The sequence below is a fragment of the Camellia sinensis genome, chromosome 4 (genome assembly GCF_055761805.1).
Source record: "Camellia sinensis isolate YWXY chromosome 4, ASM5576180v1, whole genome shotgun sequence".
Taxonomy (NCBI): Eukaryota; Viridiplantae; Streptophyta; class Magnoliopsida; order Ericales; family Theaceae; genus Camellia; species Camellia sinensis.
Genome location: NC_138964.1, coordinates 169636451 through 169708539, shown reverse-complemented (window position 1 = coordinate 169708539; position 72089 = coordinate 169636451). Strand labels below are relative to the sequence as shown.

General features: G+C 38.3%; 2 protein-coding genes and 2 pseudogenes across 2 annotated transcripts; 1 reads left to right on the top strand and 3 right to left on the bottom strand.

Moving 5' to 3' along the window:
• The first annotated feature begins 23448 nt into the window (after window positions 1-23448).
• LOC114298642 (uncharacterized) lies at window positions 23449-24833 on the top strand. Its single transcript, XM_028243252.2, has 2 exons — window positions 23449-23860; window positions 24406-24833. Exons 1-2 carry the CDS (start codon window positions 23449-23451, stop codon window positions 24831-24833), a joined length of 840 nt encoding a protein of 279 aa, XP_028099053.2.
• Window positions 24834-33514: 8681 nt separating this feature from the next.
• Window positions 33515-38448, bottom strand: LOC114298638 (UDP-glycosyltransferase 91D1-like; annotated as a pseudogene).
• A 1139-nt stretch (window positions 38449-39587) lies between these two features.
• On the bottom strand, window positions 39588-48978 carry LOC145788902 (putative UDP-rhamnose:rhamnosyltransferase 1; annotated as a pseudogene).
• Window positions 48979-60622: 11644 nt separating this feature from the next.
• Window positions 60623-61825, bottom strand: LOC145823187 (uncharacterized). The gene is made up of 2 exons (XM_082922589.1): window positions 61744-61825; window positions 60623-61264 (listed from the first exon to the last, which is right to left on the bottom strand). Exons 1-2 carry the CDS (start codon window positions 61811-61813, stop codon window positions 60789-60791), a joined length of 546 nt encoding a protein of 181 aa, XP_082778715.1. The 5' UTR covers window positions 61814-61825; the 3' UTR covers window positions 60623-60788.
• Window positions 61826-72089: the final 10264 nt, after the last annotated feature.

Below are 72089 nucleotides of genomic sequence, written 5' to 3'. Positions count from 1 at the left end.
AGTCTTTATTCGGACGCGTCAGATGCCACGTTTGACTGGTGTCCGAGGAGAAGAGGGAGCGAGGGCTCCAGCTGCGAGAGGGAAAGGCGGAGCGACCAGGTCTCGTAGGAGGAGAGGTCCTGAGGGGAGACAGGGGACTGTATAGCCCGTGTTGCCTGCTACTATGACATGCTAAGGGCGGGTTGGAGAGACTTGTCAGATTCCCTTCGCTCTTCCTCCAGCTGGTCACGAGCTTGTCGGAGTTTATGGCTCGACCCTGGTATGCGCTATACTTTTTCTTCTGTACAGTCATTAGATTTCATTGGATATCCCGCAGAATACTAATGACTTCAACACTTTTGCAGGCTCCCATTGAGTACACTCGTCAGTCTCTAGAGATGATGGCTTTGGTGATGGAGATGCTGCAGACGAGCATGGACCTGCTCAGTATTTACAGTATTCCGATGAGTTCTTTCAAACTATAGTTCATGCCACACAGTCTTTTCTTGACATGCCATCATTTGCACAGTTGTACATTACACTGATCTAATACATTGCTCCCATACACCGCTCACGGTACACATTCACTGCAAATCATTCACTGCTTACAGCACATTATTCTTGGCAGCTGATACATCTTGATTATTAATGCATTTTGGCGGATTGCCCTTTTTCAGATTCCTTTCTTGAAGCCAGGCCCATCCGGTGCCTCAACAGGAGCAGGGGTGGGTCCTTCACTACCTCCCCGAGCAGGAGAGGAAGGGTGACGAGGGACTAGTTCACGGGGGCCTGCCTAGATGATGATGAGTCTGACGAGGAGGCAGTGAGTCCGCGGTCAGAGTCGTCTCAGGATGGAGATGGAGCTGGGGATGGTTCGAGTTCAGAGTCAGGTGCTGACAGTGGCGATGTTCCAGAGTCCTCTCGATCGAGGAAGAGGACGAGGAGGACTTCTCAGTCTTGAGGCGATTGGCGCCGATCCAGACATTTTGCTGATTCAGACGTTACTCTTCTTTTTGCTTTATTTTTCTTTTTACTAGTAGTTTTGCACATTGTACTGCGTCAGGCAGATTTACTTTTTAAAACTATGCTCTTTTGTAAAAAGAATCTATGATGGAATGAAAATAGCTTTTTTGTTGAAAAAGTGTTACATTTGTACATTCTATGGATCGCATCACATCGCGTCACTTTACACAACAATGTAAATGAGATCGAACTTTTGTTTTGAAAACTAAACACTCGAATTGCACTAATCAGGTAGTGAACCGACTAACAACAAAACAACTCGATAAGCAAGGTACAACAACTCAATAAATGAGAGGAGAATGATTACAACTCGATAATAAAAAATAAAAAACGAAGACTAGAACAAAAACAACATCTTGAAAAAGACACAACAGGACAAAAACAAGACCTTAAAAGACACGAGTAACAGGACTTCTTTGTAGCAAATAACTGGATTTTCAGCAAGAAGGTCAGTGAGAATAAGGGAGTTGCTGCCGACCATCGATGGAGTCCTGCCGGCCATCAGTGTGCCACTGCCGGCCACTGATGAGCCATTGCCGGCCATCGATGGTGGACTCTCCGAAACGTCGACATCTGTCCTCCACTCACTGCCTTATCTTCTATATGAGTTCCAGCTTCGAGATTCTCTTCATTTCAGTTCAATTTTGCACCAAATGCAAGCATTTCTTGTCCAAAACCTCACAAATTGGATTGCCAACTTGGATGGCTCGGAAAAGGTGAGTTTTTGGGGCTTTGGCATAAATGCACTATTCACGTTGGGTCACACCCCACTGCGTTTCCCATTCCTTCATGCCGTGACAAGATTCTAGAATCCGGTGACGCACGTTTTTAGCTTTGGCGGGCAAGAGGTGTGTCCCACTTTTGAAGACTTCCAAGCTCTAATGGAATCCGAACGTAACGAAGAAATCTTGCCACAATTCCACTTCGGCCATGTTCAAGCCTTGGGGCGAATGTGGCTCACTTTTCATGACGCTCGGTCATTGATTCACGGCAAAGAGCTGGACATTTCAAGCTTGATTTGTCGGTTTTCTGATGCCGGTGACCGCGGCGACCATATTTGGCAGGTTTATCGGCAGCATGCGCTTTGCTTGTATATGCTGTCTCATTTCTTGCTTGCTCCAGACTCTGGAGGGTTTAGCACTCGTTTGATTGATGTCGCCGAGGGCTTAAGGGAAGGCAAGAACTGCATTGCCATGACTTTAGCTGAGACATTGATGGGTTTGAACGCTTTTCATCGCCGGGAGATGGCTAGATTGGCGGGGAGCCCACTACTACTGTAGGTAATGTTTCCCACCCTATCTCACATATATTGCTCACATCACTCAGCCCTCAGGCTCGATTTTTCTCTCAAAACCCTTTTCTCACTTTTCTCTCAACGTACACATCTCTATTCTTTAATCTCTCATTTTTCATCTCTCCCCAGGTATGGTTGATGGATAAATTGAAGGTTGTGGACTCGTGTCCAGCATGCTCGGCTCGCAGCTATTCCTTCCGGCAACGTCTAGTCGATGCTCCTGATGAGGGATGGTAGTGCAGCTGGATGTGTAGCTTGTCCGCTACAGACATTGTTTGGCGTTGTCCTTGGCTTAATCTACCAGCAATGAGTTATAGTATGACCCGTCAGCCCGGGATTCAATTGATTGGCTTGACACACTGCGTGTTCTATTTTTCGTTCCGATTCCGGCGCCAGTTTGGCCATGATCAGACCTGTCCGGAAGATGGGATAAAATACCCTACTGTATTTCCGATTCGAGGCGCACAGCTAGCTAGGTATGCCATAGCCTGGAGGACGAGAGAGCTTCTGGCCTCCGCTCCGATTTTCAGTTGCATTCTTCCTGATGAGTGCACAGTTTGGCTTGTCGATGAGGCACAGATTAGGCCTACTTTAGCATCAGAGGCTTCTACTAGCTCTGGGAAGGGTCGCAGGAACACCTGACTATGCCCCGGATTTATTTTGCTTTATCAGTACTTTCAAGTTTTCTTTATGAATGTAATAAAAAGCAACTTCAATTTGTATTCAAGAGTAAGAGAACTCTGTATTGAAATCAATGAAATTGAAAGTTGTGGGTACTGAGAATTTTTCGTTTGGTCCGAAAATGGTCTAAGTTGTAAAAAGATTAGTTTGAGCGAAATCAACTTTTATTAAAACTTTTTAAAACCATTTTCGATATGGATCAACACTGGACACACCCAAAATCTATCACTGAGATGTATAATCTCGGATTCTAGCAACTGGAAAGTTGTCCCTAGTCTGAATAGCACTGCACTGGAGATCACAACCAAGCTCTTGAATGCTGAATAAACAAAGATGACCAAACATGATCATATGGACAAAGTGGATCGAGAAAGTGTTTATGGCTGGACTTCAAGATGAAGTTGGCTACGTATCCCAAAGATGGAAATCAAGCCTTACGTAGTTCGGCTTGGGCTCACTCGAGTATTAACTCTTTCCTTTTGCGCTCTAACTTTTGCCAAGGCCACCCTTTGCAGATTTTCAACCTTGCGAGCTCAGTTTTTGGAATTTCAAATTTTTCATGCTCTAACTTTTGCCTAAGTCGCCCTTTCGGGCTTTCAGCCTAGCGAGCCACTCAGGGGTGATATTTCTTCAATTTGTCCATGTTGATCGGTTGTGAGAACTCTAGGTCATCTAGGTCCATCAGAACGATGGCTCCACCTGACCAAATAGACTTGATGATATAAGGGCCAGTCCAATTGGGTTTGAACTTGCCCCTAAAGTTGTGAATGGGAGCTCGGTTGCCTTTGAGCACTAAATCCTCTTCTTTCAAATTCCTGGACTTAACCTTCTTGTTGAAAGCCCTGACGATTCTTTGTTGATAACCCTGAACATGGTATAGTGCTTTCAGCCTTCTCTCATCAAACAGCATGAGTTCTTCGAACCTGCTTTGCTACCAATCTGCCTCAGCTATTCGACACTCAGCCAATACTCGCAAAGACGGAACCTCAACTTCAATAGGCAGAACGGCTTCCATCCCATAGACTAATGAATACGGAGTCGCCCCAGTAAAAGTTCTAATTAAAGTCCGGTAGCCCCACAGAGCAAATGGCAGCTTATCTGGCCAGTCCCGGTAGGTTTCCACCATCTTCTGCAGAATATGCTTGATATTCTTGTTGGCGGCCTCAACTGCTCCGTTGGTCTGTGGCCGGTATGTAGATGATTTGTGAAAAATAACGTTGTACTTGTCCAACAAATCAATCACTTCCTTCTTGAAGTGGGAACCATTATCTGAAATGATCTCATTCCGGACCCCATAGTGACAGATGATGTTGTTTCTAATGAACATGTCAACATGTGATGCCTTTAACACCGCATAAGATTGGGCGTCGACCCACTTCGTAAAATAGTCTATCGCTACCAGAATGAACTCATGCCCATTAGACCCTTTTGGAGTGACAACTCCAATCACATCTATACCCTAGACTGAAAATGGCCATGGTGAAGTCATGTTGTACAGCTTCGACGGCGGAATGTTCATGCGGTTTGCATGGATCTGACATTTGTGGCATCACCGGACAAAACCAATACAATCCTCCACCATGGTGGACCAGTAATAACCTTGTCTAAGAATCTTTCGGGCTAGCATCACCCCGTTCACGTGCACTCCGCACTCTCCTCCATGGATGGCCTCCATCAGGTGTTTTAATTCTTCAGCATCAACACACAGCTTATGCATTCCGAGATGACCTCTCTTGTACAGTTTACCCCAGCAGATGATGAACTGAGCAGCCATTCTTCGTATTGCCCTCTTATCTTTGGCATTTGCCCCTGGTGGATACGCCTCTTTTTCCAAGAAGTTCCAGACATCGTAATACCAGGGGTTCTCGTCTTGAACCTCATCCATGGCAGCAATCAACTCGTAGGCCAGCACAAATTTCTGGTCAATGATGATCGAATGCTTCTGGACTCCAAAAGGGATGTCTATCATAAATGATAAAGTTGCTAGTGAATTTGCGAACCTGTTGTTCTCTCTTAGCAGATGAGCGAAGTTCAGCTTCTCAAACCGAGGAATCAGTAAGTCCAAGGTCTGGTGGTAAATTCTCATTTTTTCTTCTTTGACTTTCCAATCTCCCTTAGCCTGAGATACAACAAGGTTTGAGTCCCCGATGACATCCAACCGTTTTGCCCCTAGTTCTAGGGTAGCTTCTAAACCAGCAATACATGCCTCATATTCTGCTTCATTGTTTGATACTTTGAACAGAAGTTTGAATGCTAGAGGGATACGGGAATTGTCGGGCACTATCAGCAACACTCCTATCCCATACCCATATTGGTTTGACACTCCGTCAAAGTACATCGTCCAAGTTTTGTCTTCAACATGCAAAATGGCCTCGTTTGGGAATAGGTACTCAATTGCTTCATCCCCTTCAACTGGGTGACTGGCAAGGAACTCCACTATCGCTCTCCCCTTTACTGACTTGCGCGTCACATACTTCAGATCGAATTCGGAAAGCAGAAGCAACCAACGGGCTAGCCTACCCGTAAGTGCCAGTTTCTCGAAGAGATATTTGATGGGATCTAATCTCGAAACCAACATTACAGAGTGAGCTAACAGGTAGTGCCGCAGCTTCCTGGTAGCCCATACCAAGGCCAAACCAGCCTTCTCCAGTAGAGTGTAGCGGGTCTCGTAATCCAGCATTTTCTTGCTCAGGTAGTAGGTAGCTCCCTCCACTTTGTCCTCAGACTCCTGTGCGAGCATGTAGCCCATTGTAGTTTCAGTCATTGAAAGATACAAGATCAACGGTTTCCCCGGCTCAGGTGGTGACAACACAAGTGGGTTATGTAAGTATTGCTTAATCTGTTCAAAAGCAGCTTGGTATCGACCGTCCCATTGGAACTTCGTTCCTTTCTTCAGGAGACCAAAGAGTGGTTCACAAGTCAAGGTTAATTTTGAGATAAACCGTCTTATGAATTGCACTTTACCCAGAAAGTCTCACACCTCCTTTTCAGTCCTTGGTGGTGGCATTTCTAAGATGGCCTTGATTTTGGAAGTGTCGACTTCGATACCCCTTTGCATGATCAAGAACCCCAGCATTTTCCCTACTGTAACACCAAACGTACATTTCTAAGGATTCAGCCGCAACCGGAATTCTCTGATCCATTGGAAGAACTTTTGCAAGGCGGTGTAGTGGTCCTCTCTTCCTTTGGACTTGACAATCATGTCGTCCACGTACACCTCAACCTCTTTGTGGATCATGTCATGAAATATTGTGGTCGCAGCCCGTTGATATGTAACTCCAGCATTCTTCAACCCAAATGGCATTACCCTATAACAATAGGTCCCCCACGGGGTAGTAAAAGCAGTCTTCTCCTGGTCTTCAGGTGCCATTACAATTTGATTGTAGCCTGAGAAGCCATCCATGAATGAGAGCAATGCATGCCCCGCAGTGAAATCCACTAACTCATCGATATGCGGCAGAGGAAAGTCGTCCTTCGGACTGGCTTTATTCAAATCCCTGAAATCCACACAAACTCGAATCTTGCCGTCCTTTTTCGGCACCGGAATGATATTGGCCAACCAAGTTGGGTATTCGGATACCAGTAGGAACCCTGCGTCAATTTGCTTGGTGACCTCTTCTTTAATCTTGATAGCCCAATCCGGGCGGATCCTTCTGAGTTTTTGCTTGACAGGTTGGGCCTCTAAGTCAAGAGGGATCCGGTGCTGTACAATCTCAAGATCGATTCCAGGCATGTATTCGTAGGACCACGCGAAAACATCTTTGAAATCTTTTAATAAAGAGACTAAGCGCTCGCGCTCCTCTGAAGACAACGTGAACCCGATCTGGACCAGCTGCGGGTCCTTCTCAGTACCAACGTTAATTTGGGTGATTTCATCAACCAGCGATTTTACAAACCTCTCATGCTCTTGTTCAAGCAAATATTTCAAAATCAGAGGAATTTCTTCTTCATCGTTTTTATCGAAATTTTGAAAGTCCTGATTAATACAATAAATCAAAGGCACAGAAAAGTAGTCAGAAGTTGTAGCTATTCCATTCTCATTAATCACTTCATCCAGTCCATCTGATTCTTCTGTTACAACAGACTCGAAAGAGAAAGAAAAAGACGACCTAGACAAGACTATGGCATTCGGGTTATCACCCCCAAGAATATCGGACTCAGACTCAAACGAGCTGGAACCTAATTCCGACCCTACGGACTCGATGGAATAACATTTCGGCTCACTACCTGACCCAGTGCTTGTCATGTCCCAAAATTCGAACAATTAAATATTATATTCAGACTAACCCCAATCAATATTCCATCATGCAAATCCTAGGAGTGAAACAAAAAAAAGCTAAACGCAAACCAAACCATCCACCATAAATTCATAACTAACCAATACCTCAACATCAAGGTAACAATGAATAGTCAAAACAACTTAAATAAAGTACGATTACAAACCATACCAAATTATTCCAATACTAAAGTCATTAAAAGAAAATAATAAATACATAAATTAGTATCAACCCTAAGCTCAAGAAAAATAAAAGAACTCCAAACAACATGTCCTATGATCACAGTTATTTCTTGTCACTACCAAAGCCTCTACTAATCCTACAAAGGAAGCTCAGCTGCACTCAAACAGAACGCACCCGAGTTGCCAAGAGACAAAACGGGTCAGTATACAGGTATACTGGTATGAGTACAAGAATTGACACCCACGTGTCCACCAGACACAAACAAAAAGTACATTATTTCTTGTTACGGAACAAGACAAGTAGTTCCAACCGTACCGAGACGAATGGGTAGTTTCTCTAGATACGGTGGCATTTAGTTTCTTGTTCGTACACAACGAAATATAAATTGATTACAAAATAGACAAAATAAAAATAAAAATATGGTGGGTCAGCCCTGCATAAAAAGTTAGTAAGACCCACCATCCTGCAAAAAAAATAAAGTTAGTATAATTTAATCATAAGTAACTCGCTGAATAAGTATCAAAATGCACCGTTTCCTGCTTAAATAATTTGAATTGAACAAAACTCAAAGAACGAAAGTTGTACAGAATCAAATTTTCTAAAAGACAACGCAAACAAATTTAATAGAAACTGAGCAGGTTAAGAGAAAAACTTGATCTAAAAATCTAGACGGAATTCAATCGAAAAATTTGAAACTGAAAACGAACAAAAGCTTCCCTAAGATGATTTTTTTGAAAAAGTTTAAAACATGAAAAGTGTGCAGAATAATGTTTTACTTCAGTTTACGCGAAACCAATAAAAATGAGCTCGTTTCGTGGGTTAAAACAGCCTATAAAATCTGCATTACCAAAATGAATCAAACCGACAATAACCAAGGTCATCCGATTATAAGTTCTAATCGATCTTTTTAAAAAAAAGCTACAACACAAAAGTTGTCCAAAATCACGTATACATGCATCTGCTCAAATTTCATAATTTATTGAGGTCGATTACTATTTTTCAAGATGTACAAATCAATAAACTCATAATTAAATTTTTGTACCTTAACTCCACCACTTCGGCCCTCCCCTTCCGACCTACACATATATCCCATGTGCCTCCCGTATACCTAACACCGCTCCGAAACCAAACTTGCACGGGGATATCGTCCCGAGTTTGACTCACACTCCCCGGATGGTTAGCATATACGTACGCACGCAAATCAAAGCACTCGTCTACTCATGAGAACGAGGCAACAATATATATATACACAACATCTCACACATGAGAATAAACATAACAATGCCGAGCCTAAGGCATTCAAATAAATCTCATAATCCTCACTTTTTTTTATACACTCTTTCTCACCATCACTCAAATAAAACAACAATTCATGGAGTCATGGTGGAGTATAAGGAATTTATCTATAGGTTCTTAATTAATTTTAATTTCATATGACCATGAGTGTATTTATAACCATAAAATAAATCCATATAAAAATCCGAAACATGACATACACAACTAATCAAAATAGTTAAAATCAATCCATCAACTACATACAAATACAAAACCAATCCAACATCAAATAAAAACAACGAATCAATCCATCCTCTAACCAATATCTATGGATTCTAAGTTTATTTTAATTTTATATAATCATGAGTGTGATTACAATCATAAAATCAATCCATATAAAAACCCTAAACCTTGCATATACCACTAATCAAAATAATTAAAATCAATCAATCATCTAAAAACCCTAAACCTTACATAAACAACTAATCCAAATAATTAAAATCAATCAATCATCTATAAACCCTAAACCTTACATACACAACTAAATAAAATAATTAAAATTAATCAATCATCTAAAAAACCTAAACTTTACCTACACAATTAATCAAAGTAATTAAAACCAATCAATTATCTAAGAACCCTAAACTTTACATACACCACTAGTCAAAATAATTAAAATCAATCTATCATCTTTATGTGAATACAAAATCAAACTAATATCAAATAAATAAGTAAAAACAAAGAATTAAATATAAATCAAGGGAAGTAGGTTTTGTACTCACAATATTATTTTGAAGATCAATAAAATATTTGGAGAACTAAAAGAGCTACCAAAACAAAACCCTAATCCTTTCTATTTTTTTCTCTCTTCCTCTCTCTCTTTTTTTTTTCCCCCGCCGTTGCTCTTTCTCTCTCGGAACTGATTCCTCCGATTTTCTTTCATAAGTCTCTCTCTCTCTCTCTCTCTCTCTCTCTCTCTCTCTCTCTCTCTCTCTCGTCTCTCTGTTCTTGTTCTCTTTTCTTTCTTCTTGATTTGCTTCCTAATGCAACTGTTGTGAATATAACCTAATAGCTAGTATAACCTAATAATATTACATTATATTTTATTGTATAAATACAATATATATATATAAATTTGCTTTATAAAATCAATATATATAACATTTTTTTTATAACAAATATAAATATATAAATATTTAAATTAATTATATATAATTAAATAACAAATTAATTTAATTAAATAACACATTAAATTAATTAAATACCACATTAAATTCTCATGTGACCACGCAATTAATAAAGTCAAAAATAAAATAAGATAATAATAATCGTAATAATAATAAATAATAAGTTAAGAAAATTAGGGTCGCTACAGTGCTGCTCGATAAGAATCCCTCCTCGTACTGCCAGACGAGGGAAGGTGTGACGGATGCATCCAAAATGTTAGAAGGTGAGCTCGCAGCCGTTCCATTCCCAATCATAAACACTGAGAGATCATCCCCCAAGCACTCATGTACAATCGGAGGATCTGATAGTAGACAGGCCAGTGCTACCCCTATTTCAAACTCGGTGTTCTCGGAATCCATTTCCTTACACTGCTCAACCTCAGCTGATGGGTCTGTCTGCTCCTCGGCGACATCATCCCCAGATAACTATAAGTCGAAGAAGATCTCAAATCCCGGCATGCGCCTCTATTCTGCGTTCAACCATGGCTCAGGGAAGCCGTAGAATGGAAAGTCTTCCCCCTCCCGGACAAAACGTCCTTTCAGGGTGCCCTGAATGGGCCGTTGCATCAAATCAAAATGCCTCCCAGTCCGCTTGGCTTTGGTTCTTCTAGCCATCTCTTTACCTTTCCTCAACCAGTCCTCTTTGGTGGGCAGATAACCCAAGCCAAAGGTATGCGAATTGTGCGGCACTTCGGCCGATGCAATAATGCCCTTCCGGCCACTTTTTCCAAATCCCATTCCAGGGATGTGCTAAAGTTTGTTCATAAGGTACACAGACTGTGCACTGACATACAACCCCTCATCAACAGCCAAGATGTTTTGAACAACCCGGGCCTCGGCTAGGGTAAATCCTGATAAAAAGAGATCCTCCGTGCCATGCTCGATTTCCAAAACCAGTGTAGACACCTCTAGCGGTGGATGAATTGAAGAATTCCTGAAAAATATAGCTACCCCCTTCCCGTGAGGGTATTTTACCACCTGGTGCAGAGTGGAAGAAACCGCCTTCACCTGGTGCAGCCACGGCCGCCCTAGGAGTAGATTAAAGGTTGCGGGAACGTCTAAGACATGAAAATCAACATTGTGTTGTCCTGGACCAACCTTGGCCTGAATCTGCACAGTCCCCTTTACCTCTCTACTTGTATTGTTGTAGGCCCTTATCACTTGGGTAGTTGGCACAAAGTCTGCGTGTTTCAACCCGATTGCATATGTTGTCCTCGACGGGCACACATTAATGGCAGATCCTGTGTCGACAAGAACTACCGGTATCCATTTGTTTCTACACTCCACAGAGGTGTAGAGTGGTTTGTTGTGATCTGAGCCCTCAGGCGACAGTTCCTTGTCAGAAAAGATCAACGTCGAGGAAGCTCCTCCCGGAAAGACCAGTCCTACCAGCTGCTCAGGCGTGGTGTCTATTAAAAGTTTGGCTTTGTCCATCGCAGAAAGGGCAGCCTGTCTATGTACTCTTGAAGCCATCAATAGTCCCCAAATGGAGATGTCTGCTTATATCTTCTTCAGCTGTTTCAGCACAGCCTCTTCTTCGAGCAGCTTTTCTTTCTGCTTCTCCGCCTCCTTGTCCTTCTCGGACACTTCTGGTTGATCTAAGTGCGGGGGCTTGAAATACCGCCTGCTCCTGGTCATGTTGTCAACTTCACCAACATACCGGGTATCATCTGGCTGGCTTTGTCCCCAATCGTCATCCGTGTGGGCAAGACATAGGTCGTTATCTTCCCACCACATGCCATCGGCAACCGACAGACACCTGTCCGGCTCCGTTACAACTATTCCTGTATCCACAGTACCTTCCGTTCCTATGCTCACCACAAGTTGTGTCCCCTCAGGGGCTTTGGCTTTCCTGACTCTCTCAAAATGTTCGGTCCTTTCTCGCTCGAACTGTTTCAGTGCGGCTTGCTGTTCAATATCCTCTATACTCGAAATGCTCTGGTCCTGAGCAAAATTCTTATCACCGGTGCTCTCTGGCGGCTCTAACTGATTTCCGGCCCTTTCGGCCATTGTTGATGTCTCTGTCCCAGGCGGACTCTGCTCTAATCGAGGTTTTTCCACAACATCTGGTTGGTCGTCAAGCCATCCAGTAGTTTCTGCTGACCCATCAAACCAATTGACTGTCATGTCCCATGAATCCTGCTCTTCAAAGAACTGCAGATTTACAAGGTCTTCTTCCAGATCCGCTAGGTCATCTAGCCCTTGATTAGGTCCATCCTCTCGTACTACACAAATCTCTGCCCCTACCGGCAACTCCACATTCGGCCTAGCCTGGCCTACTGATGTAATGTAACCGCTCGGGTTGTACTTGAAGCTCACAGACCCCTCAGGCTCCGTATAAGCATTCTGATCTACCTCCATAGTCGACCCAATTCTATCTCCGGTAGCCACCACCACCATCTCAGGTTGGGTTCGGGAGATGTCCAACATGCACAAGTCAGTGCTGTCAGGAATGAACACCTCCGGCTTGGGTATGTGAGAAGAGGTGATATATATATGCTAGGGTCGTATGACACAACCCCAGTTTGGATTAGATTAATGTGTTTGGGAGGTGGAGCTTGGTTGTGTGGTGGGAGAGGGTTGGTTGTGACATTTGGTTTTTCCGAAGGCACAATTACCGTGTTGTCGATGAGATCCCGAATCTCATGACGCAACCGAAAGCACTAGTCAGTGTCATGACCATGCTGCTGATGAAAAGCGCAGTACTTGGCTGGGTTATGGGAAGCAGGGAGTCTGTCTAGTAGTGGCCGCGGCTCTAGGGGCTTCAAGTGCCCTTTCTTGATCAAAACCCCCAGAGCTTTGGACGGGGGCATGTATAGTGGGGTGAAGGTTCTTTGGCTTCGGGGTGGATATTTGGTTGCTTGTGAGCTATTACCGGACGCACCGGTGAATGGTGTAGCCGCAAGGGTTCTCAGGGTATTGGTGGTGGTAACCATACTCACATCCAAAGCTCTAGCAGCTGCAGCACTGCTTGTGCCTACATTCGAACTGCGATTGAATGCCCTCTTAGGCTGCTCTTTCTCATTATCAATGAGGCCTTGTTTCATGGCATCCTCTATTTGCACCCGAATCTTGTGGAGGTCTACAAAGGTAGGTAGTGGGAGGACGATCATCTTCTGCATGAGCTTGGGTTGGAGGTTGTGCACAACCATCCGTATTTGGTCCTTGTTGACAGGCCTAACGGTCATCATCGAGGCCTTGGCCCTCTACCTGGTCACAAAATCAGAGAAACTCTCCTTCGACTCTTGCCTGGTTGTCTCGAGATCACGGGTTGTAATCTCAATCTGTGTATTATAGGAGTATTTAGCTATGAAGGCCTCAGCCATCTCCTCCTAACTCCTCTTAACAGAATCTTCCAACTTTGCGTACCAAATAGCCGTTACACCCGACAGGGTTTGGCCAAACAGGGAAAGCTTCTGCAATCTAGAGAGGCCCATCGGCCTTAGTATATCCGAAAACAGCCGCAAGTGCACCATAGGATCTCCAGACCCATCGAAACGATCTATGTGCGACATTTTAAACCGGTCTGATAGAGTCACGGCTGAGTCAGTATACCCATCCTTAGTATCCAGAATGGATTTCACACCCTAGGACTTCTTGAACAACTTTTTAAGCTTGCTCACTTTTAACACTGTGGGGTCCACCTCGAACTCAAAGGGTGAATCTGGCTGGTTGGTGGGCATAGGTGCCTTGGATAGCTGGGGTAGAATCGGGGCCAGGGCCGACCCGATTGGAATGTCTGTATCATCCTGGACGTTAACTGTCTTCCCGAGTATGGGAACTCTTGGTGGGGGAGGGACATGGTGTGAGGCAGACTTACCGGTTTGCTGCTGTAACCTAGTGATTAACTCTGCCTGTTGGGCCATGACCTCGGCCTGTTGTTTGGCAAATTCTGTTTGACGAGCAACGTCCTGCTGCATGGTTTTCATACTCTCCTGGAGTTGACGCACCACTTCCTCCATACTTGCCATAATGTGTTGTTCTAGCTGAATACCAATACCAGGTATATCTGTCCCTACAATAGAAACTAAGACCTCAGCCTGACTGTTCACTAATGAGATAAACCACTGATCTGGCGACCGCTGTACTAATACACTACGCCTGGCTGACCTCCTCCTGGTAACCGGGGGTAAAGAAAGAAACACTGCTTGTTCGTCTATCAGATCCCTGGATCGATTAAGTCTACGACCTCTAACCCAGAGTGCTCGGGGAATATCTACCTGGTCGGATGCAATTGTGCTAAACTACCTTGTAAAAAGATAAATAAAGCATAATAAGGAAACAATAAGCAGAAAAACGGACAGCATAACAGCTTAAATAAATACAACACACAGTTGACACACGCAAAATTGAATCTGATATCCGCAAGTAAAACTGATCCCCAAAATACTGATGCCCGCAGGCCTGATACCCAGACTTGCAAACTGATATGCACATTCTTGTAGAGGCACACTCCTTGAAGCACATAGCAAATAAGTGAGAGCAAAAAACACCCCTATGTTGGGGTAGGGTTTCCCAGTCCTATTTTGTCAGGAGCTAGGGTTCCACTAGGCACACAGCGGTTTCAAACAACCTACAGTCGGGTAAGCAACCTGTCCTAGCTTGGAATAGTCACTATGGATTCCGATATGCACTAGGTCGAATGGTCAAAAAGGGTGCCCCGGTAAAAACCAGGGTTTGTGTTCCCGTCGTGGCAGAGCCCGCAACCAGTCAGCCTTGTGGCACGCTTCTCAAAGCAAGCCTCCAGCAAACCGTTCAGGAATAGCATACGGCAAACATGGTGTCCTAGGCGCACCAATGCAAATGCAATGCAAAGAGACACAAAAGTGTAGCCAAAAGAAGATATCATGAGTTTGAGTCAAGTTCTTTAACTCCCCAGCAGAGTCACCAGAAACTGCAGACGCGCCCCGAGGGCCTCATGCTACAGTTCGGACTCAAATTATCATAGTTATTAATCTGATCTCACAATGAGCAATGTGAGATTGATAAATCACTAAAGAGTCCAAATCTGGCAAATCGTTTTGAAAAAATGATTTTTAAGAAAGAAGTGCCAAACATGGACTGCTTTGCAAGATACAGAGTCGCCACCTAAATATTTCATTTTGGGAGAATTTAGGAAACCCTGACTTGTTGCCTAAGGCCACGTGTCCATCATCACCAAAGTTGTCTCGGCTCGGGAACTTGGGTACGATTGGGGAAGGTCATCTATGAGCACCCCCGCTCGCCAGATCAAAGATCAGCCACTACTAAACATGATATTTTATTTTTGAAAACACATGTGTTCTTATCCTGATTAATTAGCTAATCTTACTATGTGATGTGCACAACAAACAAGTATAGACTAGATCGCCTAATTTGGAACAAAGCATTGCATATCCGTTTGTTTGGAAGTGGTTTGAAGTTTGCTACTCGTAAGTAGGCTAAAACACGGATTTCAATGAATCGTTCCAATTCAAGTAATCCAATCTTCACCCACAGGCATTCAGGCAGTTTATATCAACTAAGCAGTTAGCCTCATGGCAAGCATGCTTTCATGGCAACATTAACACACATGCAGTATGCTAAAGCGTAAAAGCTTACCTAGTACTCCAAGCCAAAACAGAAACTAGTTAGTAATCAATGCATAATCCTAGTCCATGTTAAGATGGCTGATGCAACACATGCAAAATGCAACTAGAAATAGGCTCGACTATTCTAATATGGCATATGAGGTGCTTCATTTGATACATGTATTCAACTTGGAATTGAAATACAATGCAGTTAGTATGATGCGCCGAGCCCAGTGCATGCAATATAGATGAACGATGCAAACATGCAAACATAAGTATGCTAATTGAAAATGACCCTAAACTAACCATCAAAAGTAGATCAGTAAAAGGGAGAAAGACGTAGGGTTGGAAGACATGCACACACGCACGCACACTTATTACAAAATTCACCCTCTCGACGAAGGGTCCGAATGAATAATACAAACCAACTAATTAACTAACTAACAAGCTAATTAATTATTACATAACCGAATGAATGACTAGGTACAACTAATTATTACAAAACTTAGTTAATTAACAAATTAACTAATTAAATTACAAAACCAAATGCTAACTAACAAGTAAGCAATTAAACAATGTTGCCTCAGCAAGTTGAAGAAGGTGAACATGCATGCTCGGTTCCCGTCCCGGTAAGCTCTCCGGATGCTCTTTAGAGGCTCTGTCTGCAGGGTGTCTTCAAGGAATTCCTGTTGAACCTTACCAAAAGCAGTCTTGGGAATACATCAGTGGCCTGCCGGCCATGGAGAGATGCTGCCGACCACCTGCCGGCCAAGAATGAGGGACTGCCGGCCATCTGTAAGGCACTGCCGGCCACTGATGTGCTAGGACACCAAACTGCAACAGAGAACAAAATAGAGAAAATGGAGGGTCTCCCAAGGGTATGTACGCACTATGCCGCTCCATATCACCTCAAAACATCAAAGGAGAGACATAATCGGATCCACGACCATCAATCACGCATCCCGATGCATGATGGCCAAAGATCCAACTTGTGCAAATCAGTATGAAATGAATGCACAAATAAACACATAAAGCCTAAAACTCTATCATATGTGATCAAGAGTGTCGGCGACCGAGAATTGAGGCACGTTTCTTCACTTGAAGTATAAAACGACCCTCGTTTCTCGTGCTCGGATTAACACTTAATCCAAACAACAATGCAACATAAGCATGGCAAACATGCAATGCAACTATATGGCATACTCAATGCTCAATGCTAAGAACTAGATGGCATGCTCAAAGCAAGGCGATCATAAGGTTCTAAGTATAATGTAATGCATGCATGTACAATGCAATGCAACAAGGGTAACAACATGGCATGCAACAAGTATGCAACTACGTACCAATGCATGCAACAACATGTGATATAACAAGCATGCAACAACATGCAAAATGGATAAGCATGTAACAACATGCAAACATGCAAGCATGCAACAACATACAAGGTAACAAGCATGCGACAACATGCAAAAGATGGACTTAAATCAAAGTGGGCAGACCTCAGCCATGCCCAAATCAGTGGCCAAAATGATGAATTGATGACACAAAATGCAAGACAAGCATGCATGCCAATTGGACCAAGAATTAAGGCATAAAGAGGACAACTCTAAAGCACACTTAAAGAGTGACAAGCATGGAAGTATGAAAATACTACATGCTCTGAAATGATGTTAGGAATGATGCCAAATCACACACAAAACACAAGCATGGCATGCATGAAGCTCATAAGCTAAAAACTAGCAAAGGGGCTTAAGCCATGGCCATACAAAGCAAGCCCTGAAGGGCCAAGGGGACCTAAAATAGTCCCAAGGCAAGTCCAAACAAGACTAAAAACAAGCTTGAAGCTAGCCAACACAAGCTATAACACAAGTCCGAAAGGCATGAAGCATGCGAGGCTACAAAAGGGGTAATACACTACACCTATTAAAACCAAACATGGCATGACATGGATAACATGAAATAGAGTTACATCATGGTATAACAAGACCAAAAATGTGCTAATATGATGAGCCAAAGGCTTAGGCTTAGCGGCATGCACAAAAGTTCATTCTTGAGGCATAAAGCACAAACTCTTCAAGGAATTCAAAGCATGTCAAATGCAAGTGTATGACCACATTTCGTGGACTGAAATAACAGTTGAAATGATGGCAAAGCATGAAAACATCACATGTATGGCATGGTAGGGGCCCCAAAACCCAAGGCTAGTCAAAGCATTTACACTATAGCTATACAAAACATGAGTGATATGGCCGTAGAAGTCCAAAACAGTCCTAGGACAACCCAAAATAAGAATAAAATCATGCTGGAGCAAAGCCAAAATATGGTAGGATGATGAGTCAAAACATCATGCACATAAAGTTAGTAAGCAAGATTTGTTCTACAAGTATATGGAGCATGCAAAGGATGACCAAACCAACTATGAACAGAGTTATGTCATGGCAAAACATCAACAAAAACATGCTGGAATGGACTCAACATAAGCTAGAATGACATGCTAAAGCAAGCAGCATATGAAGCTAGTTTATGAGATTTACACTACAAGTGTATCATACATGCATGGAGTGACAAAACCAATCCAAAACAGATCTAAGGCATGGTAAAACATCACCAAAAACCTACTGAAATGGAGCCAACACAAGCAAGAAAGACATGCTACTTTGATGAGCCACAAATGGGATTACACTACACATGTAAGAAACATGCAAAATATGACCAAACCAACCATGGACAGACTTAAGGTCCTAAAAGTCACAAAAAAGGGCCTGAACCAAGCCTCAAAAATACAGAGAGACATGGTCCTTTGGAAGGCCAAAAACTCAAGCAAACAAAAACAAGAAGAGAGGGAGGCCACCCCCTCGGATTTGAGACCTCAAAACCACATGCCTACCATTGAAAATCCACTGGATTTCAGTGGTTAAAAGGCCAAACCAAGGCTAGCTCAAAGGCCTTAAGGCATTGTCACGGCCCAAACCCGCTCCTATGGGTTTAGCATCATAACCGGCCAGTACTCTTGGGATTACCAAAGGCCTCTGAGACAGATTAACATAATATTAGGGGCTAGCGGAAGCAAATAACAATATACAACCTCCATTGAGCTGTGCAGACTTATATGAGACAGAAAAATTTTAAACTTTTTATACACACATATACACATTAACTTTAAGTCGTCATATAAACACAGATTAGACAAAAGGAACTTAACCCTATTTACAAAATACACAAGACTTGTTCAACCAAACACGAAAATAAAACTTAAACTTTAAGTTACATAGCAGTAATCACTTAACATATCCGGAACCTCCACGGGAGGCACATAGGTTGGCTGACAAAACTGATTCTAGGCAGAAGCCTTTAAGCCTGGCCACACGCTTGATCACCTACATACATAAATAATACAGTGAGCTAAAGCCCAATGAAAAATAACAGAGTAAAGGGTTTTAATGAATGAGTCCGTGCAGATTCAGATATCATAATTCAGTTTCGTATCAAAATCATACTTTGCCCAGATCATATACAAAAATCATAAGTCATGCTTAAGTTTACGTGATACATCCATTAGCATTAACAGAACAAAACGCATACGCGTACGGTTACGAATAACCAGTTCCATAAAGGAACCTTCGGTACCGGGTAACATATCCGTGCCACGGTATTGTTTCCTCCGGGCGAGGGCCTGTGCCACGGTATTAACCCCCGGGCTAGGGCCTCATGACCATGTGCCTCAGTATTGTGTCCCCTGGGCGAGGGCCTCAGCTAAGGATACCACGTTTACATTTCAAGGAAAATTGGACAATCATTCATTTATTCAAAACATAGCATTTTAGAACTTATCATCTCGTGTCATTGGAAAATAATTAAAGTTAAACATAACTTTACAGAGTTATTACTCACAGATGGCTGCAGAAGCAAATCAGATAGACTGGGCATATCAGATAAATCAGGCAGACAATGGCGCGCGACCTACACAAGTACATAACATATACACATTGAAATAAAATATTACTCCCTCGATCAAACTTGACTTTTCTAGTCTTTTTTCGTGTAAATAGTCCGAAGTTCTACTATGCTTATTCTTTCTCATTCAAATAAACCGGGTCCTTATTTCACATATTCTTTTATTACTAAGCCCTTCCTTTCCAAATAGATTGATCTTTTACTTGGCTTCTTAAACAATTACCACTAGATCAATGATTCATTGCTTAACTAACTAATCTTTTTTGATTGGTAGCTTATTAATCCTTATTGAATCACAAATCATGTCTAGAGTGCTTTGGAAAGAGATGAGGAATAAAATATGAACTAAATGCAACTTTCCAAAATATGCTGAAAATGGGTCTCAGCTCGAGCGCCACTTTGATCGCTCGAGCGGACTGTAAAATTTGAAAACTTCTGGGAGCTCGCCTTCCACGCTCGAGTGAGACTTTCCTCGCTCGAGCGGACAACGCAAATTCTGAAAATTCTAGAATTGCAATTTAAATTCAATTTTGGTAATCAAAGCCTCAAAACATGTATTTTTGGTACACAAAAATAGAGAACCACTGTATGATTTAGTAAACGCTTCCAATTAGAAAACATTCATTCAAAATCATGTTCCAATTGTCCAAATTTAGTTTTAATTCATCTTATTAATATCAACCCACAATTCTGAGATATAAATTAGGCTTTCCAATTCTTGAAATTACATGATGCATGTGTGATTGAAACTCAATTTCTTATAAGACAAATAAATTCAAACCCAAAATGGTCATTTTCAAATTAACTTCTATGATTTTGAATCTAATTCAATTCCTACACCATTTTACTAATTCTTTTTAATGTACATGAAATTGAAGTTATAGGATCCTTAGGAAAATATTTGCATGTATGACATTAAGATTAAAACTAATTAATTTTCTGTATTCAAAATTAAATCAATGCTTAATTTTCCATAAACTCATACTCTTTAATTTGAATAAAACTTTTAAATTAAAATTAAACCAATTCCTATCTTTCATAGTAAAACCAAGAACTTGTCTAAGTTTAGGATTAACCCCCAATTTCCATAAACTTAATTTTTCGTATCAATTTCCTTCTAATCCCATAAAATTGATTTCTAACTCTTTTCTATCCTCTTAAATTATGAAATTGAAATTATAAAACTCTTAGAAAAGTATTTGCATGTGTGAAATTATAATCAAAATCAAACCATCTACATCAAAATCCTTTTAATTCAAAATTAATGCTCAAAATGTTCATGAATTTATAATTTACCACAACTTCTTCTTCTTATATCCAAACATGAAATTAATTCTTCAAATCTCTTAAAATTTCATTGATGCATGTAAAGATGAAGCCCAAATTCATGAGGAAAACACAATTTAAACTTAAAATAATTAATTTCTAATTTATTTTCCATAATCATCCACATGCATGTAACCCATTTTAAATTAACTTCCATAATCTCATACTTAAGTTAATTTTTCTTCATCTTCTTGTTATTGATTCCAATTTTTACCTTTAATTACAAGCATAATGTAAAGATTCTATAAAAATTAAGTATGAATCCATACCTTAAACTTTAATTTCAACATTTTAATTGATTCTCCTCTACTTCCCCTTTTCTTTTCTTCATTTCTTTCTCCACAGTTTGCTCTCACCAGATTTGACCTCAATGCATATATATAGATAAAGAAGTTCTCTCTCTCTCTCTCTCGGCTGTGTTCTCTTTTCTTAAGCCCAGCACACATGCATCTCCTTTTCCTTTCTGATTTCATTTCTCTTGCTTGAAATTAACATAATATACACACATGCCCACTTTATGGCTCCACACGTGCACATACTTAGGCCTTTCTAGAATTAAGTTATTAATTCATATATTAATTAAATTAAATTCCACTTAGTCTTAACAAATTATGATTAACACTTAATCTTAATAAATCTCAACTAGCACATAATTTAATTAACCAAAATTAATTACAATTCCCACATAATTTAATCAGTCTAATTTGACTTCCATTAGGGCCCAATTAATTATAATTAAATTTATCACTCTGAATCAGATTTTTAATCAAACTCCTAAAAGGTTCCAAATATTAAATTAAACTTATTTTCATCGTCAATTTTGATTTCTCAAATCATTTAAGCCTTCAATTTTTAATCAGACACCAAATCTTCGTCAATAAATTACATATTCAAATTGGACCTCCCATAAATGAATTTAATCCATAATAATCACAATTCTTAATCCTCATAATTTAATTAGCTTGATCAACTCCAATTAGCATCTAATTAATCGAATCTCAATTTTACTAAACTGAAATGAATATTTAATTAAACTCCCAAATGGGTCCATAATTAAGATTAAATTGATTCAACTTCTTCACTTCACTTCCTTAAGCCATTTGGACCCTTAATTTGTAATTCCAAAATAGATCTTTAATAGAATCATATACGAGTCAGATCCCACAATTCCCATAAATACCAAATTAAATTATAATACTCGGCAATTAAATCTCAAATCCTCTTAATTAATCAAGTACTAATCATTATTCGTGATGTGGTCGTTACAGCCTTCCCCCCTTAGGAAGTTTGGTCCTCCAAACTTAAGATACTTGTACCGAAAATCAGTTATATAATTTGGTCTCATTTCATTCATTCCGCTCGAGCGCCATATTCCACGCTCGAGCTTATTTTTCATGCAACCAGTACTTTTGCAGGCCTTAAGGGTCCGCTCGAGCGGGGAAGTCCACGCTCGAGCGGGGACCCTGTTTTCTGAAATTTTAAAAATGCATTCTGTGTTATGTTTTTCCGTTCCCTTTCACTTGTAAGCACTCTTAGGCATACATTGAGCATTGTAATTGAGTTAAAGAGATAAGAATGAAGCCTAAAGAGGAAAATGTGAATTTAGAATGGATTGAACTATTTGTGACCCATACGTGTTATGTGATGTGTAGGGTCAAGCTCTAGGGCAAATCCACAAGCCGATCACTGTGATTAATATCTGAAATACGTATTGTTGTCCAATTGCTTACTTCTGTGTAAGTTTTGCAAAGTTCATTAATATTGAATGGTGGACAAGTTTGATATGAAAGGCCTACAAGCCAGTTTGATATGAAAGGCCTATGAGCCAGTGTGACCCGAAGGGGTATATGGGCCGAAGGCCGTTTGATATAAATGTGGGCCGAAGGCCGATTGACATAAACGATTGGGCCGAAGGCCGATGGACATGAATGAATTGGGCCCGAGGCTGTATGATGTGTTTGGAACCTCAGTTACTTAACTTACATATGTCTACGTATGTATGTATTAGTTAGAAATGCAAATTGGGCCCAAGGCCGTTTGATGTATATTGTTCCAACGTATATTCTTTATTTGATATTATTCACTGGGCTATCGCTCAGGCTCATTCATGTATTTGTAGGTGAGCCCAGAGACGTCCAAACCCAGCCCTAGTGAAGTCTATGTGGAACAACAGAGGTTTTGGAAAGTCAGCCCTTATGTCTCACGCATGAGACCCACCTTCGCCTTTTTGTCATTTTGTTCTATGTTGTCATGTTGGCGAAGTTTTTGTATATGTCTGTTTATAGTTTTTATGGGTTGACTTAGTTTTGGATGATCCTGTCTGTACAGAACTTTATGGTACCGTATTCTGTTGTGAGTTATTAACATGTATTTGTTTGGAATGTTATAATGTGCATATAAGCACGGCTCTATGGACAAAGTTTTAAATTTTTGCTTATGTTTAGCCCCTCTTACTCTGATGAGTTTTTGTCTTATTTGGTTTGAGGCCGTAGATAATCTCGTGATTATTGGCCGGTTATGGCCTAAACCCATAGGGGCGAGTTCGTGCCTGTCATGACCTTGAACTAGTAACTGTAGTGTTTGCTTTGAAAATCTAGCGTCATTACTTGTATGGGGTAACTTGTGAAGTGTATACCGACCATAAAAGCCTGAAATACTTCTTCACCCAAAAAGAATTGAACATGAGACAGAGGCGGTGGTTAGAACTGATCAAGGACTATGACTTACAAATTTTGTATCACCCAGGGAAAGCTAATACTGTGGCAGATGCTTTGAGCCGAAAATCAATGGGAAGATTATCATGTCTGCTTACTAGCCAGAGAGAACTGCTGTGTGATTTGGAAAGGAATGAAATCGAGATTGTGATACGGGAACAGGGCGGAATACTAGCCGCTATCTCTGCAAAGCCTGTGATCATTGAAGAAATCCGAGAAAGGCAACTTGAAGACGAGTACATGAAAAAGATCATGGAAGAACTTGATTCCAAGCCGAGACCAGGGTTTGTATTTGAAAATAATGTGCTGAAATTCCAGAACCGTCTTTGTGTACCTGATTGTGGTGACTTGAGGAAACGTGTTATGACCGAAGCCCACAGTAATAAATTTGCTATGCACCCGGGGAATACGAAGATGTATCATAATTTGAAACAGAATTTTTGGTGGCCTGGAATGAAAAGGAGTATTGCTGACTTTGTGGCTAGATGTCTACTGTGCCAACAGGTAAAAGCTGAACACCAACGACCCGCCGGTTTGCTACAACCACTCCCAGTACCGGAATGGAAATGGGAGCACATTACCTGGATTTCATTGTGGGATTGCCTCGTTCTTCTCGAGGTATGGATTCTATCTGGGTTATAGTTGACCGTTTAACTAAGTCTGCCCATTTTCTGCCTGTCAAAACTATCTATAATGCTGATAAATTGGCCAATATCTATATGACTGAAACTGTGAGATTGCATGGAGTGCCAGTATCTATTGTGTCTGACAGGGACTCAAAGTTTGTGTCGAGATTTTGGCAGAGTTTGCAACAAGCTTTGGGGACTGAATTAAGACTGAGCAGTGCCTATCACCCACAAACAGATGGCCAAACTGAACGAACAAATCAAACTTTAGAAGATATGCTCAAAATGTGTGTGTTAGACTTTCAAGGGAATTGGGAGACTTACTTGCCATTGGCCGAATTTGTGTACAACAACAGCTACCACTCAAGTATTGAAATGGCGCCTTATGAGGCCTTGTGTGGAAGGAAGTGTTGTTCTCTGATATGTTGGGCTGAAGTAGGTGACAGACCTTTGTTGAGGCCAGAACTTGTGCAAGAAACAACCGAGAAAGTGAAACTGATACAACAATGTCTGAAAACTGCGCAGAGTCGGCAGAAAAGCTATGCTGATGTCCGCAGGAGAGATAGGGAATACGAAGTTGGAGACCACGTGTTCATCAAGGTGACCCCGATGAAGGGTCAAACTCTGTTTGATGTGAAAGGAAAACTGGCGCCAAGGTATGTTGGACCTTACGAGGTTCTCGAAAAGATCAATCCGATGTCGTACCGGATAGCCTTACCTCCGTAATGGAACATATGCATAACGTCTTTCATGTATCGATGCTTCAGGAATATTTGAGAGATCCACTCCACATCATTGAACCGACACAAGTGCTTTTGAAAGATGATTACACCTACGAGGAGAGGCTTATTCAGATTGTGAATCGCAGAATCAAGAAGTTGAGGAATAAAGAAATATCGTTGGTAAAAGTTGACTGGAAAAACCACGGAGGAACCTATGCAACTTGGGAAACCGAGGAAGACATGATGAAAAGATATTCAGATTTGTTCCCGTTGGACCCAATATTGATTCAAAACGAAGGTAATTCGAGTTTGGAGACCAAACTCTTTTAAGGGGGGAAGACTATAATAACCCCGACCTCAAATTAATGCTAAAACATGATTAATTATGCCTAACAGTAATTTAGAAGGAATCTGAGATTAAATTGCATATGTATTGCATTATTTATGTGTTTCTATCTGTTCAGTATGAAATGATCTGTTCAGGATACGACCTTAAACTGCGAATTGAAAGCCTTATCGGCGCCCGATTTCGAAATTGATTAGTGTTATGTACTAGTTAGAATTTATGTGATTTTATGGTGTATTTATCTGAAATGTGATTTGGTACGATTAAATTAGATTAAATAAAGCTAAATTACAAGAGTTGGACTTAATTGCCACTTTGCCATTAGTGGGCCACTTTAGAACCATTGTTTGGAGTGTGATTTATATACATCTCATATCATTCCTTCAGCTATTTTGCTAAGTCCAACCGACTAAAGAGGGAGAGGTAGGAGTTAGCTTGATTCAACAAGATTTTTGGCTTGAAATTATAAGAATTGAAAAGTAATTTGCTTAATTGAGCTCCCCTACCTTGCATTCAAGACTTAAGGTAGAAGATTCATCCTCTCATTTATGTATTCAAGTTAGTTCTTGCATGGCCCATGGTTAATTAGTGATCCAAGTCAAGAATTTGCTTAAGAGTGTTGAATTGAAGCTTAAATCTTGCATGCATGTTCTTACATTAAAGTTTTGAGGTTGTTTCATGAGAATTGCCACATGCATGTTCATATCTTGAGTATAGTCCATGATTTCATCTTGTTTTGAAAGGATTGGCTCATTTGAGCAAGTAATTAACGCTTTGATTTGGTTTAAACTCATGCATGTCACATTTGAAATGTGTTCTTGAACTTTGGTTTGAAATTGTGTTTAATTGAACCACCATTGGGCTTTGATTTCTGAAATTGAGCTTTGAAACATGTTATACTATGAGTTTACAAGTGTTTTCCAGAAAATTAGCCCAAGAGGATCGAATTTGATGCATTAAAACTTGGTTTTGAGCTTGAAGGTCCAATCTGGAATTTCCAGAATTTAGACTCACGCTCGAGCGGGGAAAGTGGCGCTCGAGCGTGGAATTTGACCATCCAGTACTTTGCACTGTTTCACAGTCTGCTCGAGCGGGGAATCCCACGCTCGAGCGGGACCCCAGTTTTCTGAAAATTATGAAAAATATTTTCTAAGGCATTTTTGCATCCTCATTCCATCCTAGGCATTCCTAGGCCATGTTTAAGACTCCATAATGAGGTTAATAGTTAAACACACACTAAGAATAACGAAGTTCATTACGTCTAACTCGAGCGTGTGTTTCAGGCGGGTAATTGTATGCGTGTTCGTGTAGACCTCAGGACAAGTGAAGAGCCATTTGACCATCTAGTGAGCCGACCAATTGTTGTGAGTAATAACTCGTTAAAGTTATGTTTAACTTTAATTATTTTCCAATGACATGAGATGATAAGTTCTGAAATGCTATGTTTGAATGAATGAATGATAGTCCAATTTTCCTTGGAATGTAAACGCGGTATCCCTAGCCAAGGCCCTCACCCAGGAGGACACAATACTGAGGCACATGGTCATGAGGCCCTCGCCCGGGGGAAAGAATACCGTGGCACAGGCCCTTGCCCAAGGGAAAGAATACCGTGGCACAGGCCCTCACCCGGGGGAAACAATACCGTGGCATAGATATGTTACCTGGTACCGGAGGTTCCATTATAGGACTTACTATGCTTGACCAACACGATATGTTATGCTAAGGGAGGTGTACCACACATGATTTGAATATGGATATGGCTGTAGTTCTTTTCTGATACGAATATGAATATGAATATAAATATGCCTACGTTTCCGATCTGATAAGAGATTGATTTTCTGATTTCTGCATTCAATATGGTCATCATTCATTAAACCCCTTTACGTTGTTATTATTCACTGGGCTTTAGCTCACTCCTTATATTACGTATGTAAGTGAGCAAGTACGAGACCAGGCCCGGGGTTGATGACCTGCACCCCAGTTTTGTCAGCCAACCGTCGTGCCTCCCGAGGAGGTTCCAGTTGAAGTGAATTGCCATGGCTGTTTTTGTAGTTATGCTAGTCTTCGTCTGTTTGTAAAGTCAGGACCTGGGAACTACAGTTTGTAAATAATATTGTAAATATTGGTGTTCCTTGACTAGCATGCTTATGATCATAAATAAATTTGACTTACTTTGTCCCATGTACGTCATCACAGCACTCCTATCAGCACTAGTCTTCACCTTTCCAAAGAATCTCTAGTACTAATGTTGATCCTATCCTTTATAGGGGTATGATAGGGAGTCTCTTGTACCTCACAGCCAGTCGTCCTGACATTGCAGTTAGTGTAGGTGTTTGTGCCCGTTACCAAACCTGTCCTAAAGAGTCTCATCTTCTTACAGTCAAACGCATCATTCAATATGTTAATGGGACATTGGGTCATGGGATTTGGTTCACAACCGGCATTACAGTTGAAATCACTGGTTTATCTGATGCCGATTGGGCAGGGTGTGGTGATGATCGTAAGAGTACATCTGGGGGGGGTGTTTTTACCTTGGAAATAATCTGGTTGCCTGGCATAGCAAAAAGCAAAATGCCATCTCTCTTTCGACCGCTGAGGTTGAGTACATTGCTGCAGGAAGTTGCTATGCACAAATGTTGTGGATGAAGCAAATGCTTCATGATTATGGAATAGACCAGAACACTCTCACCATTTTTTGTGATAACACAAGTGCCATTAACATTTCTAAAAATCTTGTCCAACACTCATGCACCAAACACATTGACATTCGTCATCATTTTATTCAAGAGTTAGTGGAAGAAGGCCTTATTGTTCTTGAACATGTTCCCACTAAGCATCAAAAAGCTAATATTTTTACAAAACCCCTTGATCTTCTTAGGTTTGAGTTCCTTAGAAAGATCTTGGGTGTGGTGCTCGGTCACTCGGGTGTTACCTGTTACTTGAGTGGGAGTGGGAGTGGGTGTGAGTGATTGCTTTTATGTGTACTTGGATGCTATAATCTCATTTTCATTGATTCTTGTCATCTCTGCAGTTAGACTTAAATGAATACCTCTCATGCTGCTAGAAAGATTTCATTCTTTTTTGTTCATAGCTCATTTTTAATGCCCATGCTCATTGACTTCATGATCTCATTCTGTACATATTCTTGAGATAAGCTGTTACAGGGGTTTCTACACAAGTGATCAAAGTTCTCTATAGACCTCTAGCAATGTCATTTTAACATTTTCAGAGGAATTGACCTATACTAGTATATCATGGGTGATGTTGAGTCTCTTAACCATCTGCCATCGTTTTTCACTTCCATGGTTCCTCCCTCAATTCATTGAAGTTTGGGCATTAGGAAAAGGCTACCTCAGAGGCACCAACCAGGCCATCCTTACTAATTTTGTGCTTCTTGGATAATCTTGTATGTTTTAAGGTACAAATCTGAACTTCCTTACTTGCTCCACCATATTATTTTTGTCGTTTTCTTCTTGTTCATTGTTTTCAGTGTTTTTGGTTGCTTTGAGTGAGAGGGAGTTTGGTCTATCATTGCTTTGAGTGATGGGGGAGTTCGGGTTATCCTTACATTGATTGGTTTGGTAAGGGAGATTGGCATTAGTTGGTTTGTATGTTGCTATCCACTGCTTGTTTATTACTTACTTCTCGCAGGTTCTTAATTTTTACATCTTCAACATCATCTTGTCCTTGCTTGTGTGGTGCTTTCGTTGTTTAAGCTTCCTTTGACAATTCATGACAAAAAGGGGCGAAGTTTGAGTGAAAATCAAAATGGTTTTTGAGCGTGTTTGCATGTTTCTTAGGATTGTCATCTATTCATGCGACATGTTTTTTAAATCTCTTATTGTCATCTATTCATGCTACATGTTCTTTAAATCTTTGATTGTCATCTATTCATGTTACATGATACATGCTACATGTTCTTAAAATCTCCAATTTACATATATTCATATTTCCATCTCTTGCTTCAAGATCATCTTGTCATATGTCTATTGCTTTTTCATATACTCTTGTGGCACTAATAGTTGTTTTGGAGATTGTGGCACTAATAGCTGTTTTGCAAATCGTGACCTTGAGAAAGAAGTTTGCTTTTGTTGGCTGTAATGGGTTGAGGTGATTAGGATTTTAGTTGTTAGGTGTGTTTTGTCACGGCATTGCCAAAGGGGGAGATTGTTAAGTTTTATTCTTGGCAATCCTGTTTGACAAAACTCCTTTCAGTTGTACTTGTATTCGCACTTTTTATTTCAGTGAGGCTATGAGTTTTTAGATGCGAATCTAACCCGAATTGTGTCTTTCAAAGATATTTCGGAAGTTAATTCTTTCATGCTTGCCACATCACTGACTATGTCAGGGATCGAACTGCCCGGTCAGCTCGCTGGGGTCTAGGAGGCAATGCCTCTTGGCGGGTCCAAGGCAGCACCACAGCGGGGTTGAGGGGCAGTGCCCCCAAAGCAAAATGTAAAAATACATTCGAAGTTGTTTGTCCGCTCGAGCGGCCGTTTGTGTGCTCGAGCAGGGAATATTTGGTTCCAGAAGTTTGACCTGTCTGCAAAAGTACTGGAAGTTGGGATTTTACACTCGAGCGAACTTTCCTGCACTCGAGCAAGGTCCGCTCGAGCGGTCATTCCTACGCTCGAGCGAAGATCGCAATTCAGTTTTTTATAAATATGTGTTTCAGTTAGATTTTAGGGTACGCCTTCCAGATCTTCTCCTTGGATATTAGGTTTATATCTGGGGCTATTTTTCTTGGTTTCTTTGATGTTTAATTGAATATTCAACTCATGGTTTAAGAAGTATACATCAAAAGATTGTTTGTTTATTCAATACAAAAGAGAGTGTTGTTCTTTGGTGGAATTCGAGCCTGAAGCTTTGGTGGATTTCGAAGTGGCTCATCGTCGTGATTCGACATCGGCGTTGTGGATTCAACATTGTGCAAGATAATTCCGAGGTGAAAACGAGGATGGAAGAGGCACATAGGGGTCGGTTAGATTCGGGCGTGTATTCGCTAGGTAATTGAAAGTACACTTGTGTAATTCTTTTATGTCTTCTTAGTGGATTGTTTTGTGGCTTTTTCCCGTGGTTTTTTTTTATCACAATTGGAGGTGCTCCAATTGTGGTTTTTCCACGTTAAATTGTTGTGTTGATTTATCTTTGATTGTTTGATTGGGATTGCTATTTACTTGTTAAAATTTATACATAATCATAAATCAACATCTAGGGGATTTCTAGATTTTTCAATTGAAAAATGCTATATGTAGTGAATTCTCTTTAATTAGCCAAAATGTGACTAGCAGAGAATTGTTTTATTTTAAAAGTAAGGGATGTGACTCTTTGTTATGTCACTCGACAAAGCCAAAGATGGAGTGTTCGTCAATCGACAATGATAGATTAAAAATTACTATGAGTGTAATACAACTCTTCAAGAATTTGAATTATTTGTACTATAAAATATTTTTTGTCGAATGTGGTAAATAGCTTTATAAATCATTTAATTGAATTTCATTCTTCGATCCATTTAAATAAAAGGGCATTGTTTGTACCACATTTTATTTTTCTGTCGATTATGGCCTATTAATTATGGCCACGTTCGATTATGGTTTGTCAATTGAAATCATAAACTATTTTCAAAAAATAACCTTGATCACATTTGTTTTTATTATTATTATTTCTGTCAACAGGCATGCTAACGTGACATGGCAGAGATGTTAGGGACATGGCATGATGACATATTAAATGGAAGGCCAAAAAGTTAGCAATTGTAGCAATTTAAAAATTAGTTGCTGAGATCAAGGAGTCAAGATCAAATCAAGCACCAAATTTGCAAAATGATTCCTATCAAACATGGGATATGGATAATGTTAAGAAAATCATGAGCTTGTTGAGAAAATCATAGGCTTAGGTTATATCTTTCTCTCATGTTGCTGAGCCTATAAATAGGCCAAGAGAGACACAAAGAAAAACCAATCAATAATATCAACAACCACCAATCACACTCGTGAAGAGTCATTTAGGAGTAATTCTAAATTAGTCATTTTAGGAGTAGATTAAATTAGTAATTTTTCTAATCCCCATTTCTTTTCTTTCTGTCGATTACTATATTTATTCAATTTTTTGTTCTTGTTTAAATTTTTGTAACTAGTGACAAGTGATAATTTATTTGAACTAATACATATTTTGTTCTATTCCAATCCTTCTTTACTTAATTACCTCCAGGAAAGTCCTTCATCTGTTCAAGGCATAGGACTCAACCACAAAGTCTGATGCGTAACAGCAATATATTTGTTTTTTTAGTGTTTGCATTGAGTAGTTGTTTTTTTTCAAATTATCTGTGTGTGTTTTGAATTGAGTGTTGTGATATTTGAATTTTTAAACACCTCTTTTTTGTGTACATTTACATAATTGGGTAAGCCTTACTTTGAAAACTAGTCATATATTCGCATGGATTTTTACTCTATGTTTTTTTTTTTTTCTTTTTTTTGGAAAGGGGGGGAGGGGGGGTTCTATAATTTATTATGAAGAGATGGGATTTTGTAGTGTTTGCATGGAGTATCATTCTATGTGTATGTTTGTTTTGAAATGGATGCTCTCTTTTGAAATTATAATGACATTTTAGAGAAATGGCTTCATGAAGCATGAACCCCTTATCTGTGGGTTTAGCAGGCTTGCAAAGGTGAGTGCGAATAATTAAGCGTGGTGCACACTGTGCATTATGTGTCATTTGACCAATATAGGCTTGATTTACACTATTGGGCCAATTGATTTCATTTAACCCAAACTAATTAATAAGAGGACGTTTCCATAAGTAAACTCTAGGAGTTTTTCACTACAACAAAATTGAATTTTTAAGACTTGCAATACATGTCGTAAAAATTCTTTCACAGCATGTACATAAATGTCGTTATATGACATGCTGTGAAAAGTTAATTGTCATTTACGGCAAAACAATGCTAGAGATCTCAAAAATTTTACCAAAAGTTCTACCAAATGTCTCGCATGGGTGTGGGACCCATACAATGTGGGTCCCATGTGAGTCTCACACCCATGTGAGACATTTGGTAAAATTTTTGGTAGAATTTTTGGGGTCTTTAGCATTTTTATTTATGGCATGCGGGTAAAGTTGTAAAAAGCAATAAATTAAACATTAATGACATACTTTGTACGTTGTATAAAAATTTTCACAATATTTTTTTTATGCCATAAATTATTATACTTTTCATGACATAATTTTGCATGTCGTAGAAGGTTATTTTTAATATATTTATGACACACTATGTATGCCGTATATAATCTTCTACGACATTTTGTTGTATGTCATAAATCATTAAACTTTTCGTGACATAATTTTGTATGCCGTAGAAGGTTATTTTTAATATATTTCTGACATACTTTTTATACCGTATATAATTTTTTAAGACATTTTCTTATATATCATAAATAATTACACTTTTCACGACATCATTTTGTTGAAAAACTGAGCCCCAACTAAAGTCCTTTTTGTCACACCATTGAAATCGCCGAGAAGGATGTAGCTCAAAATTTGAAAGCGACTAGGCACAACACAAATCTGAACCTCATGTTTTTGACCGTTGAATTAAAAATTGAAACTATTTTGATATTTCTTAGATAGAGATATTTTTGGACCGTTGGATTAAGAGGAAAAGCAATCCTAACCATGCATCAAATGTACACATATGACATCTATCCCATCATGTTTCAAAAACTACTTTTCCCTTCAATTAAGGTTAGAAATACTGAAATTAAATATAAAATAGGATACAACCCTCTCACAAGGGGTGAATCTTATAAGTGAAACTCCAGTTCTTGTAAGAGAATTATATCTAATTTTATATTTGATTTGTGTGTATATCTGTATTTAATTTCTATGTACATAAATTTACTCTTTCCCTTATTATATAAATAACTAATAACTCTATTGATTAAACTAAGCTTGCGTGTTGTCCATGGTGGCATCTAGAACAAAATGTCCCAACTAGAATTCAAAAAGAGTCTTCCATTGTTATATAGATTTAACTATCAAATAGTTCATCTATACACAAAATATCAAAAATAAAAAAACACATTGGTGGTGTTTGGCGGGAAAAATTTTAGCATTATTTAGGCCAAAATTTATAAAAAGATAAAATAAACTAAAATAGCTAATAAGATAAAATATCACATCAAACTCATAATCATTTTATTTTTTCTCTCACAAACATCACATTTAATTAAAAATAAATTCAATCATTTTTCCAAACAAAAAAATTTTAGCATACTAAAATAGTCAAAAACTAAAATAACCTATTAAATTAGTAACTTCCCAAACACCCCACATTGTCTATCTATTTATTTATTTATTGGTCATCCAAATATAATAAAAATAAATCACAATTATTTCATCCCTTTTACTTGTTCCAAACCGGAATTTAAAACCATATTTTCCACTTAAAACTCAACCTTCACGAACGCATCTACTGTTTTTGGAGAGATACTCAACAAAATTGTCCATGTACTGATCATGCAAGACCTTGTCACCAAATAGGGCACTCATTTTTCTGGCTTTCTTCCTATAAATTAATCCCTCATTATTGTCTACCATAACCAATCTGATTGAGTCGGCCACTAAGTTCCTGGTGAAGGACCCATCTTCTTCATCTCTGGGTATCTCAATCCCAACCTTGTGTAGACGCGCCATTGAACGCCCCGGGAGGGAATCCCATTTCGTTCATTTGGGCTCACTACAGTTCAGGACTCAAATTGTCACGGTTCTTAATCTGATCTCACAATATGCGATGTGAGATTGATAAATCACCAAAGAGTCCAAATCTGACAAATCATTTTGAAAAATTGATTTTTAGAAAGAAGTACCAAACATGGACTGCTTTGCCAGATACAGAGTCGCCACCTAAATATTTATTTTGGGGGAATTTAGGAAACCCTGACTCGTTGCCTAAGGCCACGTGTCTATCAGCACCAAAGTTGCCTCGGCTCGGGAACTTGGGTACGATTGGGGAAGGTCAGCTATGAGCACCCCTGCTCGCCCGATCAAAGATCGGCCTCTACTAACCATGATATCGAGTTTTGAAAACATTATGTGCTCTTATTCCGGTTATTAGCCTAGATTTACTATGTGATGCACACAGCATACAAGTATAGACTGGGTCGCCTGAATTCGAACAAAACATTTCATGTTTGTTTTGAAAATGGTTTGCTACTCGTAAGTAGGCTAAAATGCAGATTTTGCCACCCTCGGGTGGGCTTAGGAAAACATGGTTTTGCCACTATTTAGTGGGCTTAAAACTCACAGTCAATGCATTTTTCCAATTCAGATAATCCAACCTTCACCCACAAGCATTCAGGCAGATATATCACATAAGCACATAGCCTCATGGTAAGCATACTATCATGGCAACACTCACACACATGCAAGGATGCTAAAGCGTAAATGCTTGCCGAGTACTCCAAGCCAAAACAGAAACTAGTTAGTGATCAAATGCATGATCCTAGTTCATGTTAAGATGGCTAAGGCAACACATGCAAGATGCAATTACAATAGGCTCGGCTATTCTAAGATGGCATATGATGATGCTACAGCTAACACGTATTCAACTTAGAATTAAAATACAAATGCAGTTAGTATGATGCACTGAGCCCGGTGCATGCAAGACAAATGAATGATGCAAACATGCGAGCATAAGTATGCTAATTGAAACATGCACTAATACTAACCATTGAAAGCAGGTAAGTAAAAGGGAGAAAGAAGTGGGGGTTGGAAGACATGCACACACGCACCCACACTTATTACAAATTCACCATCGCTTGGAGGAACCAAAAGAATATACAAATTAATTAACCTACAAACTAATTAATTATTACAGACCACCTAACTAGTAGAAAACAATAAACAGCCTCGGGAAGAGGGTCCGATGCATGCATGCTCGGGTTTGCTCGGAAATCCGTCGCCATGTACAAGCTGCCTCTGTTTTCCCTGCTCTGCTCCTCTGAAAATTGCACAAGTCCCAAGGTACACTCCATGGACACTGTGGAACACCGCCGACCAAGGGGAATCACCACCGGCCAAAGGGAGTTGGTCATTGACCAATTATCGAGCTCTCGGCCACAAATATTTGGTCGGTCGACAGTATAGATGGTCGGCCGGCCAAAGATTCCTGCAGAAACCTGTTTTGACAGCAGCAGACGACAGACAAGGCATGGCAAAGTATTTTCAAAGCAATGTTCACACCAACACCCTCCTTATCATGTTCGTGACTCAAAAGAGGATGGTCCTCAACCCTCGGACCACCAATCGCGCATTTCAATGCGTGATGGCCTAAAAAGCCAAAGCATGCAATTCAATATAAGAATGAAATGCATACAAACAAACAAGGGGCCCAACCTCAATCATGGTTAATCAAAAGGCAAGGCATGCATGCCAAATGCAACCTAAGCATGTGAGCTAAGTATGCAACATGAGCATGGGCGCAAGCAATGTATACTAGGCACACAACCTAAGCTAACAAGCATGCAAGGCACAAAACCAAGCCCAAGGACTGAAACTATGGTCATGTGACACATGAAGCAAATGACCAAAGTGAAACAAAATAGCCCCAAATCATGCCAAAACAAGGTCAAAGACACACCTAGATGGCATCTAAATGGCCTAATTCTAAAGGCATGCAAAAGGGGTCAAACATGGAGCATAAGACACCGACCTCTTAAAGTATTAAAGGAGCATCAAATGCAAGCATACAAGCATGCCATAAGGACTGAAATGACATGGCAAGTGGTTCCAAACCACTAAAATAATGCAAATAAAGCATGCTAGAGGGTCTAACACTCAAGGCCTACAAGGGAGATTACAAGGTAGCTATACAAAGCAAAGCATGGATGACCCAAACAACCAAACAAAGTCCTCAAGCACACTAAAACATGCATAAAAGCTTCACAAAGCCAAGCCAAAACAAGTAAGCATAGTGGTCTAAATGCTAGATACATGTTAAGGCAATTTCATGGCATTACAAGACAAGTATACAAAGCAAGCATGGTGTGTCTAAACCAACTTAAAACAGAGGTAAAATATGGAAAAATACTACCAAATACCTACTAAGACATGGTCAACATGAACTTAAGAATGATGCTCACACATGAGGCAAAAATGGCCAATATTGAAGGCAACAAGGAGAGGGGATGGCCCTCTCCTTATTAGGACCTTAAACCACCATCCTCACCACTAAAATCCCTCAATATTTTAGTGGTGAGGAGGCCCAAACAAGGTGGTCCCGGTGCTCACCAAAATAGCATAGAATGGGGGCCAAACAAGGCCTAAGAGGGGGTAAACAACCCCAAACACAAAAGTGGTCTTAAACAAACTTCAAAAGCATGCAAAAATAGAGCTTTTATCAGTTATACACTAAGCTCAAATCAGTGTGCAAGATAGACTAAAAACTTGTGCAAAAACGGGGAATAAAAGAATGAGAAACTCACCCTTGAAGACCTTCTTCAAAATCAGCATTCCAGCAGGTTTTTCTGAGTCAAAACCAAGTCTTGAGTCCCCACAAGACCCTCTGAGAACCTTAGATGAGTGGTGGAGGAGTGTTCTTAGGAGTTGTGGTGCAAAGGGACCAAGAACTATGGACTTTGGAGCTTGGAATGTAGAGATATGGAGGGAAGTTTATGGTTTTTGCCTTAGACAAATTTCTTGGAACCCTTGCAATGGAAGAGGAGCTCTTCTTTTATAGAGGAAAAAGAGCCCAAACTTCTCTTAGAAACTTGGAGCAAAGGGGCCAAGCTTCTCTTACAAGTTTGGAGCAAAAGAGCCAAGAAGACCAAGCTTCTTAGAGAAGCTAGACAAAAGGGCCAAGCTTCTTGGAGAAGCTAGACAAAGGGTTCAAGCTTCTTGGAGAAGCTAGAACAAAGATTCCAAAGGTTCAAGCTTCCTTAAGAAGCTAAAACCAAGGTTTCAAAAGGTTCAAGCTTCCTCAAGAAGCTAAAACCAAGGGTTCAAAAGGTTCAAGCTTCCTCAAGAAGCTAGAACCAAGGGTTCAAAAGGTTCAAACCCCCCTCAAGAAGCTAAAACCGAGGGTTCAAAAGGTTCAAACCCCCTCAAGAAAATGTCTCGGCCAGAAAAAGTGGCCGATTGACCAAAATCAGTGGCCGGCCGACCAAACACAATGCCGACCGACCATCAATAGTGCCGACCGGCCATCACCAATGGCCGGTGGCAAGGAAACAAGGCCAGTGGCCTCAAGCCATGGCCGGTGAGGTGTGGGGATGGCCTACAAGCTATTTCCCACCCTCAGAAGCAAAGCAACAAGTGTTTGATGCAAAACCAAACACAAAACAAACAAGTCGAGAGGTCTTGAGGTAAGGCGCGTAGCCGAAACCTCCGAGAACTCAAGACGAACACAAACAAGGGTAATCATCGAGTGTTCAAATGATGACGTCCAAGTCTTAAGGACGGTCAAAAATGGGGTGTCTACACCTTGTTCTCATGAAGTACCCTTGCATTTAAACCTTGGTCTACCATGAACGGCAACATAATAAGTGGTTTCCCAAACTGGAGTCCCTCTATCACGGAACTCCATCCATAGTGAGTCAAGAAACCTCCTACTGATTCATGACCCAATATCTTCAGTTGAGGCGCCCAACTCTTCCACACTACCCCTCGACTTCTGGTTCGCTCCTAGAACCCATCCGGCAGCTCCACCGATTCGGACTTGTTCGAACCAGGCGACCTCCTTAATGCCCAGAAATAGGGCAAACCAGAGAGCTCCAACCCAAGAGCCAACTCGATGACTTCTTTCTGACTCGGCATGGCTTCGCTCCCCAATGCTACGTAAACCACAGAGCCATTGTTTTGGTTGTTGAGTCGCTCACTGATTGAAAGCCACATCTCGTTGACACCGTTGTCGTCAACCACCGCCGGTGGCATTAAGCCTAGTGGAATTACTAACTGCCACGTATACGATCACGATCGAAAACATGAATAGTCTTCCCGTATTGCCCTTATTTTGCCACGCGTTGAATTGTAATTGGCTTATACAAAATATGTAGCCAACAACTGGATTAAAATTGATTACGAATATTTTTATGCACGAGTCATTCTTTAATATAAATTAAGGAAGGGCACGGGTCCTGAGAGACATTTGTCTTATAAAAACTTTTAGACAATTGAGATTATTTCTCAACACGTGATCTAACGGCCTGAAAATGTGTCCGAGATACAAGTGATATGAATAGTTAAGATGATATGAATAATTAAGACTTTTTTGTATCTCTCTACAACACTTAAACCCATTAAATCAACTTTATCTCCAAAATAAATAGAGAATTGAAAAGCAACTATATAACATAACAAACTCTAGAAATAGAGAATCAAAAACTATTAAAAAAAACAAAATCAAATAATAATGAAAGATAATAAATATATATATATATATTGAGGCATTTCCCTATACCTAATTCAAACAAAGAAATAGAGAGATTAATGGTGTTCTTTAAGAGCTAGGAATCAATCTTCAAAATCAATGAAATAATCAGCACTTGTTGAAAAACTAAGCCCCAACTCCAAGTCCTTTTTGTCACACCATTGGAATCACCGAGAAGGTTGTAGTTCAAAATTTAAAAGCCATTGGACACAACACAAATCTCAACCTCATGTTTTTGACCGTTGAGTTAAAAATTGAAATCATCTTAACTATTTTGATATTTCTTAGATAGAGATATTTTTGGACCGTTGGATTAGGAGGAAAAGCAATCCTAAACATACATCAAATGTACACATATGACATCTATCCCATCAAGTTTCAAAAACTATCTTTCCCTTGAAGTAATGTTAGAAATACAGAAACTAAATATAGAATAGGATACAATCCTCTCACAAGAGGTAAGTCCTACATGTGAGACGCTGATCCTTATGAAAGGATTGTATCCAATTTTATATTTGATTTCTGTGCACATCTGTATTTAATTTCTTTCTACATAAATTTACTCCTTCCCTTATTATATAAATTCCTAATAACTCCATTGATTGAACTAATCCTGACTGTCCATGGTGGCATCTAGAACAAATGTCCCAACTAGAATTCAAAAAGAGTCTTCTATTGTTATATAGATTTAACTATCAAATATTCATCTAGACCCAAAATATTAAAAATAAAATGACACATTAGTGGTGTTTGGTAAGAAAAATTTTAGCCTTTTTTAGATTAAAATTCACAAAAACACAAAATAAACTAAAATAACTAATGAGACAAAATGTCACATCAAATCCATAATGATTTCATTTTTTCTCTCACAAACATCATATCCAATTACAAAAAAAAAATCAAACATCTTCTTAAACACAAAAATTTTAGCATGCTAAAATAGTCAAAAACTAAAATAACCTACTAAAATAGCATACATTGTCTTTTTATTTATTTATTTATTGGTCATCCAAATATAATAAAAATAAATCACAATTATTTCATCCTTTTTACTTGTTCCAAAACGGAATTTAAAACCATATTTTCCACTTAAAACTCAACCTTCACGAACGCATCTACTATTTTTGGAGAGATACTCAACAAAATTGTGCATGTATTGATCATGCAAGACCTTGTCACCAAATAGGGCACTCATTTTTTTGGCTTTCTTCCTATAAATTAATCCCTCATTATTGTCTACCATAACCAATCTGATTGAGTCGGCCACTGAGTTTCTTGTGATGGACCCATCTTCTTCATCTCTGGGTATCTCAATCCCAACCTTCTTCTCATGGAGTACCCTTGCATTTAAACCTTGGTCTACCATGAACGGCAACATAATAAGTGGTTTCCCAAACTGGAGTCCCTTTATCACGAAACTCCATCCACAGTGAGTCAAGAAACCTACCACTGATTCATGTCCCAATATCTTCAGTTGAGGCGCCCAACTCTTCCACACTACCCCTCGACTTCTGGTTCGCTCCTCGAACCCATCCGACAGCTCCACAAATTTGGACTTGTTCCAACCAGGCGGCTTCCTTAACGCCCAGAAAAAGGGCACACCAGAGAGCTCTAACCCAAAAGCCAACTCGGTGACTTCTTCTTGACTCAGCATGACTTCGCTCCCCAATGCTACGTAAACCACAGAGCCTTTGTTTTGGTTGTTGAGTCGCTCACTGATTGAAATGATGGAATAAAAGTGATCACACCATAATTCGGCGTGGCTCATTGCATCCAAACTTTCATCTGTAGGTGGTGATATACCTTCTCGCAAGAAACTCAGAATAATCTAGAAGTTGGATGTTTGAACTTGAAACTCCAAGTGACACAACGATTGGTGAAAGGTTCTAGTGAAACATGGTACCCATTGATATTATGGATCAATCTTAACAGGTGTGACCATTACCAAAGGTAGCCCATTGTGTATATAAATACCCATGGCAATGAAGTTGAAATATACTTCAATATGATAAAAACTTTCTTATTTATTTTATTCTCGGATTGTTGATTTTCTTGCGTGATAAACACCCTTACGGGAACTTCGATCCATTGCCATTGTTTAGTTTATCTTTAAGTGGTATCAGAGCGGGTTTGTACACATAATCACAGATGTCAAATTACAGTCCGGAAGAATGTAAATTTTCAAAAAAGTTTTTACCGAAAATTTAGAGTATAATCGATCATCAATCTTCAGCTTTGGTTAATTCCGTTTGTTTATTTAATCATCACCAACGTGTTGTATTCCCAGAAAACTATCCAAAGAAAATAACCGTTGGTGGTGCTATTGTTCCGAACCTTGCCGAAAATGAGGCCAAATTGTACCGTTGGAAACAATTTTATAAAATATTTTTCAGTTCGAATTGCATCTCAAAATTGGCACCATCTTGTTCTTCTCAAAATTTTGATCACAACGGTGAAATTTGTTGTGAAAAACAGCGAAGATTTGATCCTCAAAGTTTGAAATTTAGTCTGTGGTCTCCGACTCCAGTTGTCGAAGAAGACGACCGGAATAATTCTTTTGGAGCCGTTGCAGAGTCTGAATTGAATTTAAATTCTCTTGGGCTGAAATCAAAAGTTCAATCTGTTGGGCTTAAAAGAAAAGGGCCAAAAATTAGAGTTACTGCTAGGAAATCAATTCCTTTGGGCCTAAAAATTAAAAAGAATTTTGTTCAGCCCATTAGTCCAGGCGTAGCCCACAGCCAGGCACAGCTAGCCCAGTGCATAGACCAGCCTAGGTCCGCGACCCAGCCAGCCCAGTGTGCAGCCCAGCCAAGTAGCCCAACGCTGCAGCCCAGCGCGCGTCCAGCTCCGCGCGTCGTCCCAGCGCCCCGCATCCGTCTGCTTCGCCCGACCCGTGTTCTGACCAGCGCGTTGACCAGCAGTTCAAGCCGATTCACCCACAACATTGAACCGGTAGATTGGTTTAAGGGGTTTTTCGGCTCATTCTCGCTTTAAGTCATTCAAAAGCCAAAATTTCCAGAATTTTGCTAAGAATTTTTCTGTGGATACTTGTTCTGAAAACAAAATTCGAGGAGGAGGCTATCTAAGGGTGTTACAAAGGAAAGCATCCAAAGTAACATTGTTTAAAAGGCACCATTGTGTTCCTTGGGCTCGTAACTATTATTATAATACTCATAAGCAAAGTATTGGGTTTACTACGCCTTTGGGTTTTCATCATTCTTCTTACCCAAGGCAACAGTACTGTTCTATTCCTTCACATTATTTTCATCACAGGGGCTGATTTAACAACTACAAGGCTTTTCCTTATTGTTGTTGTTTTTTTTTTTTAATTTTGCTTATTTTTATTTTTAGTTTAGTATTGTAATATTCACATTTGAATTTTCATAGTAACACATTTTGTTTTTAATATGGCTATTAAAAATACAATGGATTCTTCGAGAATCCAAATGCTTAATGGAAATAATTTCTGAGCATGGAAACGCCACATATCTTATCTTCTTACATATGAGAAAACATTGCATACTTTATCCACTTCTAAACCAGATAATGATTCAAATTGGTTCCAAAATAAATGGATAGAAGATGATGCAATGGCAAAGGCAACTATGTTACATAATATGAAAGATAACATAATTCTGCTCGTTTAAGAACATGAAACTGCCAGACAACTAATGGAAGCACTAGAAAGTAAGTATGGAGTTCTATCGGATAATCAAATTCAGTTGCTCTTGGACAAATATAATAACACTCATATGAGTGATAATGATAGTGTTGGTGATCATGTTAATCAAATGGAATTAATTGCTAAAGAATTATCCAGCGTTGATCACTCTTTGTCGGACAAGATGCAAGTAACAACCATACTTAATAGTCTTCCATTGTCTTGGGAGCATGTTATCACATCTCTAACTCATAGCGGACGAGAGATTTCAATGGTAACATTGCCTGTACTCTTAGTTTTGGAAGAAGATATAATGAAGCGCAGGCTTAAAGAAGGATTGTCTTCTAATTTGTTGATGACACAATCTTCACCACAACCACAGGATAATACCCACACTCCATTCAACAAGAAAAAGACGGCTTTTTTCAAGAAAAAATGGAAGAAGGGATTTCAGAAAGGATGGAAGAAACCACAAGAATGGCAAAAACAACAACATCACAAGCATCAAATTGGCCCATGTTACAAGTGCGGTCAAAAAGGTCATATCAAAGCCAATTGTCCCTAAAAAAAGCAGACAAATGAGCATAATCCTGTTGCCATGGCAGTTTCTGAAGCAATGGTGCTTGAACCTTCATCAAATTCATGGTGGATTGATTCTGCTGCAACTAGGCATATTGTGCAGAATAAAGACATGTTCGTGGCGTTTACTGAAAAAAAGGTTGGTGAACACAGAATCTACATGGGCAACAACTCCTATAGTGATGTTTTGGGCATCGGCAATTGTCAATTCTCTATTGATGGAACTTCTATTATGCTTCATGATGTGCTTTATGTACCCAACATTCGAATTTAATTTCAGTTCCGGTGTTAACACAAAAAGGTTTTGAGATTACTTTTAGGTTTCACACAGTATTGATTAAGAAAGGAAGTGTATTAGTGAAAGGTGTAAGAGTAAATGGCATGTACTTTCTTCCTATTGATAATAAAGTATGTATTTCTGATTATTTGCATGTTTCTACTAATAATAGTTCTTATTTGTGGCATTTAAAGTTAGGTCACATTAATAAAAATAAAATGTCTCAAATGTTTAAAAGTGGCTTATTGCCTAAATTATGTTCTGATGATTTTGATATATGTGAACCATGTATCAAAGGTAAAATGACTAGCAAGCCATTTTTTAAACATTGGAAATCATCGGAATTACTTGAAATAATTCATTTGGACATTTGTGGGCCTTTAAGAACAAAAACTCATCGAGGCATGGAATATTTTTTTACTTTCACTGATAATTATTCAAGATATGGACATATCTACCTTCTTAAACACAAATCAGAACCAATTGAAAAGTTTAAGGAATATAAATTAGAGGTAGAAAAACAACTTGGTCGATCCATTAAACACTTGACTAATGATCGAGGTGGCGAATATGAAGCTATGGATTCTTTCTGCAAAGAGAATAGCATAAAACATTTGTTTACAATGCCATATACACCACAACAAAATGGGGTCGTAGAAAGACGAAATCGTACTCTCATGGAAATGACAAGGTCTATAATGGCTCATGTTGATCTTCCTATTCATTTTTTGGGGGAAAGCCTTGTCCACCGCTTCGTACATCTTAAATAGAGTCGAAACCAAAGCCAAACCTCTAACTCCTTATGAATGCTAGCATGGAACTAAACCTAATGTTCAAAATCTCAAAGTTTGGGGGTATAAGGCACATGTACTTATTCCCAAACCTTTAAGGGATAAATTGGGAAGCAAAACTTGGGAATGCAAGTTTATTGGTTATGTCGAAATGGGAGTGGTTATCGTTTTTACCATCCCGAACGTGGATTGATAGAAAGCCGAGATGCTATTTTTCTTGAATCCACTGATCTTGTTACTTCTATTGAACAACTTGAATTGCTCTCTGACGTATCTCAGGATTCTTCTCTTCCTGTTTTGTCACACAGTCCACAAATTCTCCCCGAACCATCTAATAGGAGGAGCAAACGCAAATTACCTGACGTTGTTTTACCTGCTTCGAATTTTGAGATAAGTGGGAGTAAGAGAGCAAGACGTCTATCTACGTTTTTGAAAGATCATTATGTTTTTTAAGTTGAAGAACTTAATAACTTAGTAGATGATCCTACTAGTTATAATGAAGCAATGAGTAGCAGTGATGCTACACAATGGCTTGAGGCAATGAATGAAGAACTTGACTCAATCAAGAAAAATGATGTTTGGGAATTAACCAATCTTCCGAATGGAAGAAAAGCCATTAGTTGCAAATGGGTTCTTAGAAAGAAATTCAAAGTAGATGGAAGTTTGGAGAAATACAAGGCCAGGTTAGTAGCCAAGGGATTCACTCAACAACCTGGAGTAGACTTCGTAGATACGTATTCTCTTATTGCAAAATTTGCCTCTATAAGGATTCCAATGGCGGTAGTAGCCAGGATGGATTTGGAATTGCATCAATTAGATGTTAAAACTGCTTTTCTCAATGGAGAATTAAAAGAGGAAATTTATATGATGCAACCTGATGGTTTCCAGAACCAAGGCAACAAGGATAAAGTCTACAAGTTGAAGAAATCTCTATATGGACTTAAATAAACTTCAAGACAATGGTACTTGAAATTCCACCAAGCCATTTTAGAAATGGGCTATGTTGTATGTCCATTAGATCACTGTGTTTATATCTGGAAAAATGATGACAAGTTAGCAATATTGTCTTTATATGTGGATGACATATTGTTAGCAGGAAATTGTCCAGATATGATTATAAAAACCCAAACTTTCTTAGCATCTAGATTTGAAATGAAAGGCATGGGTCTTGCAACCTATGTTCTAGGAATTAGAATTTCAAGAGATAGAAATTCAAAATTATTATATCTAGATCAAGAGAAATATCTAGACAAGGTGCTCAAAAGATTTAATATGGATAACTGTAATTCTTTAAGTACATCTGTTTGCAAGGGACAAAGTCTTAGTAAAAGTATGAGTCCTCAAACTAAGTCTGACATTGAGAAAATGAGAAATGTTCCGTATGCTTAAGCAGTAGGCAACCTAACGTATGCCATGACAAGCACTAGACCTGACATCTATCATGCAGTCGAATTGGTAAGTCGGTTTCAATCTAATCCAGGTAAGGAACATTGGCAAGCAGTCAAAAGAATATCCAGGTATTTAAAAGGCACTAAAAACTTTAAGTTATGTTTTGGCTAGTGTGATCTACACATAAAACGATACACTAATGCGGATTTTGCAGGAGATGTAGATGATAGAAAATCTACTAGTGGTCATGTGTTCTTGTTTGGTGGAATAGCAGTTTCTTGGTTAAGTAAGAAATAGAGTTGTGTTGCAAAGTATACTATGGAAGCTGAATACATAGCTTGCAGCACAGCCGTTAGTAATGCGGTCTGGATAAAATGATTTGTTGACAGTTTACAATTAGGTATACCTGTCAGACCGGTCAGTATGTTTTGTGACAATCAGTCTGCCATCTCATTAATAAAAAGTGGAGCAAATAGCTCTAAGGGAAAACATATTGATGTTAGTTACCACTATATTTAGGACATAGTGGAGAGAGATGAAATTAAAGTCAACTATATACCCTCAGAAGAGATGGTGGTTGACCCTATGACCAAAGGGTTGTCTCTGGAAAAATTCAGAGAACATATAGCTAATATGGGATTGAAAAATATCTAGTTAGGTGGTTTAGCTACTTATATAAGAGCATAGTCGGATGACTCTGGGGACGCCTAGATAACCGATGTTTTGCGACTCTATCTTACATGGAAACATGTGTTTGGTCAGGTAACAAGATAGAGGAACTGACAAGGTACAAATATCATAGTTAGCATAAGATGTAAAGTCCATAATATGCAATGTGCAAAATAGATGATATTGTCTGCTTGATCAGCAAAAAGTCATTGATAAGGTGTGTTAAGGAAAACCTTCAGGAATGGGTATTAAAGGAAGTACTTAACAATAATTTCAGTGCAGGTCGACACATGAAAAATGTGTACGGCTAAAGTCGTCAATGGTGATTGGGTATGGACTATGAACCCATCATTGAAAATTGATGCCGTTCACTTGTTATATAGTGAATTGAAGTCATCTGGAATGTGTTGTTAGTGGGAGAACACATTCGTACGGGTGCGGTCAGATTGGTGTCAAAAACGTGCACACGTATAGCCAAGTCACAATCAGACGTCGATCTATGAGGTAATTTCATAGATGAAAGTTGGCATGAGGCAAAATTTTGGTACCAAGGTAAACATGCCTAACTCAAGTTTTCTCACCAATATCATAATGTTGTGATTAAGTGGGAGATAATGGAATAAAAGTGACCACACCATAATTCGGTGTGGTTCATTACATCCAAACTTTCATCTGTAGGTGGTGATATACCTTCCCGCAAGAAACTGAGAATAATCTAGAAGTTGGATGTTTGAACTTGAAACTCCAAGTGACAACGATTGGTGAAAGGTTCTAGTGAAACATGGTACCCATTGATATTATGGATCAATCTTAACAGGTGTGACCATTACCAAAGGTAGCCATTGTGTATATAAATACCCATGGCAGTGAAGTTAAAATATACTTCAATATGATAAAAACTTCCTTATTTATTTTATTCTCAGATTGTTGATTTTCTTGTGTGATAAACACTCTTACGGGAACTTCTATCCATTGCCATTGTTTAGTTTATCTTTCATGAAAGCCACGTCTCGTCACTACAAGAAAATACACCTTTGGCGACTAAATTTTTAGTCGCCAAAGGTCCTTTTTTAGTCGCCAAAGGTCGAATTTTCACTTTTCCCGACGAAAACTTTTAGTCGCCACTGTTGTCGCCAATTCATGGTCGCCCATTCCTTTGGCGACTAAAAACCTGTTAGTCGCCAATTCACAGGTCTTCAGCGACGAAACAAATTGTCGCCAAATCCAATTCCATTTTTTGAAATTATACATTTAGCGACTAAATTTTTAGTCGCCAATAGTGATTTTTTTATTTATTATTTAAACATTCCCCGACTAAGCTTTTCGTCGCGAAAAGGTATACCTTTCGGCGACCAACGCCTTTAGTCACCAAAACCATATTTCACAAAAAAAAAAATTTGCCTCTGCTGGATGGCCCAAGGTTCGAACCTGTGTTCCCAACACTTGCACCCCACTACGCCTTTACCAACACTTGCTCCCCCACTACGCCACTCCCAAATCACATGAATATTATTGCAACAAATATTATTTATATACTATATTCACTGGTATTAATACAAAATTGTATATATGAAAATAATTTTTTTTATTTAATATATTTTATGTAAAAAATAAAAATATTTACAAAAAAAATAGGGTAAGCACTTTTGGCGACTAAATCTGAATTTTAGTCACCAATACTCCATTTTTTGGCTACTAATTTCTTTTCTGTCGCTAAAACAGTCACAACCCGCCTAAGGCTAGCACATTTGGCGACTAAACTCAATTTTGGTCGCCAAAACCTCTACTTTGGGCGACTAAAATGCATTTTAGTCGGCAATTCTTGACCTTTAGCTACTATTTTTTTTTTGTAGCCAAAAAACGTCACTTTCAGCGACTAAATTGTTTTTAGTCGGCAAAACTGTTATAATCAGCGACTAAACCTATTTTTTGTCGCCAAAGCCCTAACTTTTCGCTACTAAATTATTTTAGTCGGCAAAAACCGTGACTTTTGGCTACTAAACAAACTTTAGTCGCTAAAAACCCTATATTCGGCGACTAAACTTCCTTTTAGTCGCGAAAACCCTGCTTTTTGGCGACTAAACTCTTTTAGTCGCTAAAACCCTTCTTTTCGGCGACTAATTCCATTTTAGTCGCCATTTCATGCACTTTCAGCGACGAATTTTTTTTTTTAGTCGCCATTTGTGTTTTTTGTTGTAGTGCGTTGACACCACTGTGGTCAACCACAGCTGGTGGCATTAGGCCGAGTGGTTTGGGTTGAAGATCTTGGAGGAGAGTCAACCATTGGGGCTCAAACTCTGTGCAATGTCGTATGGCGAAGACGTCGCACCCCAACACCGCCGATCCATATCGATACAAGTCAGAAACCCCAGAAGCATTATTTGTTGCACTGGCTAGGATTCGTTTTGACTCATAGAGGCGAAAGACAACGTTGGTAGGAAATTGAACCCACTTAGGTGGGACAGTGAACTGCTCCGGCTCCATCGGGATATCATCAGAACAGTCGATCAAAGCCGATGCCAGACCAAAGAAAGCTGCAAACAAGGCGTTGAAGATGAGGAAAAAGGCTCGAGAAATGCCGAGTTTGGTGGCGATAGGGGGCAACCAGTGAGGAGCAAAGTCGTAAATGATCCAATCAGGTGTGGAAGCTTGAAGGAAGCCAGCCAACCCAGTCTCGAGTCCGTCGAAGGCTTTCTTCAGGTAAGGAGTATGGTTAGAGGGGACACGTCCATGGTGGCCTCTGCGTTTTCAGGGAGGTGGCAGTCGACGCGGGGCAACGGGGGCTCAACAAAATGTATGAAAGGAGATAAATTAGGAGGCAGCTTTGGTAAGCGTTGGATGTTTCTGGGTGTGGACACAAAGGAAATCTTGTGACCCTTTTGGGCAATGAATTTGGCAAGTTCTAAGTATGGGATCATATGACCAAATGCTAGCCATGGGAACATAACTATGTGGAGCTTCCGATCGCGACCGGCCATTGGTGAGGGAGGCACAACAACAGACTCCATAACTTAGGTGGTTTTGTGATCTTTTCTACAAAGAACACTGCTACCATTCCATATATAGATGCTTTTTGACTTTCTTTTTTCACTTAAGTTGAATTTAATTTGCATTAAATAATATATTTTTATTTTTTTATGTTATATTTAAATGTTAAAAAATTATTTATTTATTTTATTTATTATTGATTAATTGATTTATTTTTAATAAACTGCAGTTTTTACCCAATTTAATATGAGCTACATTGGGTTGATTTATTTGAGACTTCTAAAAATCTCTGAATTTACAATGATATAATCTCATAATCTGTTTTTGATTGGGCATACACTTAATTATATGAAACCCATTACTTGCATCATATCATTATAATTATATTTATGGTGCAAAATATGAATCACTTATTATTTAAAAAATAGTTAAAACCGATCAGGATTAAATTTATAAGTGATTTAGAATGATCTAAATAAGTGTATTTTTTGACTTTTTATAAAATATGAGTGAAGTTTAAAGATATGGATTAGGTATTGATTGAAGTGATGTGATAAAGAAGTGATATGACTTAAATAAAATGATGTAAATAGAATAATAATTTTTTGACTTTTTAACTTTTGTACGTTATGACAAACTTTAGTATTAGAAGTTGTTTAGGTTGACTTAAATAAATATATTTTTTATCTTTTTACGAAATGATGTGTAAAAAAATAAAAAAATAATATAATAAAAAAAATAAAAAGATAAATTATTTTTGAATGGTCAAACTTGACCTAAATCCAACTATGAACACCTCAGTGCACACCACACGAGCGTCGACTTCTAGTGCTTTGACTTTTCAGTAGGAAAAAATGCATACGTAACCCCATGTGTAAGAAAAATGTTCTAGAATTCTAATTTTTTTTTTTAACTCTAATTATTCTAATTAGAGTTTTAAAATAGTATTAAATTTTTTTTTTATTATGTTTTGTCTTTTTTTTTTTTTTTTTTAAGTGCATTGCCAGCAGCTCTCTATCATGTCTGGCATATGTGAAGATGGGCAGGAAAACAAAAAAAGGATACGTAACCATCTGTGAAGATGGCCATTGGCCAAGTAATCTTGTTCTTTTGGTGCACCGCACATAGAATATGAAACATAGAAAAAAAAATCAAATTTAATTTTGGTTTGGTCTATTCCAATTTTTTAACAGAACTATTGAACAAATTTGAAAATAGACTAAGAAATTATTTGGCATGATCTATATTATCACATTTTTTTTTTATCTTTTTATCTTTTTTAAATTATATCACCTTTCTATTTTTTTATATATTTTTTTTTTATAAAAATTCATAAAGTATAATAATTTAGATCAAATTTAATTTTGGTTTGGTCTATTTCTATTTTTTAACAGGACCATTGAACAAATTTGAAATAGACTAAGAATTTGTTTGGCATGATCTATATTATCACATTTTTTTTTTATCTTTTTATCTTTTTTTTATCATATCACATCTTTATTTTTTTGTATATCTTTTTGTAAAAAGTCATAAAGTATAATTATTTAGATCATTCCAAACAACTCTTAAATTATAGATGACTAGTGTAGACACCTTATTTTTAAACCAACAACACTACAAACCCACCCCCTTATCAACCTAGAATTTATCTAGAAAGAAATCAATAGGTTAAATTTTTTTACTCATGTACCCTATACATTATCAATTTAATTTTTAACACACAAACACATTCAGGATAAGTTATGGGTTCATAAGAGTGGTTGTCTAGCATTTTTCTTTTTAAACGATCCTAAAACTTGAACATTTTTAACGGCGCTGCTAGGGGCCTCGGATTGTCGAGGCTCGAATGCCTCAATAATTCCTCTCTCATCCCCTTTTTTTTTTTTCTTTTTTCTATTTGTTGGTATTGGTATGGTTTTTTTTTTTTTTTTTTTTTTTTTGATGGGTGGCTATGTGTAAGGGTGTGTCAAAAAAATTAAACATTCCGTACTAATATTCAGCCTAGGTTGGACTTATTAGATGATAAAATTGATGCCTTGACAATTCCTCTCTTCCCTTTTTTTCTTTTTTTTTTTTTTCTATTTGTTGGTGTTGGTGTTGGTTTTTTTTTTTTTTTTTTTTGAAAGGTGATTATGTGTAAGGGTACGCCAAAAAGCTAGACATCTCGCACCAATTCAACCTAGGTAGCAAGGACTCGTACAAAATTATATGAAATTAACAAATTTTAATCGGTAGCCTAACTGATCAGTCAATTTTATCATCTAACCAGTCCAACCCAACTCACTCACCTTATCAAACCACACAGGCTGAATTGGTGCGGGATGTCTAGTTTTTTAGCACACCTCTACACATAACCACCCTTCCAAAAAAAAAAAATCGAAGCAATTGACCTCACAATTCGAGGCCCCAAACATTTCCCCATCTTTAATATTCCTCAATGATGAAAGAAGAAATTGATGGTAATGTCTTCTTGAAACAGCTCTGAAGTGATGAGATTCTGAACCCAAACCAAAATCTCTTTTAGTCAAAACATTTTGTAGACCTAAAAATCTATTTTTCCAAAGGATAGTAGAAATCATCACCTCTAGGGGTGTAAATCTGGCCCGGCCCGGCCCGCCTCAGCTCACTCGGGCCAGACCCAGCCCATGTCGGGCCTCGCGGGCTCCCGTCAAAATTCAAGCCGAGCCGGGTCAGTCCACGGGCCAAAAAATAAGCCTAGGCCCAGCCCTAATGTGATAACCATGTCCCCTATTATGCTAATTGGCCCTTAATATGAATATGATTATGTGTTTGATATGATTTTGTGTGCCGTTATGTGAAAATATGTAGTTTTGAATTTCTATCTGTTCACCGTAGGAATATCTGTTCGATTATCTGCTTTGGAAATTAAATTGAAGGCCTTATCAGCCACAGAACCCGAAATTGACTGCGCCATTGTGATTGGCATAATTTTTAGAGCTTACGGTGAAAATTGATTGAAAATTGATTCGGATCAGATTAAATTGATTAAATTAATGGATTGAGTGCCCAAATACCTTATATTAAAATATTGTGTTGAGTAGGGGTTTATAGTGGGCCACTTTCACTCAAATTCTCTCTTTAATTCTCATTTGGCTGAGAAGAACTCTAAGAAAGGGGGAGAGGGTCGGTTATAGAAGAGAAAGGGGAGAACTTCTTGAAGATTAAACTCGAGATTTTGCTATAGATTGGGAGAATTAAGCCTCTAGGTGAGCAATTTATGGATCCTAATTTGTAATCTTGTGAATTCAAGTTTGAATAATGGTCAAGAGCATGGATTAAATTGATTATGAGGAAATTGAGTTGATGTTGTTGTATTTGAAGCCAATAGATGCATGCATGTAGGAAATTGCTATAAATTCCCATGTTTGGGCATAAAGTGTGTAATTCATGTTGAATCTTGTTTGAAATCCATGTGTTTGATCCTCTCTTCACCAATTAAATTGAGAATAATATGTATCTCCCACACGCAAGTGTAAATCATGAAAGTGTAAGCTTTGCATGTTTGAATTGATGTGTTGCTAATGAATTTAGGTTAATTTGGGACATGCATGTAAGAATTTGCCATGGAGTTGTATAATTGAGTATGAGAAATATGATCCATGTAGAATTGATCATCATTTGTATCATCTAAGTTGGTTTTGTTGGAAGTCAATATGCACATGCATGGGAGAAATTGCTTTGAATTTGCATGTTTGAACTTGAAATACATGATCCATGTTGAATCCTTGATTGAAGTTCATGTTTTTAACCACCTCTTCATCATTTCAGTTGAGAATGAGGGTTATATCTCACATGCATGTACAATTCACATGAGTATAAGCTTTGAATGCATGAGTTTGTTATGTTGGGTATAAGTTTGGTGTAATTTGGGACATGCATGTGATTAATTTGTGAAATTGAGCTTCATAATGAAATGAATTGGGTGTTGGATCATGTTAGTACAAGTATATGTGAAGTTTGAGCCATTATATGCAAGAAATGTTGGTTGGGATGTTGAATTTGAGCTCAAGAACATTGCTGGAAAACCCAGAATTCATGGTGTCCACTCGAGCGTAAAATACGTGCTCCCAGTATATTTTGCAAACATGGCGTCCGCTCGAGTGAGGAAGTTCACGCTCGAGCGGGGAGCTATGTACAATGACCTTCCGCTCGAGCGTTCGAGTTCGCGCTCGAGCGTAGAATTGAGGTAACCAGAACTTTTGCAGACCTATTGGGTCCGCTCGAGCGGGGAAGTCCACGCTCGAGCGGGGACCCTGTTTTTGAAAATTTTAAAAGTGCATTCTGTGTTTCGTTTTCCATTCCCTTTCACTTCTAAGTACTCTTAGGCATGCGTTAAACATTGTAAATGAGATAAAAAGATAAGAATGAAGCCTAAAGAGGAATATGTGAATTAAAGAACGGATTGAATCGATTGTGACCCATATGTGTTATGCGATGTGTAGGGTCAAGCTCCAGGGCAAATCAACCAGCCGATCACTGTGAGTAATATCTTAACGAGATATTTGAAATATGTTGTTGTCCAATTGTTTACTTCTATGTAAGTTTTGTAAGTTCATTAATTTGAATGGTGGACAACGATTGACATAAATGATTGGGCCGAAGGCCGATTGACATGAATGATTGGGCCAAAGGCTGATTGACATGAATGATTGGGCCGAAGGCCGATTGACATTAATGATTAGGCCAAAGGCCAGTTTGACATGAAAGTCTGAATGGGCCAAAGGCCAGTTTGACAAATGGAAGATAAATGGGCCAAAGGCCAGTATGTTTGGAACCATAGTCACTTGATTTAAATTGTGTATATATATATATATATTAAATAGAATTATGAATTGGGCCCAAGGCCGTTTGAAGCATGTTGTTCTACGTACCGTTTGTATAACTCCTTTATTTGATATTATTTACTGGGTTATCGCTCACGCTCATTCATGTGTTTGTAGGTGAGCCAAGAGAAGTCCAAACCCAGCCCCAGTGAAGTATGCGTGGAACAACAAAGGTTTTGAAGAGCCAGCCCTTACGTCTCACGCACGAGACTCGTCTTCGCCTTTTTGCCATTTTGTTTTTATGTTGTCATGTTGGCGAAACCTTTGAACATGTCTGTATATAGTTTTCATGGGTTGACTTAGTTTTGGATGATCCTGTCTGTACAGAACTTTATGGTATTGTACTTCTGTTATGAGTTATTAATGTACATATGTACGGTTTGTTATGATGTGCCATATAAGCACAGCTCTATGGACAAAGTTTTAAATTGCTTCCGTTTGGCCCCCGTTAACTATGTTAAAATATGTTTGATTTGGTTTGAGGCCGTAGGTAATCTCATGATTACTAGCCAGTTATGTCCTTAACCCACGGGGGCGGGCTCGGGTTATGACATCTAAGCCCATGGGCATTCGGGCCTTGGACAGGCCGATGGGTCGGGCCTATCATTTTTTGTTTGTTTTTTTTAATTTTTTCTGCCAAAATTTTATTATTTTCCACTAAAAGAAAACACTAAGCCTCGAGGCAGGCTATTAGTGGACCTTAAACGGGCCCAGGCTTCAAAATGATGGCCCAGGCCCAAGAGCTCGGTCCTGGGCCCAAACGGGTCGGGTCCATCCCGGGCCGCATACAGGCTTTGGGCTGCCCACAGGTCGCGGGTCATTTTTACACTCCTAATCACCTCACATGTTGGATTAATCTAAATTTTCCTTTTCAAAATCAAAATCAAGTTATTTTTGAAAACAAATTGAGGATTGAATCAAATTTTGAAAAAATGAGGAAATTATTTGAGTAAATGAACAACAAGCTCAGGGAACCCATTGCCACAAATTGAACCCATGAAAATAGGTTCAGGTAACCACGACCACAATTCTGTTGTACAAATTGTGTATATTAAATATAAAAAAAAAATAGATTCATGGTAAATTAAATTAGAAAAATCACAGAATAAGAATTCATGAGAAATTACATCTTGATGAACAGAACTACATATAACAAATTAAAATACTAAAATGAGAAAAGAAAACAAACCGAAACCTGTGTGATACCACAGTCTCCTCAAAACAAATTCGCCGCCTCACAATAGGTGTTGGAGGTATTTCGGCGTCTGTATCCTAGGATACGATGGTTTAGAATCAGCTAACACAAAAACACCTGCTTAGCTCCATTGACAATGGCAACACTCTCTCACACAGGAAGAATATATTATAAGAACAAATTGACTATAATATAAGAGTAAAATTTCTATACTCCAATTAAAGAGGATGGTCTCCTTTTATACACAATGGGGAAAAGAGTAGGAGAGAACTTAGCTTATTTTTGTGATTAAGTTTACAATCTTGAGCATGCCCTTATATGCCTAGCAAGACATATGGTAAAGTCATATGTACCTCATTGCATCCAAAACTATGTGTCCCTCATGATTAGGTCATATGTCTCTTATAGTTAGATCATATATAAAATATTCAATCATCATTCTTAATCTCTCATTCATAAAACCAACTTTATACGATAACTTTCATTCAATTCTCAAATTAAAAAATTATTTTTTCTAACAAGTTCTAGAGTACTTCCAACCACAAGTTGAACCCTCGAGAACTTACGGTCACAGGTTCAAAGAACGTGCAGCCACAAGTAGAACCTACAGCAATAGGTCGATGTTAACTCATACAGATGTTTTTAGATTTGTCCCCCAAGAAAGTCTAGAATACTTTAAGAATGTGTTTATCTAATATAAAAATGATATATAAGTCCTTTTTTTAAATTAATTTTTTTAACTGATTTTTTAAATTCAGTAACATGTCAAAAAGATAATTAGATAATATCTAATTATTAACTGTTTATCTTCTTGACACATCACTAAGTCTAGAAAGTTTTCTGATATCAATAATGCTACGCTTACTACCTTTTTATATAATCTTTAATGTATCACTTTATGTGTTTACCCATCATTAATGTAATAGATTCTACCACTCGTATTTGAATAATGTTATATGTACCAATTAAAGTACACACTAGTGTACTAACAAATAATGTGACATCATTTGTATAGTTTGAATATTTGTAAATTGTATAATAAATGTGGTCAATAATAATATTATAACACTAGTGTACACATTAATTGATGCATGTAGCACCACCGCTCATATTTATGTCAAATGATATATATACCCATCATTAATGTAATAAATTTGATCACTCACTACAAGAAATTAGTGATTTAGAGACTAATATTTAGAGACCAATTAAATTTGGTCTCTAAAAGTCATCATTTATGTTGTGTTTGGTTATGGGATTTGGAGAGGGATTTGGAAAATGAAAGAGAAAAGGTGTGTGAAACTAAGTGAAATGTACGTATATTTTATTCACATTTCACCTAACTTTTCCCTTCATTTTTCAAATCCCTTCTCAAATCCCCCAACCAGACACAGCGTTAGGGACAAAAATGAATTTAAAAAAAAAAAAAGCCATACAAACACTCCATATTACTTTTATGAGATGGATATACATGGTATTTGACCGATTGATCCGCGCTTGTTTGATATGGTTAAGAACTGGGAACCAATATATTTGGTTGTTAATGTGAAGAATTTTAGAGACCAAATTTTGGTCGTCTAAATAATAGGCAAAAAAAATCGCATCCTCTCGCCCTAATTTGTCAAATGCATGCTCTCGATCTGTTCTCTCTTCTCTCTGTCTAGGGCTCTCTGTATAAGACTCTAATGGAGATCTAAGATCTTCAGCTTCAATTGTCTGGGACTTCAATGGAGATCTAAGATCTTCAGCTTCAATCAATCTCATTTTCATGATGGATCTCATCTTCATGATCGATCTCATACTCCAACATAGATCTATCCTCTCTACCTCTTCGTTTTCGCACCAGCACCCCTTCTTGCTCAGGTCTCTCTCTCTCTCTCTCTCTCTCTCTCTCTCTCTCTCTCTCTCTCTGTAATGTATATATATATATGTGGCAGAATTTTTTTAGTGTGCAGGTGTTTGGATCTGTGAACTAGAAGAGAAGATGAATCGGTGCAGAGAGATTAGCGGGGTATCGATTTCTACATCTGACTCCATCTTCTTCCGTAAACCTCAATGAATCGGAGTTTGGTTTTATTTGTGTATCTTGAGTCCCTCCGTAAACGACCAATTTAGATCTTCAAGATGGCATCTCAAGTATATGATCTAACTTTTTCTGTTTTTTCATTAATATATTGCATTTTCATTAATTTTACTCTCAATTTCTATATAATTAAAAAAAAAATCTGATTTCGTTGTTTTTATCGAATAAATTCCAGTCATCAAACTGAGATTTTCCACTCTAAAGCAAAGATGGAGCTTCTTGACATCATTCTAACCAATGTATACACTCCTCCTCCATGTGTATTTTCGACTCTAAAGCAAATATAATTTTTGTAGTTTGCTTCGTAAATTTAATGTGATTTTCTATTGCTTCAAATTTGCAACTATTCATGATTTCATTAATTTATACATTGCATCAATGCCTTGTTGCTAAACTATTACGTGTAACTTTGCAGCTAGAGACTCATGGCTTTCATTTGATTCATGTTTGCAACTTATCTTTCTCTTTTAATGAGCATTGATTCTATTTTATTTTCCTTTTTCTTTGGGGGTCGGAACACATTGAGAACAAAAGATATCTGTAGTGTTGAATTAGTTCATTCATTTCTTTGTGATTTTATTATGTTGGAAGTTCAACATTTAAGTTAGTGTTGTTTCCTTCTCAAGTCTTGGTGCCCAAATTTATCAATTGAAGCAAAGGAAATGTAGAAAGATCTTTTTCCTTGTGATTGTATTTGGGGAGGGGTGTGGGGGGCTAAATTTCTGAACAAAGTTGGCTATTCAAACAAAAAGTGTTTCAAATGCGCAAATTATTTCTTGGCATGTGATCTACTTCAGCTTTTGCCAAAGTACTCTCTCTCATATTGTTAAGGCCTCGTTTGGGAACAGGCTATTTTAGTAACTTTTTGGCTTTTTGGCTAAAATGTAAAGAAAAAAAAACTTAGTTGTTTGGGATAAACTTTTTGGCTTTTTACGAAAATATGTGAAATAAAATAAGATTAATAATGAGAAGGGGGTAAAATGACCGAAATGGCCTTATAGCATGTCAGCGTACCTGTGGATGTGTGAGTGACCTCTGCAAAGTGTTGGATGTGAATTTCCTTTCATTGGACAATGCATATGTAGGGTTGTGTGCTGTAAGCCTGTAATGTTAGTAATACAATGCATTTCGGCAAAGAGGAACGATCAAACTTTAGTTATTTGCCTGAGTTGTACACGTGTCACCTAATATTATGTAAATAATATTTACGTTCACATACATAACCATTTCATGTCTATGGGATATGGATTGTCCTTTGTGTATTATAATAATTTGTTATGAAACATTACATTTTACGTTAAAAATAAAAAAAAATGTTTAATTTTTTTTTAAAAAATCCAACAAATTATGGGAGTGTTTGGGAAAATTTATTTTCAATTTTTTTTTTTATTTTTTTATTTTTCCAGTACAACAAAAATGTCTTTCAAAACCCCAAAAAACAAATCCCTCACAAAATATCATATCAAATCCCATACTATTTCAATTTTTTTGTCACAAATACCACATCCAATCACAAAAAAAATCCAACTATCTTCCCAAACACAAAGGGTCTGTTTCGTGTGCCGTTTTGTAACACATACGTTTTCAATTTTCTAATTATATTTACAAAATTTAAACAACTCAAATATAAACTTGTTTGGTAAATTTCAATTACATAAATTAGTGGTCTCTGTTTATAAATTTGGCCACAAAATGTAAACTTCACAAAATCGCGTATCCGTATTGAGTTTTGAATTTTTCTTTTTTTTACCACCCAACACTAGCCACCACCCGCCACCATTTTCCATCACCGTCTTCTGCCACCACCACCCAACCCCCACCACCGTCTTCTGCCACCACCACTCACCACCCACCCGCCACCACCACTCACCACCCTCCCAGCCGCCACCACCACCCACCTGCTACCACCGCCCACCACCCGCCACCACCACCCACCTGCCACCCCCTGGCCACCACCACCTACCCTTCGCCACCACCAACACCCACCTGCCACCCACCCGCCACCATCTGCCACTACCGTCCACCGCCCGCCAACGTCACTACCATCTACCGCCCGCCACCACCACCACCACCACCCACCACCCCCCACTTGCTACCACCCACCACCACCCACTTGCTACCACCCACCACCACCCACCACCACCACCATCACCCACTACCCACGTACCACCCATCTGCCACCAGTACCCACCACCACTACCCACTCGCTACCACCCACCACCCGCCATCGTCACCCACACCCGCCACCACTCGCCAGCACCTGCCACCCACCCGCCACCATGTGCCACTATCGTCCACCGCCCGCCAACGTCACTACCATCTACCGCCCGCCACCACCACCACCCACCACCACCCACCACCTTCCACCACCACCCACCACCACCACCATCACCCACTACCCACGTACCACCCATCTGCCACCAGTACCCACCACCACCACCATCACCCACTACCCACGTACCACCCATCCGGCACCAGTACCCACCACCACCACCGACTCGCTACCACCCACCACCCGCCATCGTCACCCACCTACCCACCCACCCGCCACCACTCGCCACCACCTGCCACCGTCACCAACCCACCCAGCATAATTGAAATTGTAAACACATAAAAATCAACATTACCTTGAACAGATTAAAAATCTTTTGCTGAAGTACAACCACCACCACCACCACCACCACCACCTACCGCCAGCACCACCCACTCGCTACCACCCACTACCGTCACCCACTCGCCCACCACCACCACCACCACCCGCCACCACCCACCATATACCCGCCACCGCCACTACAACCACCACCACCACCCACTCGCTACCACCCACAGCCAGCCACCGTCACCCAACCACCCACCACCAGCACCCACCACCACCTGTTACCCACCACCCATCGTAAACAGACATCTATTCCGTTTTCAGTTTATATATAAAAAAAATTAACAAACTGTAATAAAAATTTGTTTGATAATTTTTTTGGTTGAAAATGAGTTTAAAATTTTGACAAAAAACCTAAATCAAAAAAATGAGGAAACGTTTTCATTTTTCAATTAATTTTTTTATCAAATATAATTTATTTTAAAAATTTGTTTTCAAGTAATGTTTTTCTCAAATAAATTTATTTTCAATTTTTTTTCCAATTAAATTTTTTTTTTCCAAGTAACCTTTTCGATCAAATATTTTTTTTGCCAACTAGTATTTTTAAATTATTTTTTTAATAATTTCCATTTCTTTTTCAAAGTTTTCCGAATTAGGTTTTTACCCAATTATTTTTGTCCAATTAACTTTTTCATTCAATTATTTTTTTAATTAAATTTTGGTCAATTATAATGTGTGTCATCCCATTGTCATAAGTAACGAAAATAAATATAAAAAATATTTGAAAAAAATTAAGCAACCTAATTGCTAACCAATTATAATTGATTGCTATGAAAATATAAAAATATAACCAACCTAATCGTAAACGTTACCAAAAATATAAAATGATAAACATGACCCAATAAACCAAAAAAAATTAAGTAATAATCAAACCGTAATTGGTAAGCATCCTGAAATCATAACCAACCTATAATCATAACGAAGTCAGTATTCGATAGTTGTACAAAAACAGTGACATACATGGTCATACATAATTGCTAACCAATTATGTACGTAAATAAATGTCTCCAATTAATTTCAACACAACATAGTGATGACATGCATCACATAACATGTCCACCTAACTAGCATTTCGCCAAATTGCAACCAACTCTGCCCTGATACGCGCCCGCAACTGCGCCATCTCAACATCATCATCTCCAGGCATCATCGCATCATCAAGGGCAGCCAAATCGTCGCGGTCACGCATGTCCGGATATCGATACTCGGCCGCATTGGTAACAGCAACAATAATCTTATCGTCCACACTATTTCTGCGTATGAAATTATGCAAAGCCATGGACGCTGCAACCAATGGCACCTGCACTTTACGAAAATCAAATCGAGGCATGTCTTTTAGAAATCTCCACCTCATCTTCCATGCGCCAAATGTACGCTCAATCACGCTTTGCAAAGATGAGTGAGCGCGGTTGAACAATTCATCACGGTTCCGTGGATTGTGCCTTTGAAATTCCGGTTGGTGGTATCTGTTGCCTTTGTATGGTGCCAGAAAGCCCTTCTTATTGCTGTATCCACTATCCACAAGGTAATAGCGACCTGTGAAAGTGCACATGTAAATGACATAATACTCGTCATCAATGTTCACATGAAAGGGCACTTCTTCCGTACATTTTTCTTTTATTTCCCCATAACCAACAATAAGAACATAACAATACTAGTTTATCATGGACATTGTAAAATCTGTCATATATAAATTACCACATGGTCAGTGGTTCATCAAATTTTGTTTTTCATTACAATGGTAACATAAATCAAATTTATAATGGAAATACAGTGATAGCAAATAAATTGATACATTTTGACATATATATTACTGAGGTTAATTATATTTGCATTTAATGATAGAAATTACCTTTATGTTGAGCTTGTTCGATACATATTTTCTTGTTTTGCAAAAAAAATTCCCGGTCATGCATTGAATTCTAAATAGATCTTTACATCGTTATTTACATACAGATGTTTACCAAAAAAGAACTATGCTACAACAATTGTATTGTGGATTCAGATGTACGTACCATCAGTTGCAGTTGGAAAATTGTATTGTGGATCCTCCGTTACGTTGCTTAAAACCCGGCTGTCGTGCATGCTGCCCTCCCACCCGCACGACACAAACACAAAGCACATATTGAAATCACATACCGCCAAAATATTCTGGGTGTAACAACCCTTTCGGCTAAAATATGGGGCTGCTTCTGACTCCTTATGCATGCCGGTACATGTGTCCCATCCAATGCACCTAAGCAATCCTATATATGAATCGAAAAAATTGCAATTACCAAAAAAATTACCGACCATGTTTTTTCAAATAATTTTGAATAACGTCACAAATCGTTTCCCACACATTGAATGGCAAATATTGTCGTAGAGATTGCAAAATAGGATCCCTGTGCGTCTGGAAATTAGCAGGGGGCCTGCAGTGAACGACCGTGAATTTTTTCATTGCTTTCAAGACGGTATGAAAATGCCGTGAAATAGTTTCACCGGAATGTTGGAAGCGTTCTTGTAACTCCCGGTTTGGCAAGTTTTTTAGCACATGAATAAATATTGCAACACTCTCCTCGACTTCCAAGCCGTGCGGCCGCTCCGGTACACGCAACCCAAAGTCATTTACCAACGTTGTACATAACCGAAGGAACACCTGTTTGGGCATGCACAATTCGTACCGGAAGCGGCCACTATGACCCTCGTATAATTCCGTAATCCAGGCCCTCCCCGACAATATGGAAGTACGGCATGGAACTTTAAGAACGTACGCCTTGTAGTAATCAGTTGCAATTCTGTAGGCTTCAACGTAATTTAAATTCATCTGCTCATGCCACTGTCTCGCGAGAGCTGCGACCCCTTCTAACATTTCATCCATCCGTGTGGAGTCGTCGTCGTCATTGTTCATACCTACAACGTACAAGCATAAAACATTATCAACAACTGCCTAAATGAAGAAGTATCAAGCACATGTGTTTTACCATGAAAGTTTAAAAAAAGAAAAATGTTTTATAGCAAAAGGAAGTAACTAGTGTATATCTATGTTCAAACCCCTACAATGCATGGCATAAAGAACAAGCTGAAAAAAGTATATATTTCAGTTAACTTTTCTAAAATTAAAGGCATATGCAATACTTTGTAATTTAAAATTGAAAGGAACATGAGATTTTCATAATTCACATCATGTGAGTGGTTCATCATTTGTAATAAAAATTATTATTTTTCATTGTTGCAACACACATGTTCCAACCTATACAAACAATTCGGTCAGTTTATATAAACAATTCGGGCAACACACATGTTCCACCCTATATAAACAATTCGTGGAAAACCAATGGCACCTGGGCAATACATAAACAATTCAGAAAATTAAACACTTCCCTGTAGCCATTATAGCATAACAAAACAAAATATAAAATATAAAATAGAAGGTCCAAGGTTTAATCCAACCCTGCAGCCATTATAGCATAACAAAACATAAAATACCACAAACATATCCCCATTTTAATTCTTAAGGTTCCCCATGCCCAAACCATCTTCAAACCACAATTCAACTAAAATTAAACACAACAAACGAAAAAAAAAACAGTTCAGAATTCAACTGAAATTATAAATCATAGTCCTTCATTTAGCATATTTAAAATCGAGCTGCTTTATTTCGCAGCAAACTCGCAAGAGTGACACCCCCACTCCTATCTTTGTCTTCTTTCTTCGCTCGTAGCCACCCGATTATGCCTCGGTCCGTGGGAATACTCATTACCATTTCCCGATTGTTCGGAACCTCCATAAGCATGACTCCAAAATGGAGAAGTTCATCTTCAAGCTCTAGTCCCTGTATGTCGTACAGCCGTCCAACAGCCTATCCCATAGTAATACTATGGCCCCCGACGACGTGGTTGACAGTTAATTCCTTGCTCTGAGTCTTCACAGAATTTAGCAAGTCGTCCATGCTGCTTGCCAACGCTTCTGCCCCCGTAATGCGCTTGTTTTGCAATGTTTTCCCTGAGGAATGCTTCCGCTTACTTCCACTACCTGTGGCATTGATGTGCGCAGAGTTCATCATGGCTGCCATTTCCGATGTGCGTAGGTCATTGCTGTCACTTGAAAATTCTGGACTGTCCGACTCTCCGTCCAACTCCATTGCGTTACGAGTCTCGCCGGGTGTCCATGCATTTTTTCCCGTAGCCGCAGCGCCAGTGAAGACGCGCTCCATCAAGTCCGGATGGTCCAAGGTTTTGGTTCTGAACTTGCAACATACATTGTCAATCTGTAAATCAACACAATGTAACTAGCATTAGCCTACTGTCATTGAGTAAAATGCAATGCAACATGGTGCATAAATCAGTAAAGTTTGTTAATGTTATAACAATGGTTGACAGTAATGTGAAGTATGTTGCAATGAACATATTGATAAAAAAAAACAAGAATGTTGTCAAGTATGATGATTGCTGCCAATCAAATAAAAGTGAAGAACAACATATATTAAATTATTTTCTACTATGCATTTGGGTAGGAGGAAATTTTTGTGCGAAACTTATAATAGTTGACTACTTCAAGATATACATATATTGCTGAAAAAGTTGTCATGTTGATATGGGTTATACAAGGAATTTATTTTCTTGCAATTTTCACTACTCTCATATTGAATAAATGCAAGTGAAGTTTCAGTTTTTTTTTGTTTTTTTTTTGTTTTTTTTTTTCTGCCTCACACTTTCCACCACTTTCATCCTATTCAATCTCAACCCAAGAGAGATAAATAAAAGACTAGATATGTTGGTCAACTGATCTAAAAGAGTAATCTGTGTGGTCACCATCTTAGATGTGTTTGTATAAGTTGTAAGATGCCTGGAATTTTAATGAATTAGAGTGTTTCCCAGTTCAAAAGTAGTAGTTAAATATGTTGCATATACATACACAAAATTTATGGCTTGTGTGTTGTCTATCACAATTGAAGAGCATCTATCAAGGAAATATGGTTTCAATTCCATTGGAATTCATGTAGAATGGTGTCCCAAGCTGAAAGTTATGACACAGATTGGTAGAAGGAGCATCATAGTGCCAAGGATGTGTTTTTACCCTTCCTCGACATTAGTTAAATCTCATATGCTTTTGTGAGTCTCTCAAACTGTTTTATTATTATCTACTATTTCCACTTTCTTCATTACTCTCTTCTATAGTCCAACATATTTTATTTACTTAAAGGATAAAAGAAAACCAACTTGAACCAAACAATCAATACAAGTATTTACTGATTTTTTTATTTGTTTTTTTTCGGAAGTTCAGTCAATTCTAAACTCATTATTTGTCTTATAACAATGTGCATTTTACAAGGCAAAATGTTATCTTCCACCAAGATTTTGTATTGGTACATGGGACTATCTGATCAACTACTTGAAGGATCAATCTTCATTTCTAGTAGAGTTTCATAGGCTTTTCTGTTTCATATTTGTGCTGCATCCCTTTCTTTATCAGTAACAGAAAATTCTATCTTTTCATTCTTCTCATAAAGCTACATTATCTCTCCATTTTTTAGTTCATACAGATGGGATCGAACTATACTAGACTGTAAAGGAAAGCAGCAAAATAAGAAATCGTCCCAGAGTGCAAGGGATCAGAGCCTTTTCATTTGTTATATATACATATACTTCGCTTAGGCTTGTGTGCAAGGGAAATTTTATGTTTGCCAATTGAAGGAATAAACATGTGACAACCAATCAAATAAGTAGTAAGTAATCAAAACCACCCGATATTTCTCACTCGACAAACTGCCCAAAAGTTCAATAGACAAGATGTGTGCCACAAATAAATGGAAAACAGGAACAGGTACATTAGGTCATCCTGTGCCAAAATTGTGTGCCACAAATAAATGGTTTTTGTTATACAACAAGTCCTTATGTTTTGGGTCTTCAACCTACTTCATATGGAAAGTGAGCTAACACCAATTTATTGATGTTTTCCAACTATTTACAGGTATAAAAATATAACAAAAAAAGAAATTGGTGCATGAGGAACAGCATAAGGAGAATAGCGGCATCAAACCACACCAACAAACCTAGGCCAACTCTTTACAGAATAAAAATCTACACAAGAAATTTCAGTCCAGAATTCTTTGTCCAAATTTTATTTCAGATCAAATGAATTTGTCAGGATTCTAGGCCAAGTAATATTTCAGAATTCATTTCAGTCCAGAATTTTAGATTTCATTTGATTGCAGAATTCTTTTTCAGAAACAAGAAATCATTTCAGTCCAACGCTTTCATTCCAGAATTGAAGAATATAAGAATTCTTTTCATTTCATAATTCATTTCAATTCTGAATATCTTCATCTGATTTCAGAATTTCATTAACATTAAAAGAAACATAATTATCATGTGATTTTAATAAGTTTTTTATGCTAACTTCAATTATCATGTGATTATCTTCTGATTTTGAGTGTTGCTATGTTGTACTTCAAACATTTTTAAAGTGCTCTGCATACACAGCAAAATGTGGCTGTATCATTCAGTATCTGTGAAACAGAATTCTAAAATATTTTCCTTTTTTTGTCACCTACAAATGATTTCCACTAGCACCTTATAATTGTTGGAATATTTAAATACAAATAAAATACGTTTCATATATTTAATAAATCAGTTACAAAATTTATTTCAATAATCAATACCAATATGAAACCATCCATTATGAGCTTTATTGCAGATCGTTTCTATTTATTTGTATTCATAAGACTTTGTTAGGTGGTTACTATTTTACTATATATATATATATATATGATAGTCCTGTTACTGACCTGTCAATTTGGGATCCAATTCGAGATTTTTCTTAGGAGTTATTGGGACGGAATTGGAATGTAATAATATTGATTCATATAGAAACAAAAGTCGCCTTTAATTACTATTCTTGTCCCTCTATTGTTCTATCATCTTAATAATGTTAAATAATACTTTCATTTTTTTTGGGCAACTCTGATTCATGACTTGGTCCAAGTCTTCTAGTGGTTGGACGAGAGACACTGCACATTGAGTTTTATCTTGAATTTGCTTCACTCCGTTAACACTTTCACAATGCTGAAGAAAATCATTTTTACAGACAACACAACTCTAATTTAAATTCTAGTTGCTATCAGATTTTATGTTATAGTTATCATAATATTAGGTAAAGTTAGAAAATTGAATGTTAATTTTAAACTACACTGGACAGCATGATACACATACAAAAATTGAGATATTAGTTATGCAATAACGGACACGAAAAAGAAAATATAAACCGTTACCTTTTCCATTTTAGCCCACCAATCAGCCGAAGCATTGAACAGCCCAGTTACTTGGTCAAAGCCAATTCCAGTTGGGCCTTTCCGGCAATCCATTAGCTTACACCACGCACGCCACTCGGTCTTCAACAGATTGTACCTGAAATTTTGAACTCACTATCTCCTAATTTACCTTAATCAAAAGATTCATTAAAAAGTTATTAATTTTAGGATTCCGACATCACAAAAAACATTTTAATCCTTACCATATATAAATAATGTATCCCTATTTTTCAGGAAATCCTAAAGACCACAAAAATTTTAAAATAAAGTTTGTGCATATGAGAGCACATGGATCTGATATCCATGGTTTCTGATTGGTTGTCATGGTGTGATCCATCACACAAAATTATACCATTCCAATCCCATTCCATAATCCTATACTGTGGACATGAAGTAATTTTTGCTTGAAGATCAAGTATTTAGAAACTATTAATCCATTGGAAGCAATGAAACTATGGTTGGTGATTTAAGAACTATCGGATTTACTTCATTACACGCTCTCGTCATGAATCACAATGCTAACAAACTTTAGGCCTCGAGGCCTAAGCCACTGAAGCAGTGGCTGTAAGCCCCGATTTGAAAGAGGCCCCATACTTTCTTTCTCAAATAGAAAAGAGTAAAGCCATGCAACCTTAGCAGAAGACCCAACACTTAACAAAGAGCAAATTAAAAAATAAATTTAAAAGTAATTGGTTTGTTCAATCATGAAAATCAACTATGGCATAGATACAAAAAGAAAGTTTACAGGTGCAAGTGGTGAGACATTTTTTTTTAGGGGAGACAAACAAAGAGCAAACGAAAAGGAAATTTTTTTTAGAAGACAAATTGAAATTGGCAAGTGGTGAGACATACACACACACACAGACATAGAGACACACACAAACACACACAGACACACACACAGAGACACACAGAGAGACAGAGTTCATCTATATACAAAAAAACAGAGCATACAAGTCATGGTTATCAGATCCACACCTCCCCCCCACCAAAAACCCGGTAATTTGTAAAGTGGTGTCAGTAGTTCAAAGGAAGCCCTAAAACCCCAAACATGGCAGTGTGTAGGGTAGTTCCTGAAAAAATTGCCCAAATCTGAATTCCACCGACAGATTGAAATATGGAAGTGGTCAGACAAAGCGCGAGACACATACACACAGACACAGTGCGACACAGAGAGAGAGAGAGACAGAGTTCATACATATATCACAAACAGACCATACGAGTCATGGTTACATTCCGAAACAGAAACAAGAGATGCTGAAGAGAGAGAGAGAGAGAGAGAGAGAGAAGAAGAGCATACCTGCGGCTGGAGGAATCGTCAGGGGATGGTCTGCTTCTCCGTCGGCCTTCGCGGACTGTCGTCGTCGCTTCGTTTTTCTTTCTCTTCAGATCAGAGCTTCTACTATCTTCTGGCGTTGAACGAAGAACCCTCTTCATGTTGATGTAGCTGAATAGCTGAAGGTAGTACACCCTCTCTGATAATAGCTCTGAAATGATTCCCATCAGTGTTTGACATAAAGGAAGGGTGAAAACGGAATAACGAAAATCAATGAGGGGCAAAACGGTCTTTTTACACCGCATCTGCCACCCATCACGTGAAGCTACTGTACATAGGCGTGTAGGGTGAAATTTATAGACTTTTTGGCTTTTTTAGTAACTTTTTGGCTTTTTGGCTAAAAATGTAAGTTGCCAAACGAGGCCTAAGTGAGAGAATTTTGAGCCTAATTTATCTTGCTTTGTTTTCCAACGTTGTCAATTTAGTAAATAAGTAACTTCTATACTACCGCATATAGGCATTTATTTTGTTGAGACTGCAGTTTGCTAGTGTCTTGAAGTGCACTTAATGTACTTTTTAAAATTAGCTATTGCCTACGTAATTTAGTCTTATCAAGTATGACGAGATGTCCAAGGCAACATTGACATTCTACCTTATGAAAATCCTTTATTCCACGGCTTCACCTTATTGATTATGCTTTGAACCAAGTTTCTGGAGTAACATGTAAATCTGAGGCATTGTTGGGTTGTATGTCTTACTAATCCCTGTTGACCTTATATGCAAATGTTTGGTAACATTTGTTTATGTTTATGTTTTCAAAACAACTGTGAACTGTAAATAACACATGTTTTTGTTTTAAGCCTTGCTCTGTATTACTGAGCTGTAGTTTAGGAGTTGTGCATTATTGTATTTGCATGATGAAACCGAACTTTTTGGACTAAAGAGATGTGCTTCTTGATAACCATTACATATGTTTTAGGAAATCGTGTGATTTAATGTGTGTATTTTGTGGCTGTTAGAAGTTATAAATTGTTGGGCTATGGACTTCAAGAAGAAAACAACTTAATAACAAAGGAAGCTTCTGAAAAAAATGAAGACCATCTTCTCACAGTGCTACTATATTGTTTTTGTAATTCTTGTTTTATTTTTATTAATATTTTCTAGTGAACAAGGGTCATAATTATTGTCTTTCCTCATGTAACCAGGTTCTATGCTGCAGAAGTTCTTTGGCACTGAGTATCTGCACATGTTGGGAGTTATGTACTGCGGTCTTAAACCAGAAAACGTTCTTGTATGTGATGACAGGCACATAATGCTTTCAGACTTTGACCTTCTCTAAGGGTCATAATGCTTTCAGTCCCTTTGTATGACACTCTTGGTGAGTAGTCTATTCAAATGCCATCTCACGTAATTCAGAGAGTCTGAAAGTCGAATTTGTGACCCTTCAAGAATTGTGGTTTTAATGTGTGTGCATTTGTTCTTTGTGCTGTCAGGTTGTATCGGAATTCGATTTCAAGGACTTAATTTCCTTTGTTAAGTCATGGAGAATGTGTGCTTTCCGTCATATTGCTACTGCTTTCAGGTTTTCCCATTTCAGCAAGTGCATCACTAGCGATGTTTTATCTTTGGAGATTTCCTTCTTGTTTCTTTTGTCAACTGCACTTAGTGAACAGTTTCTCTTGAATGAACAATACTGGAGGCCTAATGCAAAATTTTTTTGAGATAGGTGTTGGATCTTTAGTGCACATCTATGAGTAAGCTACATATTCACTTCTTTCTAAACCAACAAATTATTTGTTAAGCTTATTTTGACACTTTTTTTCTTACTTGTAGTGCATCGTTGATACACAACATCCATTGGTGATCCTTGGAAACTGTCTTTTGGGGTATGGCTTTACTTAAACATTGTTTTCATGCATATTCTTCAATTAATTTTTTTTCCCCTTCAATGTGTTTCTATGAGATGGTACTAACCTTCATCTTTGTTATATTGTTTTTGCTGACCACAAGGTTGAAGTCTACAAACACCGAATGATATTTTCTTAAGTAGTTTGTATTAGATAAGCCCGTTGCACTGAATCCGTGAAGAGTTTTGTAGTTCTTATCGATATTTTTTACTTCTCTCCTGATGACTACTGGTTAGAGTGCCAACATAAACAGTAACTGAAGATTCTGAAAGAGATTTTACGTACTATAGCTGAGGTAGTTGTCATCTTGTTTAGTAATATTTCAGTAATCTTATTCGTTTATGTAATCTTGTTTAGTAATATTTCAATAATTTAGTTTGTTTAAATTTTTGTAAAATTTTACTTTCTATGTACTCATTGTAGTTTGGGAATAGAATGCTTTGATGTGTGAATGTCAATTTTTATTTTATTTTTATTTTTATAATTTTATGGTTGGATGATAAATTTAATTTTTGTAAATTTTTAGCTATCAAATTAAATGGTTATAAAACTTTTTTAAACTTACTTTTAGTGATGAAAATATATGGTAGAGAGTCATTTATTCTTTAGCGATCAAAAATAATTGTTGTTAAAAATGTCACTATTTTGTATTTCGCGACCAAATAGAGACATTTTGTGACGAAGTATTAGCAACAAAATGTTTTAGTTTTGCAAAATCAAATATTTTGTGGCAGTATAAAATTGGTCACCAATTGTCATTTTTAGCGACGTTTTTGAAAATTGGTCGCTAAAAACTTTTCTGGACGCACTTTTAGTGACGTTTTGGTGACGAATATAATTTTGCCACAAAAAGTATTTAGAGACTAAAGTAATGGTATTAGGGACTAAAATAATTAGTCACTAAAAGTCTTATATGTTGTAGTGACTCATATTTATGTTAAATGATACATTAATACAGATTAGTCTAGCATTACTCACCTTATATATACACACCATATGCGCTTTGTACTTTTTTTTTGCATCAATAAAATAAATAATTTTGTTGAAAAAAAACCACCAATCGGTTTGCCCCTTTTCTGGGCAGTAAGGAAGCCGCCTGATTGGAACAAGTCCAAATCGGTGGAGCTGGCAGATGGGTTCGAGGAGCGAACCAGAAGTCGAGGGGTAGTGTAGAAGAGTTGGGCGCCTCAACTAAAGATATTCGGTCATGAATTAGTGGGAGGTTTTTCTTGACTCACTGTGGAATGGAGTTCCGTGATAGAGGAACTCCAGTTTGGGAAACCACTTATTATTATGTTGCCGTTCATGGTAGACCAAGATTTAAATGCAAGGGTACTCCATGAGAAAAAGGTTGGGATTGAGATACCGAGAGGTGAAGAAGATAGCCACCTTAATTTTTAGGGGCTTAAGGCGAAACAAAAACGGAGGTTTGTGAGATCTATATTTACAAAGAAAAAAAATCACCTTGTTTAGCATTATTACGATCGATTGATACCAAAATAGATATTAAAATGTATTCATACAAAGGAAAAAAAAAATTATCAAAATCAAAAAAAATTTATTCAATTAAAATGTATTGGATATGCATTGAATTAATTGTTGTTTATTGAATATATTGTTTATGAGTGTGGTTGAGTATGGTTGCATTATTGTTTATTGAATATGTTGGGTATGAGTGTAATTGAGATTGAATTAATTGTTATTTCACTAAAATTTGATAAACAAAGAAGATAAAAAAAAATTAGGACTAATTTATTTATTCTACTAAAATCTAATAAAGAAAGAAGGTAAAAAAAATTATGGGGCCTATTTTGGGCCACCAACATTTTGTTTGTATATATAGTGTTTCTCATTCAAGGGTCACCAACATTTTGTACATATTTTAAT

Bases quoted from the DNA above. Each gene is read 5' to 3' on its own strand.
- LOC114298642 (XM_028243252.2), top strand. From the start codon at position 23,449: ATGAGACAGAGGCGGTGGTTAGAACTGATCAAGGACTATGACTTACAA. The intron at 23,861-24,405 runs GTAATAAATTTG...TGTGTGTGTTAG, and splicing joins TGTTATGACCGAAGCCCACA to ACTTTCAAGGGAATTGGGAG.
- LOC145823187 (XM_082922589.1), bottom strand. From the start codon at position 61,813: ATGCACGACAGCCGGGTTTTAAGCAACGTAACGGAGGATCCACAATAC. The intron at 61,265-61,743 runs GTACGTACATCT...GCACTTTCACAG, and splicing joins TTTTCCAACTGCAACTGATG to GTCGCTATTACCTTGTGGAT.